Source organism: Sminthopsis crassicaudata, chromosome 3 (assembly GCF_048593235.1).
Source record: "Sminthopsis crassicaudata isolate SCR6 chromosome 3, ASM4859323v1, whole genome shotgun sequence".
Taxonomy (NCBI): Eukaryota; Metazoa; Chordata; class Mammalia; order Dasyuromorphia; family Dasyuridae; genus Sminthopsis; species Sminthopsis crassicaudata.
The window spans coordinates 238,318,882-238,390,970 of record NC_133619.1 but is presented as its reverse complement, the minus strand read 5'-3'; the positions used below and the strand labels follow the sequence as shown (position 1 = coordinate 238,390,970).

General features: G+C 34.3%; 1 protein-coding gene across 1 annotated transcript; it reads left to right on the top strand.

Annotated features, from left to right (window-relative positions):
• Nucleotides 1-22,258: 22,258 nt before the first annotated feature.
• Nucleotides 22,259-50,018, top strand: ASMT (acetylserotonin O-methyltransferase). Its single transcript, XM_074300239.1, has 8 exons — nucleotides 22,259-22,976; nucleotides 24,612-24,783; nucleotides 30,711-30,840; nucleotides 34,763-34,831; nucleotides 36,426-36,544; nucleotides 42,047-42,187; nucleotides 45,368-45,490; nucleotides 48,785-50,018. The coding sequence occupies exons 1-8, from the start codon at nucleotides 22,908-22,910 to the stop codon at nucleotides 48,994-48,996; spliced, it is 1,035 nt and encodes a 344-aa protein (XP_074156340.1). The 5' UTR covers nucleotides 22,259-22,907; the 3' UTR covers nucleotides 48,997-50,018.
• The last annotated feature ends 22,071 nt before the right edge of the window (nucleotides 50,019-72,089 follow it).

Sequence of the window (72,089 nt, the reverse complement as noted above, 5' to 3'; positions counted from 1 at the left end):
GGAAAAAGAGCGGGGAAAAATTAGAAGCCTTGGTTTTATTAGGATGGGGGAGGGGGGGAAAGCTGTAAATTTTTACTAAAAGCCAGAGTCAGAATGTTTGAATAACAGAAGTAAAGATGTCAGTGAATTATCCGAGATAGTCTTATGTTTTGGAATATTTTAGAGGGGCAGTGTCATAAATTCTTGGGGGCAGAAGGAGCTAGGAGCCAGAAAGTCTAATCTGCTCCTCCTCTCCCATTGACAATTTATAACCTTAGAGCAAATGGTCCTCAGTCTCAATGAACCAGGGGGGGGGGGGGGGGGTTACCACTTAGAGGACTGAGGCAGAACAGTTAAGGAAACTGAGATAGAACAATTCAGGGAAACTCAGTCAGGACAATGAGGGAAACTAGTGCAGGGAAACTGAGGTAGAACAGCTCAAAGAGACTGTGGCATAACATTATTACCTTTTTTGGCTGCCATTTCACTCTATTGACTCATATTGAGCTTGCAGGCTACTAGAATACTATTGATTCATTTGGATGTTGCTGTCCAGATCTTTTTTTTGCTGTCTAACTATACCATTACAATCTTGTGTTGTAAAGCTGATTAACCCTTCCCCCTTTAAATCTAAGACTTTAGATTTAATCATATTAAATTAGATTTAGTACAGTGCTCTGGTCTGTTAATACCTTTTGAATTTTAAATCTGATATCCAGTGTGCTAGCTGTCCTACCTAGCTTGGTGCAAATTAGATAATGACATCTATGCCTTGATCTTACTCACTGACAAAAGTGTTAAACAGCATTGGGCTATGCACAGATCCCTGGGCCACTCCACTGGAAATGTTCTCTGAAGCTGACATTGTAGTGGGTGAAAGATAAATGACTGAGGAAACAAAGGTTTGATCTTCCAAGCACATTGTATAATTAAGCAATTTATTTTATTATTGTTTAGTTATTTTCCATTGAGTTCAACTCTTCATGATCCCATTTGGTATTTTCTAGGCAAAGGTACTATGGTGTTCTGTCATGTCCTTCTCCAGGTCATTTTACAGATGAGAAATTGAGGCAAACAAGGTTAAGTGACTTGTCCAGTGTACCTCAGCTAGTAAGTGTGTGAGAGACAGTATTTGGATTCAGGTCTTCTTGATTCAGGACCTGGTGCTCAATCACCCAGCTGCCAATTGCATAACAAACTCGAGCAAGGCCCTTGTATTAGGGTTCTACCCCAAATATAGGGGGAAACAGAGTTTTATACATTAAAAACAATCAGATAAGACTAATTAATTAAAAGGCATCATACATTAGTTAATTTGATTTCTAATTGGATAAAATATTAGGGTCTTTCCAAGTTGGGAGAGAGAGTACAATCATTAAAAAACTTCTTGGGGCAATCTTTAAGTTTGACTGGGTTTTTGGTCAGCATAATCTTGGTAATTAAGAAGATTGTAGAGGTAGTCCAGCTTCCCAGCCATGTAGTTTCAATTAATACAGTAAGTTTTTCTACTAATTCTCACAATTGAATAACTTTTTCTCACAAACCACAATTTGAACTAGACCCATAATTAAATAAAAAGAGAACTGAGATATCTCCAGAATTGAATCATGAGATGGAATCAGTGTGGTTCTCTCAATTCTTATCATTAGCCACTTGCTATCTTAATCCCCTTCAATTCCCTCAAAACCCAATCATTAATGACCATTCTGGGAAACCATATATTCAACTAGTTCTGAATTTAATTGTGTTATTAGCTAGCTCTCATCTCTTTATTTTATCTATAAGAATAACATGAAGTTTTTGATTAAAATGCTCTTCTAAAATCTAGGTAAGCTAGATCTTCAGCACTGATCTGATCTATCTGCTTAACAAAGTTTTCATAAAGCAAGTAAAAAGAGTCTATCATAGTTTGCTTTTGTTGAAGCTATGCTGACTTTTTGTGAGCCATTCTTTTTAAGATATTCACTAATCCATCTCTATTAAAATATTTTTTTAGAATTGAAATCAAGCTCACTGACTTAAAGTAAAAAGATTTGATTCTCCTTTTTGAAAAATTAAGATATCACTAAGGGCATGACTGAACAAGTTATGGCATATAAATGTTATGAAGTACTATTGTGTTGTAAGAAAAGACAAAGAGGATGATTTCAGAAAAACAGGGAAAGATTTATATGAAACAATACAAAGGGAAATGAGCAGAATCAGGAGGACAATATGCATAATAACAGTAATATTGGAAAAATAATTAACTGTGAAAACCTTGCCTTAGGAGTTCTAATCAATACAATGAGCTATCATTATTCCAAAGGATTCATGATGAAAAATTCTATCCATGTGCACATAATGATAGATTTATTGTACAAAGTGCTAAGTCATTACTTAACAATTCTCTAGTTCTGGCCTTTACTGAGAGTTTTACTTGTGAATTCCTGAGGAAGAGCTTGCATGCTCAGGAGGAGCACATTACATATTGGTGCCCAACATGGGGCAAGGACTTTTGCTTATCCTGACAAGGACTTATTCTGAGCCCTTCAGAGGAGCTAGCCCAGATCTTCACATTTAAGGACTTATTCTGAGCCCTTCAGAGGAGCTAGACTGGACCATTGCAATTTGGCGCCTGAACAGGGAAAGACACGATCCTGATTCCATTGGAAAAGCCTCTGATCCAGATCTCAGTCTCTCTGACCCAGAATCGTAACAAGGAAACTTTGTTAAAGATTAAGTGAGCATTCTAATAGAAAAATAAGGAACTTAATTTGTTAAGGGCTAAACTAGCAATCTCTTATAGTGAAATGGGGCAAACGCCTTCTGTTCAAGGAAAATGTTTAGAGAGCATCATTCAAGGTTATGAAAAGCCAAGGACTGATTATAATTTTGGAGGAGATTACTGAACTTTTAAAAACTGTGAAGGTCTTATGTCCTTGTTTTTCTCTGGAAAAAGAATTGGATCTAGATGAATGGGAATTATTAGGAAAGCAATTAGGTGAACACTACAATTGCCCTTGTGACATTTTGCCCTTTGGTTCCAGACAAAACTCAATTTCCAAAGATATACTTCATACCTACAATTTAATCCAAATGGCTTTAAAAAATGTTATTCTAAAGGAAGAGAAGAAGGAGCGAAATGGGGAAGTGTCAACTAAACTAGGTGAAAAAGATGAATTAGATAACAATGAAGTTAAGTACAATTCTGAGCAACAGGAGCATTTCCCATCTCCTCCCTCAATTAACCCTTCATGGGTGGAGCAGGAAGGAGGAGGGGAGGAGGCAGAAACACAAACAGAATTGCCTGTGAAGCAGCCTAAGCCTATGACAAGCTTAGAAAAAGCATTGGTTAAAGCTAAGAGAGAAGGACAGGACATAACTGATTTTATACATGCATATCCTGTGATTGAAGATATTGACTCTGTAGGTCAAAAAAGGAGAAGATATGCACCTTTAGATTTGAATAAAATTAAAGATTTGAAAAAAGGTTGTACCCTTTATGGGGCTACATCAGCTTATGTTAAAATGTTACTAGATGGTTTGTCTTATGAAGTCCTAACCCCGAATGATTGGAAATCCATAGCAAGGACATGCCTACAACCTGGACAAAATTTGTTATAGCTTGCGGAGTTTCATGAATTATGTAAAATCCAAGTCAGATGCAATTTGGAAATAGGAGTTAACACATAATTCACTTTTGAGCACTTAGCTGGTGAAGGTCAGTATGGAGAGAATTCAGAACAGATTAATTATACCATGACAATATATGAGCAAATTGCTAAGGCTGCAATAAAAGCTTGGGGTGTCCTCCCTGGACAGAAAGATCGGGGAGAGGCTTTCACTAAAATAGGGCAAGGTCCCAATGAACCTTTTGCAGATTTTGTGGGACATTTGCAAACTGCGGTCAAAAGAACTATTGGAGAAAATGCAGCTACAGAAATAATGACCAGACATCTGGCTAAGGATAATGCCAATGAGATTTGCAAAAGAATTATATGGGGAATAGACAAAGATGCTCCTTTAGAGGAGATTATAAGATGCTGTGCTACAGTGGGAACAAATGCTTTTTATACCCAGATGATGATGAACCTGGAAAGACAGGGTCCCTCCTGGCAAGGGACTTCTAGAGAAACTTGGTGATATTTTCAATGTGGAAAAATTGGACATCTAAGAGCTCAATGTAGATATGGAGATAGAGTGAGAAGACAGGGTGAGAGAAGACCTAAAACTCCATGTCCAAAATGTCACAAAGGCTTTCACTGGGCCTCAGAATGCAGATTGACCCAGGAAAATGAGAAGTGGGGCGCAGATCCAAGATATCAATCAAAGGATAGGTGGGGCATGATTGCAACTGAGGTTACACACAAAAAGCCTTTAGAAGGTCAGGACCCTGATTTGATCAACCAGCAGAAAAGCAATCACATGGAAGAAAGGGGTTACTTGATAAGTCAGCCAAAAAACAATCAGATTGCAAAAATGGATTACACTTGGGGAGAATACAGGCCTTTTAAACCAACAGGGCTGTGTCCAGTGCAAACAACTCCAATGTAATTGCCAGATGATGAGAAGAGATTTAAAAAGCGGTAAATAGAAGTAAATTAGATAGGTTAACTGCCTGGGAGAGAGGGTTTGCTTGTATTTCCTCAGATGGAGAAGGAATCAGATGGGTGCCAATGAGTTGTATTCGCCTTGTCCATCAGAGAGAGACAGAAAAAGAGAAAGACCTCAAAACAAAGGAGAAAATCTAAGAAACATCTGACAGTGAAAGAGCATGGCTAATAAGAAGACTGTCAAAGAACTTTAAAAACCAGCAGGAATCATTGGATTTCCTAACACAACATGAGACTAATGACAATGGACTTATGGACATTTATAAATTCTCAATTTATGATTATTTGATCATGTTATTTGTTACATACTTCTAGCATGTATTATGTTACTATGTTACTATGTATTTATGTAATCTATGTAATTATGTGTAATGCCTCCCATATTGATGGATTTATGTTTCAAGGTCATGACCACCCTATGTTCTAAATCAAAAGAAAGGGGGAGATGTTAGGTTCTTACTAAGTGCTAATGAGATAATGAGATATTAGGTTCTTACTAAGTGCTAAGTCATTACTTAACAATTCTCTAGTTCCGGTCTTTACTGAGAGTTTTACTTTTGAATTCCTGAGGAAGAGCTTGCATGCTCAGGAGGAGCAAGTTCATTGGTTGAAGTAATTTTTCCCAGAAGCCCTTGTATTATCCCACGCCCATTCTCTGAGAGGATAAAAGAGGGTAGCTCTGGAGGAAAGAGAAAGTTTTGTCTGGATGAGACTTGAGGCTGCTCTCTGCAGGAAGGGAAGTCGGCTCTCTACAGGAAGAAGAATCTGTCTGAGAGATTTGAGTTGACATAGCAAATCTCCTCCCAGAGAGCGATCGGCAGTTTCTGGAGACAACAGCACATTACATATTGGTGCCCAACATGGGGCAAGGACTTTTGCTTATCCTGACAAGGACTTATTCTGAGCCCTTCAGAGGAGCTAGCCCAGATCTTCACATTTAAGGACTTATTCTGAACCCTTCAGAGGAGCTAGACTGGACCATCACATATATATATATATATATATATATATATATATATATGTACATATATATATATATATATATATATATATATATATATATATATATATATATATATATATGTACATATATATATATATATATATATATTTTTTTTTTTTTAATTTCCCCCCTTTTTTTTAAACATGACTATATGACTAATACAGACTTCCCCTCTTGAATCACTGCAGGGGGGCTTGTGAATTTCAATGAAACCATGTGCTCTGCTGTGCTGGGTTACTAAAAGTAGACAGGTCATAGTGGAGAATTCTGACAAAGGTGATCCATTGAAGAACAAAATGGCAAACCACTTCAGTAACTTTGCCAAGAAACCCATATGGACAGATGAAGGACCTGATTTCCATGGGATCATGAAGAGTTGGATGTGACTGAGTAACTGAACAACAGTAAGATAAATATATCTTTTGCATGACTTTATATGTGTAATGTGTATTTGTATTTCTTTTCTTAATGTCTGGAGAGGAAAGAAGGGAGAGAAATAATTTGGAACTGAAAATAAAAATAAATTGAATAGTAAAATATAAAGAAAAATCAGGACATTTGTGTTTGTCTTTTTTAGTTCTAAGTTTTTTGTTGTTATTGTTTTTAACAAAGTTTAAAAATTCATTAATAGTGACTCAAGCAATAACATCCTTTTTTTTTTTCCGGTATTCACAGATGTAATTCATCTGTGGTAGGTGATTTAACTTCATCAAGAATAATTAGATGCTCTCATGTTATCTCTCTTTTTATATTGGGTATCAAATTCCTATTAGCTATTTCTGTTCTGACCTTTCCAAGTCAAAGATTAAATTGTCCTTAATCAAGGAAGAATAGGGTCAATGTTTGTGATTTCACTAGTAATGGGAACTTTCAGATAAAAATGCCCTGAACCAAAGCAAGTTGTCACTTTTTTTGCAACTTACAATATTAGAAAATTGCCAAGAGTTTAAGTGACTTTATAGGATCACATAGTCAATATATGTCAGAGACAGACCTTGATCTCTGATCTTTCTAACTTTGAGGTCAGCTCTTTCTTTAACTATTATGCTATGAGGCCTTTCAATAAAAAAAGCAGATGAAAATAAGAACCAGGGAGCTCTATTTGCCTCTTTGGTGTGAATTATCATTCCTGATCAATCTTTTTTAATCTTCTGGTTTTCTCTTGTGTAACTTTTACAAAAAAGCTCTATTATTTTGTGCTATTTAGCTTTCCTTACCAGCTTCAGCTCATATTGAATTTTATCATTCCTAATACTATTCTTAGAATATTATACCATGTATCTGTATATGAGGAAGTATGCAGGGGTTTATCAGGTGAGTGCCTGATAAAGTTTTTTAGTCCCTCTAACAACCTGATAAAATCTCAGAGTTTTAGGCCTTTGTTAGAAGGGGATACTTCCCTTATAATTAGACATCTATTCCAACTCCTTACTGAGTCATCAGTGAATGGAGGTTGGTCCCCAAGGACTTAAACTGTCTTTTGATGATTGACTGAAGTTTAGTAGAACTGATTCTTGTTGGTTAAGCTACCCTTCTTGTGGTCTATAGTAGGGCTTCTTAAATTTATTCTATTTGCAATCCCTTTTTGCCCAAGAAATTTTTATGTAACCCTGGGTACACTGGTATATGAAATAGGTATACAAATCAAACATTTACTGATAATAAATTATAAAGAAATTTATGGGGGAGGATTCTGGGAAGATGGTGGAGTGGGTTTATAAATTTCAAGCTCACCAAATTCCCCCCCCCCCCAAATAGAACAAATTTTCACTTCAGGGTGAACATAGGCTGGTGGCTAGAAATAGTTTTAATTTCTTCATTTGAAAATTATCTGTTCATATCCTTTGACCATTTATCAATTGGAGAATGGCCTGAATTCTTATAAATCTGAGTCAATTCTCTACATATTTTAGAAATTAGACCTTTACCAGGACCTTTGAATGTAAAAATATTTTCCCAGTTTATTGCTTTTCTTCTAATTTGTATTAGAGACTGGTGAAAAATCAAGACTTGGGCGGAATGGGGGATCCTCCTGATATAACTTGATAAAATCTGAAGAAAGACCCCAGGCTAACTAACCCCATTTAGTTGAGATTAACTCTTGTAAAGTGCAAACATCTCTGGACTAGCTCAGCAGAAACAGCAAGTGGGGAGGCCCAGGGCTAGATCAGTGTAGCTGGAGATTTTCACCTCTTAGACTCTTTGTCAACTCTGGGTTTGAGTCAAGGAAGACTAAATCTTGGCTGATAGGGAACACCAGGCCCAATTGTGCTGCTAAAACATGGCCCTGGGAGAAAAAGAACCCATATCCAGTGAGTGCAAAGGCATTGGGGCAGGGACACTGCTGGCTTGTGGGCACTTGCAAAAGGGTGGAGCTCTTGGTTTGGGGTTCCTGGTGAGAATGGAAAGCTAAAGAGAAGCTTGAGATACCATCCCCCACCCCATGATTAAAAATGCTTACACTAATACCTCTTATTAAAAAAAAAAGTCAGCAAAGAAGAAAGAACCCCTACCATTGAAACATATTATGGGGACAGGGACGACCAGGGTTAATTTTCAGAGAAGGACACTTTAGTAAAAAAAAAACAAAACAAAAAAACAACAAAAAAAACCTTCTATCCCAAAGAGTCACATGTCCTTGTCCAGAGAGAATTTATAGAAGAATTCAAAAAAGAATTTAAAAGTCAAATGAGACACATTGAGGAAAAACTTTAAAAAAAAATCCAAGAAAAACAACTAGAAAAGGGGATACAGAGTCTCAAAAATGAAAATAATTATTTGAAAATTAGAATTGGGTAAGGGGAAGCCAATGAAATTATGAGTGACCAAGAAAAAATAAAACAGATTATAAAAAATAAGAAAATAGAACAGAATGGGAACATAAGAAAAATGACAGATCTGGAGAATAGATCAAGAAGAGAAAACATAAGAATAAATGGACTGCCAGAAAGTTGTGACTAAAAAGATAACTTTGACACAATAATGCAGGAAGTAATCCTAGAAAATTGTCCTGGAGTGATAGAACATGAGGGGAAAGTAGAGGTAGAAAAAAAAAATTCACCAATCACCACCTCAAAGAGATCTTCTGTGGAAAACATGCAGGAACATTATTGTCAAATTTTGAAACCCCCACACCAAAGTGAAAATTTTGTAAGAAACAAACAAACAAAAAATTTAAATATGCTGCAGCTACAATTGGAATAGTTCAAAATTTGTTAGCAGGTACAATAAAAGACCATAGGTCCTGGAATCCTATCTACAGACATTCAAAACAATTAGGCCTATGGCCAAAAAGATCACATCAATTTTGTGATTGAGATTTTGAATGAGAAAAAATGGACATTCAATGAACTTGCAGATTTTCAGGACTTTCTATTGATCAAACTGGAGCTTAACAGAAAATTTAACATATAAGAGCCAATTTGAAAGATCAATTTTAAGGAACTTAATATAAACCAACTGTTTAAACATGGACAAATTTTTATTTATTTATTTATTTTTTAAATAGGAAAATGCATACTATATTTTTAAGATTCACATTAACATTAGGGTAGATCAATAGAAAGATTGGCAGAATCAAGATAAAAATAGTAATCAGTTATACAACTGAGGTTCAGAGGAATTGACATAGAGGCATTAGAGGGGGAAAGAGGACTCATAGTTCTGAGAACTATCGGGAATAGGTTCAATAGGCAACACTACATATATACCATGAAGGGGAGAGCACCCTCCAAATTTTATAAGAAATAAGAGGAGAGGGATGGATGGATTAGGAAACACAGGGTGAGACAAGAAGACCAGGGAGGAGTCCTTGAGTAGTGGGAGGTTAAGTAATAGCAAGGTAAATTGTAGAACAGAATTTAATTAAAGGGAAAGCAGGAATAGGAAAGACACGTGTGTTCGGGGTGTATGTGTATGTGTGTGAATATGGGGTGAGGCCCACAGTTTAAAAAGCTTTGGCCTATAAGAATGAACTGCTTATCCTTGAGACATAATCACTTTTCCTTTTGGACTTCCAGGTTGAAGTACTGCAGAGAGGGAGGCTTATCAGTCTCCTTCCCCCAAAATGTGTAGAAAAGGTGACTTGTACAGAAGCATGGAATATGTTCGGTCTATGATTGCTCAGGAATCCTGAAACTGGAGATCAAATAACCCACAATCTTTGTTGTCTGCTATTTTTCTTTTTCTTCTCAAGATCTCAAGGTCTTCTCTAAACCTGGACATTTCCATATCAAGATAAATGTTTGGACACCAATTTAGAAAAGGAAACAAAAATAGGAAAGGGAGCCAAGTAGTTAGTTTCAAGCTTACTTATTTGTTCTAGTTGATTCATGGGAGCAGTGGCTATAGAAGAAATATCACTAATCCTCTCTCATCCCCTTATAGAGAATTCTAGTGGAAGAGAGTAACTTACTACACAGATGGGAGAGATAAAAGAAGAAATAGATGGGGCAGATTTACTCCACTTTTAAGGATCTTCTGAGTTATGTGTTGATTCCGCTCAGAGGCCCATAAAGGGATTGTTTCATCTTTTTGGAAAGCTGAGGCATCCCTTAAGGCTGAATTGCACATGGCTAGAGGCAGCTCATCCCCAAAGTGCTCCATGAGAAATGGAAGTTGTGGTCATTCTTTTTGCAACCCTCCACTATATAAAGTCTTTAAAAATCTAAAGTATTTGGGGCAACTAGGTGGTGCAGTGGATAGAACACAACCCTTAAGTCAGGAAGACCTGAAGTGTCTGGTCTCAGACACTTAACATCTTGCTATGTGACCCTGGGCAAGTCATTTAACCCTAATTGCCTCAGCAAAAAAATAAAATAAAATAAAATAAAATAAAAAAATAAAAAAAGATATTTGGTGAGATCCCTGAGACATCAGTCTCTTTATCTTTAGACAACTTCCATTTTTTATTGCCATAGTGTTTTCCCTTTGTGCCTTCAAACAATTCTTAGGGTTTTCTATCCCTCTTGATCTAATTTCCCCAGTAGAATTTTAGTTCATTGTATCCAACCTGGGTTTCCCTTAAACCCTTTGATATTAGCTGCCCCAGGATCCAGGATACAACTCCCAGGCATAAAAAAGGATAAAATTTTCATCAATTTAAGTCAAGATATTTTCAGCTGTTCCTCTTTTATCAGAAAGGGAATGAGTTACAGTACTTTCTGGCTAATTGAAGTTCCTTTCCCATCACCAAGTATGCTATCTATTCCCTTTAATCCTTATCTGTTTCTTCTTTCCATATAGCTAGAGACAATTGCTAAATTTTCAGTGTAAGCATTTTTATTTCAGAAATGGACAAATACTACAAATCAGGCTTAGACTTACTGTATTGTTGGTTGTCCAGATTTAAAAATAATAATAATGAAGTTTACATACCTATACATTAAACAATCTCCTTTCTCCATTCTTTTTTTAAAATTTATAGCCTTTTTAAAAATTAGATTTGCAAGACATCAAGCAATACATTCTCAGAAATTTTATCAAAAGTACAAAAGTACAAAGAGCCTGACATTTATATATTTTAAGCCATGATCCAGAAATCTAAATTTCATTTGAGGCATCATCTTCTTAACCATTTAAGAAATTTTGCCAAACATTTTCATAAAATTTAAAGTAAACCATATCTACAGCATTCCTCTCATTTACTAGTTTAGCAACACTGTTAAAAAGGAATGGAGTTTTAACAAGATTGTTATTCCAAAAGTGTAATGGCATGCTTGAGGAAGTAATATTGCTAGACATTTTCAAGTAGAGACTCTTGTGGTGATACTGTGTTAGGAAAGACTAGTATTAATGGATTAGATTAATACTAATTGACACCTAAATTCCCTATAAACTCTGAGAGTTTATAATTCAAATATCAATTCTTCCAGGAACACTTTTCTAAAGTTCTCAGTTAATAGTGGATATCTTCTTTTTGAAGAAAGTATTTAGCTTTTTCTCTATTGCAAATTCTAAGATAGAGTGGCTATGTCCCCCCTTTAGGCTCTCATTATTTTAATTTGGTGATGACTTAATTCTTCTTTTTGAAAATTGGTTCCAAAACAGAATTTCCCCTTGTTGAAAGAAATAATCATTTGAGAAGTGAAGGCATACTAGTTTATCTGGAATGAAAAGAGAGTTTGTACTAATGCCTAGATAACTGGTATCCCCAGTCAATACCATATATAACTTTGTGTCAGATTGGTGAACTGTTTCTTGAATTCCTAATCTGATTCATCTTTTGTTCAAAAGATCCATGGATAAAATCAGTTCCATTTGTTTAATAATGAAGAGAACCTGCTACACCTGATGAAAGAACTATGGGAAATGAATATGAACCACAACATAGCATTTCCATTCCCTCTATTTTTGTCCGCTTGCATTTTTGATTTACTTCTCAGGTTATTTTTACCTTATTTGTAAGTCTGATTTTTCCTGTGCAGCAAAATAACTGTATGGATATGTATACATTTAATATATTTAACATATACTTTAATATATTTAACATCCTCATCTGGGGAGGGGGGGGAAGAAGGGAAAAAGTTGAAACAGAAGGTTTTGCAAGGATCAATGCTGAAAAATTACTCATGCATATATCTTGTAAATAAAAAGCTATTAAAAAAACTAAATAACTAAAGAAAGAAAGAAAAAAAAAGACTCATGAATATAATACCTCTTTTATTTCTTCCTCTAGAGATGTTTACCTAAATAGTCTTCAAAATGCCTTTTTATCTTGGAATTCTCTGCATGATTATGTCTTCTTGATATACAATATGACCATGGGTATCTTGATATTTGTGATTTTTATTTTGTTCGATATAATAGTTGTAATGATAGGATTCCAATAAGGAGTCATTTAGACTTTAATTTAGATCATAACACCCACAAAGCATATAGACAAAGATAGACTGTAGTTTTTCACCATTCTATTAAATATCTATCAAATAGTTTTCATAGCTTCTGAACTCCTAACCAACTTTTGGCAATTGATCCAATTTATTGTCTTGGTAAACAGATTCTTTCTACCTGAGCCTTCCCAAACCTAGTATTAATAAGTGACTCTAAGTACTTCTCCACCATATCTTGGTGTGATCAGGAGTTTTCCATTCCATTTCTGACAATGATTGTTCTTTACCAAGCCTATTTTTAGGACATGTAACTTCTCTAACTGAATCCTTGTGTTCTGTCCTAGATATATTTCTTTATTCCCCTCATGCTGGGTGAGTTTTTGGCATCTGTGGGCATGAATTTCTAGTTGTCTATATTACCGTATGGTATGCATTTGTGTCTATTTCCTTTCTTCCTATTTCTCCTCCTGCTCCTGTTCCTCCTCCTCTCCTGTTCCTGTTCCTTTTTCTTCTATCCTGTTTCTTTTGAAAAAGGTATACTTTTCTGGAATCACATGCTAGCTATTGGTATCGTATAATGTCCCAATAATACCTATGAAGTCAAATTTACCTTCTAGAATTAGTCATTTTTATTGCTTAAACTGTGGTCTAGGTGTTACCAGAGCAACCTGCTAATGGCTGCTGGGTGTTATAGAATGGATCCCTTCAAGTGAGAGGATGATAACAATACAAGGACACTGAGAGGCGGTTGCATTTTCTTACCTCTCTTTCCTTTTCCCTTTAGCTTCCAATTTATTTTTTTTCCCAATTCACAAGCAACATCTGCTTCAGTAAAGGCTGCTTTACACTTGCTTCAGAGTTATGATTCACAGCTGTGGGGGGTTTTGGAGAGTAGGCCTGCCCCTTCACACTTAGGCATGGTCTTTAACAATACAAATTTCTAGACATAGAGAAGTAGAAGAATCTCCACGTTTACACTATTTGACCAGCTCTTCATTTATTTCCAAAAATCTCATTTCTTGTTCAGGACTTCATAACCTTTAGCAATGTTTTCTTGGTTCCTTCTATAAATATTTATTTCTGTATTACTTAGCACAGTGCTTCACATATAGTTAAGTAATATGATAAATTCTTTGTGTATTACTCATCTTAGAAATACGCCATAGGAAAGAAAGAGAGCCTTCTATATTGTTATCATTTCAGTAAATTACTGTCACAATATCCTTTAGCAGTTTGTCATTAACTGTCGTCCACTATTCATCTCCTTCCTCTAGTCCTTACTGGATGATGCTTCATCTGACAGCATCAGAGGATACAAATGATCACTCTTTGGAGAACAAGTATTATTTTCTCCTCAGAGATAATTTATCTTCTCTTCTAGGAGAATATGAAGATATAAAGAGGGGGACTTGTATCTTTCCTCACCTGACCTAATTCCATTTTAGCCTGGTTTTCATTTGAGGATAAATACAGAGTTTCTTCTACTTCTCTGTTTAGATTATATCACTATCCTATTTTTTTATTGCAATTGATCACATTGCAAAACAAAGTATTGAATGCAGGCCACTGCAAAATTCAATCTCTTTTTAAAAACTTACTCAAAGTGAGGTCCTCAATCTTTGTCTTTGTAGTAGCTTTCCTTTAGGACTATTGTGGCAAATTGCTTAATCCAAGTTAATAATCTCCTTTTCTCTTTGGCTCCCTTTTAATGTTTTAATGGCACAGCTATGTGGCAATTAGGTGACACAATGGATAAAGGACCAGCCTTGGAGTCAGGAAAGCTCATTTTCCCTGAGTTCAAATCTGGCCTCAGACATTTAGTAACCATGTGACTCTCGGCAAATCACTTAACTCTGCATCAATTTTCCTCATCTATAAAATGAGCTGAAGAAGAACAGGGCAAGCCACTTTACTGTCTTTGCTAAGAAAGCCCTAAATAGGATCATAAAGAGTTGAACATAACTGAAAACAACTAATTGAACAACATTTTGCTAGCCCTCTTTAGTAATTATTAATACCTTGACCATCATTATCAATGCCTTTTACCTTCTTCCCCTAATTTAGAAAACCAACAAGAACACTACAGAAATACAATTTTTAATATTCATTTTAAAAAGTTTTGAGTTCCAACTTTTCCCCCTCTCCCTCCTCACCTTCTTCTTAAGGAAGTAAGCCCGCTTAATATAGGATTTATATGTATGATCAAGTAAAATATATTTCCATATTAGTTATATTGTGAAAAAGGTCAAACCTCCAACACATAGACAAAATAAAATAAAAATAGTATGATTTCATCTGTATTCAGATTCCATCAGTTCTTTCTCTGGATAAAGAATTCATTTTCCATCATAAGTCCTTTGGAATTGTCACAGATCATTGCATTGTTAAGAGCTAAGCCATTTAATATTAATTGTTGCCCTGTATTGATGATAATGTGTACCATATTCTTGTTCTGTTAACTTTGCATTAATTCATGTAAGACTTTCCAAGGTTTTTCTGATATATATTTGCTCATCACTTCTTTCTCTTTTTTCTTCTTTTACTTAATAATATTTTATTTTTCCAATTACATATATAGATAGTTTTGAATATTCATATTTGTTAAGATTTTGAGTTCCAATTTTTTTCATCTCTCCCCCGTGTTCATTCCCCCTTTCCAAGACAGCATGTATTCCAAGTAATCCAATATAGGTTATACATGTACAAATATTTTAAATACATTTCCATATTAATCATGGTGTGAAAGAAAAATCAGAACAAAAGGGAAAAAGCATGAGAAAGAAAAAACAACTAACAACAAAAGATGAAAATAGTATGCTTTGATCCACATTCAGTTTCCATAGTTCTCTCTTTGGATGCGAATGTCATTTTCCATCTCAAGTCTTTTGGAATTATCTTGGATCATTATTTTACTGAGAAAAACTAAGTCTATCTCATAATTTTATAGCATAATATTATTCTATCATATTCATATAACATAATTTATTCAGCCATTACCCAATTGATGGACATTTCCTCAATTTCCAATTCTTTGCCACTACAAAAAGAGTTACCATAAATATTTGTATACATGTTGGGCCCTTTTTCCTTTTTGTTGATCTTTTGGGGAGATAGACCAAGTAATTGTATTGCTGAATCAAAGAAAATGCACAATTTGATTGCCCGTTGGGCATAGTTCCAAACTACTCTCCAAGAAAGCCTTCTCATATAGCAAGAATAATAAAGAAAAAGAGAGGAAAAATGTCCAGCAAAACTTATACAAACACATCAAATAAATCTGACAGTATATGCAATGTTATATATCAATATTCCACCTTCTTCACTCTGGTAAAAAACTTTGTGGGAAGTCATTTTCTCTTCTTTTCTTTGGGGCTAAGCTAATCCATTATAATTATACAGCATTCTTTTAATTTATTGTTGTCTTAAGCTGAGATACCACTACACACCTGTCAGATTGGCTAAAATAAAGGAAAAGATAATGACGAATGTTAGAGGGGATGTGGGAAAACTGGAACACTGATGCATTGTTGGTAGAGTTGTGAACAGATCCAACCATTCTGGAGAGCAATTTGGAACTATGCCCAAAAAGTTATCAAACTGTGCAGTCCCTTTGATCTAGCGGTATTTCTACTTGGATTATATTCCAAAGAGATATTAAAGGAGGGAAAGGGACCCATATGTCCAAAAATGTTTGTGGCAGCCTTTTTCATAGTGGAAACTGAGTGGATGCCCATCAATTGAAGATGAGTAAACTGTGGCATATGAATGTTATGGAATATTATTGTTCTGTAAGAAATGACTAGCAAGATGATAGCAGGATGAACAGAGAGGATTGGAGAGACTTACATGAACTATTGCTAATTGAAATGAGCAGAACCAGGAGATCATTATACACTCCAACAACAATATTATATGAGGATCAATTCTGATGGAAGTGATTATCTTAGGCAATGAGAGGATCCAAATCAAGTCCAATTGATTGGTGATGAACAGAACCAGCTACACCCAGTGAAAGAACACTGAGAAATGAGTGTGGACCATAGCATTTGCACTCTTTCTGTTGTTGTTTGTTTGCATTTTTGTTTTTCTTCCCAGGTTATTTTTACCTTCTTTCTAATCCGATTTTTCTTGTGCATAATCATATACATAATATCTTGTGCAACAAGATAACTTTATAAATATGCATACATATATTGTATTTAACATATACTTTAACATGTTTAACATGTATGGGACTGCCTGCCATCTAGGGAAGGGGGTGGAGGGAAGGAGGCTAAAAGTTGGAACAGAAGTTTTTACAAGGGTCAGTGTTAAAAAATTACCCATGCATATGTTTTTTTAAATAAAAAAGAATTGATCATCATATTTTAAAAAAATATTGTTCTTTCCATTTACATTGTTGCCATCATCATTTTTCTCATTTGGTTTATTTCACTCTTAGTTAATTCAAGTCTTCCCATATTTCTCTGTATTTTTTTAATATTCATCATGCTTATTCTTCTAGAGTTCTTCAATTTCTACTATTTTTTTCTCCTCAAATCATTCTGTTTAAGTCTTTCTCCTTCCCTTTCAATCTGTTGTCAAGTTCTCCCACTGAATTCTGAATTTCTGAATTCATTTTTTCTGAATTGTTCAGAACTCAGATTCTCCAAATCATCTGTACAATTCTTTCAGATTCTTCACAGTTCATGCCCTCCTTTTCCTTCCTCTATTCCACATAGTCTTCACCTTTAAAAATTGAAAGAATTGATTCTAACCATGACTAATGAATGCAGCAAGGTTCCTTTCAGATATTGATTTGCTACATCAGCTTCCAAAAATCCAAGAATGTAGTTGAGAGGTAACAGAGAGACCAAGTCTACCCCATAGAGTTGTCATTGTATATCTATGCTTTTGTTCTCCTACTTATCTACGTAGAAGAATGGAAGGTACTTGAAAACTGGGGAACCTGAAATCTCAAACTTGTTTCATAATTATTGAGTAAATAAGCATTACGTACTTTATAGTTTACAATTTTAGGGGTAGCTAAAGTGGCATATTGGATAGAGCGCCAGACCTAGAGTCAGGAAAACTCATCTTCCTGAGTTCAAATATGATCTCAGATCTTTGCAAACTGTGTGATCCTGGATCAATCATGTAACCCTTTTTGCCTCAGTTTCCTCATTTGTAAAATGAATAGAGAAGGAAATGGCAAACCACTTCTTCACCAAGAAAACTCCAAATGGGATCAAAAAGACTGATATGATTGAAATGACTGAATAATAAACTTTATATGTTTGCCATGAGATTTTAAATTGGCAAATATGAAGTATACCATGAGTAAGGTAGGTTTCATCCAGGTATGTCCTTTGACCACATTTCCTACTTATCACCCCTTTACAGATACACTCTGGTTACCTGTCTTCTACACATAGTTTCTCGATCTTTCCACTCAGACTTTCAGTTGTGTGCATTTTTTGGGACCTCAGTTTTGTGGAAGAAGTGCTATGTTGGCATTTTTATTGCTATGTTGTGACATTAAATATTGTCAAATTATACTTTGAACTAATTTGTCTTTTCACTATCTCATAAAGGTAAACATATCAAAGGGGAAATCATAAGTTACTATTTTGGACCCACAGAATGCCTTGCACCTGGGATAATTATCCACTTAAAGATTGGCTTTGTGAACAAGAATTCAGAGTTTACCCAGGTGCTATTCTGTAGCGAGCTGTCGTCTCCAGAAGTTGCCGGATCGCTCTCTGGGAAGAGATCTGCTGTGTCTACTCAAATCTCTCAGACCGATTCTTCTTCCTGTAGTGAACCGTTGTCTCCAGGCAGTTGCTGTTAACTCTTGTCCTTAGAAGTGACTTCCCTTCCTGCAGAGAGCCCCGTCAAGCCTGATGCAATGCAGAGTCTTTCTCTTGAATCCTGGCTCTGAATCTCCTCCAGCTCTTATCCTTCTCCAGGCCGATCTGCTCTCTGGGCCCAGTGCTGTCTCTTTTATCCTCCCAGAGAATGGGATTTAGAGAATTGATTTAGAGTTGATTTAGAGTTGATTTAGAGTTGATTTAGATCAACGAGTCATATTCGCCTTGTCCATCAGAGAGAGACAGAAAAAGAGAAAGACCTCAAAATAAAGGAGAAGATCTAAGAAACATCTGACACTGAAAGAGCATGGATAATAAGAAGACTGTTAAAGAACTTTAAAAACCAGCAGGAATCATTGGACTTCCTCACACAAGATGAGACTAATGGACAATGGACTTATGGACATTTATAAATTTCAATTTATGATTATTTGATTATGTTATTTGTCATATACTTCTAGCATGTATTATGTTACTATGTTACTATGTGCTTATGTAATTTATGTAATTATGTGTAATACTTCCCATATTGATGGATTTATGTTTCAAGATCATGACTGTCCTATGTTCTAAATCAAAAGAAAGGGGGAGATGTTGGGATTACTAGGTGAGATTTCCCTGAATTATTCTCTTCCCAGAGAGTGAGGAGATGATAGGATTACTAAGTGAGAACTCAGGTTGTCTGGACAGTGACAAGGTGAGAATTCAGGTTTTCTGGACAATTACAAGGTGAGAACTCAGGTTGACTTGATAGAGGAGGCAAGCTCATTGGCTGGGGTGGTTCTTCCCAGAAGCCCTTGCATTATCCCACGCCAATTCTCTGGGAGAATAAAAGAGAGGACTCCCAGAGATTAAAAAAAAAGACTCTGCATTACATCAGCCCTGACGGGGCTCTCTGCAGGAAGGGAAGTCACTTCTAAGGACAAGAGTTAACAGCAACTGGTCTGGAGACAACAGTTCACTACAGGAAGAAGAATCTGTCCGAGAGATTTGAGTAGACACAGCAGATCTCTTCCCAGAGAGCGATCCGGCAGCTTCTGGAGACGACAGCTCGCTACAATTGGCCAGACAACCCGAGTTCTCACCTAGTAATCCCAACACTATTCAAGTGTTATGAAGGGCAAATATGTACAACCAGACAAAATTACTCATTTTTATGCAGAAGTTGGTTAATAATGTGTTGTTGTTTTTTGTTGTTGCATAGACATTTCAGAAACGTCTGAGTCTTTGTGATGCCATTTGAGATTTTCTTGGCAAAGATAATGACGTGTTTTGCCATTCCTTTCCTAGCTCATTTTACAAATGAGGAAACTGAAGCATACAGGATTACATGACTGTCCTAAGATCATATAGTAAGTGGACAGATTTGAACTCAGGTCTTCCTGACTATAGGCTTGGTGCTGTAATCACTGTGGTCTGCTAATAGTCTACCTTACATGAAAAACTTCTGTAGTTTCCTGTTGTCCTTCAGAAGAAATATTTAGCTTTGCTTTTAAAAATCTTTCTAGGCTCCAACTTAAGCTGTGAATCATGGTCCCACATGGGATCTTTTAACTGAATGTGAGGGGTCACAAAATTATTTATTTTAAGTAAATGTTTGGTTTGCATACCTACCTGTTTTATATACTTATATACCCACGATTACATAAAACTTACTTGGAAGAAAAGGAGTCAGGAGTGGAAAAAGTTTAAGAATTCCTGCCTGGGCAAACTGACTTGATTGTTATTTCTTGAAGTCAGTATTCCATCTCCCACCACCATGCCCCTTCCTAGGCTTTCTGGAAGGCCTGACCTCTACCCCCCTCAATTGCACCACTTAGAATCTTTAGCTTCCTTCAGGTCTCAGCCTAGGTTTCATTTCTCATGAGAAGCCTTTCTAATACTTTAGTCATAAGTGTCATAAGTCATTCTTTCTCAAAGTATATTGAATTTGTTTTTCATCTGAAAGGTCAGATCACTCAGAATCACATACCACAATTTATTCAATCATACCTCAATTGATGGACGTACCCTCAATTTCCAATTCTTTGTCATGAGAAGAAAGCTGCTATGAGTAGTTTTATACATATAGAACTTTCCCCTTTTTTCTTTTAATCTCTTTTGGGATTCATACCTACTAGTGGTATTGTTAGATCAAAGGATATGTATGATTTTATAGCCCTTGGAGCATAGTTCATATCTTTTAATCACTTATTAATTGGGAAATGACTCTCTCTCTCTGTCTCTCAAATCAATTTTACTCAGGTCCCTACACATTTGAGAAATAAGGCCTTCGTCAGGGAAATTTGCTTTAAAATTATTTTTCCAATTATTATTGCTAACTGTATCCAGCTCTCTCCTTCCCTCCCAGTTAATTTTAGTCTTTCTATTCATTCACTTTGACCTTCCTCAAAAGTATTTTGCTACTGACTATGTTCTTTCCCCAATATGTCCTCTCTTCTATTGCTCTCCCCCTTTCCTGTTATCCCCTTACTTTCCTACGTTTTTGCAGAGTAAAATAGATTTCTATATCCACATTGTTCATGTATGTTATTTCCTCTTTCAGCCAATTCTGATGAGAATAAGGCTCACTCACTCCCTCTCCATTTGCTTCCAGTATAAAAGCTTTTTTTTTTTGCCTCTTTTATGGCAGATAATTTACATCATTCCATCTCTCTCTTTTCCATTCTCCCACAGTACATTCCTCTCTCACCCCTTAATTTTATTTTTTAGATATTATCCATTCTTATTCAACTCACACATGTTCCCTCTTTCTAACTGTCATAATAATAAGAATAATAAGAAAGTTCTAATAAATTACAAGTATCATACTCCCATGTAGGAATGTAAAAAAATAAACTTTACTAAGTCCCTTATGATGCTCTTTTCCTAATTACTATATTTATGCTTCTCCTGAGTTCTGTATTTGAAAATAAAATTTTCTAGAAAGAGAAATATCATTTAAAATAATTATAGACAATATAAAATATTTGGGAGTTGATCAGCCAAGACAAAGCCAGGAACTATGAACACAAACATTTCTCACACAAAGTTAGATCAAAGCAATTTAAAACTATCATTTGCTCATGAGTAAGTTGAGTTAATACAATAAAAATGACAATTTTACCTAAATTAATCTACTTATTCAATGCCATGCCAATGAAACTGTCAAAAATTACTTTATAGAGCTAAAAAAAATAATAGCAAAATTTATCTGGAAGAATTCAAAGTTAGTAATATCAAGAGAATTAATGCAAAAAACCCAGTAATATCTATTTCCTAATAAATTTCAAACTTTAGGATCATTAATTTAGAATTGGGAGGGACTTTGGGAGTCATTTAATACAATTCCCCAATTTTACAAAAAAGGAAAATTAAAGTGACTTGGTCACATGGATAAAAAGTGAGTTAGAAGATGAACCAGGTTCAGACTTCATATCCAGTGATTATTCTACTATACCATCATTAAGCAAATAAATTTAGATGGATAAGTGCTTAACAAATACTATTCATTCATCCATCTATTGTCTACTTAGCATAACTGGAATCAATCCTTTGTTTTTTCATAGTGCTTATAAGGGCTATCATCTGAGATTACTGTTAATTAATTTTTTGGCTTTTAAAGAATGATCAACTATTTAACAGGCCTGGATGTGCTTTGGATTTAGGTATAGGAGGTTTTATAGGAGGTTGACTTTAGTCAACACTGCATCTTTAGAAAACAATATTTGGCTATTGTTCCTTTTGTAGAGTGTTAATTTGTTAATGATAGCTGGTACTTCTTACTTCCATAAACACAACCAACACATATTTAATCAGAAGTTGCCGATGATACCATTTTTGTTAAACCATGCCCCTTTTTTCCCTCTCTTTTTCTTTTCTCCTCTGCCAATATTTTGGCTAGTTTTCTCTGCTTGTTAGTACATTCTCCAAGACTGGCATCTTTCCCCCATCAGAGAGGAGGGAGGCTAATCTATCAAATGCTGTTTCTGATTAGAATCTCTGACAGATGATCATAGGGTTTCCATTTTAGAGTAAGCATTGATGGGAAAATACGAAACTTTAAAAGAGGTAGAGTAAATGAGTACCACCTTTTTTAAGGATTAGGGACTCCTGGTAATAAAATTAGAGATGTTTAGATAAGGTTTAAAAATGGTGATAAGATTATTTAAAATCTTATTTGATATAAGAAACCAACACAGGAGAGCAGTTTGAAGCCAATAGCTAAAATGAAGTTGTAGGATTATCAATGGATTTCATTTATCCCTATTATCCTTGGGCCCTAGATGCATCTTGGCTGCTGTGATTGCCTCCTCTATCTTCAGACTGGTCTTTCACCAGCTTTTCTCTTTGTGTAAGTTTTCCTCGGGGCCAAATTAATTTTGCTAATGAAGCAACAAGGTTATATGTATGATAGCTTAAAGGATTTAGAAGCAAGAAGGACAACTGTAATTTTGGAAATTAGTTCAAGGAGAGCTTGTGTACTCCTATTAATAAGGTACATGGAGCCTTCACAATTATTTGCTTATAACTAATGCTAGTGTGGCAATGGACTTTTGGAAACAACCACAAAGCATTTTGCTGACATGTAACCTTCTCATTTCCAAGAGGTTTATTTAAAAGTGGACAAACAAGGCCTTTCCAACTCTTGCTAGTTCTGAGGGGGAAAACAATGAGTTTTACAGAGGACCTTGACTACAACCTTTTCAATGAATACATAAATGGCTTCATGATCTCCAAGGTAAGAATGTTACATAATGTAACAAATTGTTGGGAAGAAAACATTTTGTAATCATAGGTTGGCTAAATTGTATCAGCATACTGAGTAGTTGAATAGTGTTCATTTTTTAATGGTGATCATAATTATTTACTTCAATTTGGTTAAAAAAAAAAAAAGGAAAAAATGTTGGAGAGATGTGCTAAATCAGCTTTGGAGTCTTCACACAGAAAATGAAACATGTTGCAGCCAGGATAATTTAATGTGTATTGTTATCTGTACAAGGGCCTTCAGTAAATTTGATTCAGTCACACTGATAAGAGCAATTTGTTTTATTAAGGAGGTTAGAGTTCATCAGTAAATCAATATTTAGTACCTACTGTATACCATATTCTTAAGCACAAAGGATATAAAAGCAAAACATAGTCCTTGCCCTTGGGGAGCTTACAATTTAAGGGGGGAGTTGAAATGCAAACAACTATATGTACAAATAAGATATAATCAGTATTAACTAGAAATAATCAACAGAGACAATGCACCAGAATTGAGAGGGAATGTGTCTTATTTTCAATTCCCTTCCTTTCCCTTCCCTCCCTTCCTTTTTTCCTCCCCTTCTCTTCCTTTCTTTTCCCTCCCTTCTTTTCCTTTTTCTTCTCTTCCCTTCCCTTCCTTTCCCTTCCCTTCACTCCCCTTTTCTCCTCCCCTTCCCTTTTCTTCCCTCTCTTTCTTTCTCTTCCTGTCTCTCCTTTTTTTTTTTAATTTCCCTCCTCTTCCCTCTTCTTTCTCCCCTCCCTCCCATTCTTTTTATTTGGGGAATTACTTTCTGATTTTATCACTGTAGGGAGCTTTCTCTACCAATGTAGATCACATATAGCCTTGCTGAATTGCCTACAGTAATTGGTTCAATGACTCATCCACACTCATCTCATGCAGACAATATATGGCAAAGATGGGAGTTGGACACAGGTCTTCCTGATTGAGGTCAGCTCTTTATTCACTCAGCCAGTGGTGATTAATATACAATAAATTCTGTTTCATGTAGAACTTTGGAAATACGACTGATTTTATTGTCACTTAGCATCTCTAATAGTCAGAAAGAGATTATCAGATTTAGTATGTGTGACTAGAAATTGGGATATTCATGCTCCCTTTTCTTTGTCACAAATAAAGCCTGTATTCTTGACATTTAAAAAAAAAGTTTTATTAGCTTTATCTTGACAGGGGAGATTATGATACATAAACAGATAATACAAGGTCCCCGCTTGCTTAATGTAACTTTCATGGATAGTTATAGTAAAAAAAAAATTAGTTGAGACTTTAAAAACATAATAAGTTGGAGCAAGATGATAAGAGATAAGAACATTCCTTGGGGACCCTATTCCTATTATAAAATAAACATAATTTACTACCTAACTCACAGGGTTGTGGTAGGAAAGCAAAGTGTTATAGAAATAAGTAGTATTGTTCTTTCCCTTCCTTCCCCACCAGCAGATGACCTTGTAAGACCTGGTTATTTTTCATGAGAATGTTCAGCTCTATATGCAAAGTTCATTGAAAAAGCATTGCATCTCTTAATCCACTAAGCTCCTATTAAGTATTTTCCTCAAAAAAATATCCTAACTTTTTTTTTTTTTTTTTTTTTTTTTTGCTTATTATGAGGTTATGTTTACTGCCTGTGAATTGGGAGTGTTTGATCTCTTGGAATCTGAAGGATTCCTGACCTTCAATGCCATTGCTGAACGCTTAGGTACCAATTCTCAAGGAATGGAACAATTACTTGATATCTGTGTGACTTTGAAACTACTGAAGGTGGAAATGAAGAAAGAAAAAGGTAAATATAATAGGAATAAGGTCCCCAAATGAATGTTCCTATCTTTTATAATCTTATCACAATGTCCCTAAACTAGGAAAGCAGGATGATACAATTGAAGAAGCACAGGCTCTGAGTGAGAGGATTTTAGGTTCACATTATTTGATATTTACTAATGTGTCACCTTGGGAAAGTCATTTAACCTTCCTGTGTCTCACTTTCTTCATCTATGAAATGAGGGAGTTGCACTAGATGACTCGGATTATCTTCCTTCCCTATATTTTGGGTGAGCCCTTTTTGTTAAGCTGTATCTGAACAACAATCCTGTCTACTGCATCCTTGACAGATGGTCATGGTGTTGCCATTTTAGCATCAGTATTGATGGGAAAATAAGAAACTTTAAAAGAGGTAGAGTAGATGAGTACCACTGTTTTAAGGATTAGGGACTCAGTAATAAAATTAGAGATGTTCAGATAATGTTTTAAAATGGTGATAAGATTATTTAAAAATCTTATTTGATATGAGAAAATAACACATATTACTAAGAATTAGGGAGATCTTGATGAAAGGAAAAGAATGAAGCCATCTGGTCTTCCATAGTAGCAGTGGGATTGTAATCTTATAAATGGGGTATGTAAATTAACCAAGACAGTTTTGGATAGGACAATGGCCTAACTTAAACAACGATATGCTTTAGGCTGAATTTTCAATCATTTAAATTTCAGATTATCAAGGAATACTGGGCTCAAACCTGGCAGAGTTATGTCTTAGAACAAGTTCATAGGACCACCTTTGAAGAGATATATACAAAATATGGTACTGGATTCCATGAATTTTTGTATTATTTACAATAATCTTTAGTAAAATATATAAATTATAAAGCAATATGTAAATGTGAGTTAATATTAAATGTCTGATAAGAAGTTGATTATTTCTTATTTCAAGGCAGCATAGCTAGTAATTAGTGAGACAATCTTGGAGTCAGGAAGACCAGGGCTAGATGGTCTCTAATGATGGTGGCAGGTCACTTAATTTCTTAGGGCCTCAGATAACTCTTACAGGTAACTAGCTGATCTATATGGGTGCAGAGACTTTTACAGATTAAACTTAAAAAAAAGAGAGAGATGACATTTAATATAAAGATACGGTCAAAGAACACTATCTTTGTTGAATTCAAGTATCTGGCTTAGATAAAATTGTATCCTTAAATACTGAAATAAATAATTGATATGATTGCTGAACCATTATCAGTGACATTTGAAATATCATGGAGTGTTGAAAAGGCAGGCCAGAAATGGAATTTGGCAAAATTTTTATTTCTAAAATAATTTGCAATATGCAAGGCCAGTGAACTTGACTTCAATTTCTGAAAAAAAAAATCTATGTTAGTAAAAAGATAATGAAGAAAATAGTGAAGAAATAGAAGTGGTGGTAGTAAAACCTCAAGTAAGGCTTTAGCAAAAATAGATCATACTAATCTTATTTTCTTACTAAACTGGTAGATCAAAATAATACTATAGTTATGGCTTAACCAGTTTTTAGAAAAACATTGATAAAGAATTTCATGCTATTCTTGGAGAGATATTAGCTGGATACCCTGAAAAACATTAAGGACCAGTTAGCCAGACTCTAAAAGTAGTGGCTAATAGATCAATATCAACTTTGAAGAAAGTTGCCAATGGAATTCTGTGGGATCTTTATCTGGTTCTTGGTTGGCTTTTTAACATTTTCATCAGTGACTGAGATAAAAATGTATTTGGGAGGCCTTTCATATTTTCAGTGTCACAAAGCTGGGAGAAGGTTTGGATGGGATCACATAGATTAACAGAGGTGGGATTCATAAAGACCCTTGGCTAACTGTAATTTTGGCCTGAATCTAGTTTGATGAAATTTAATTGGGGTTAAATTTAAAATCTTACACGTATGCTCAAAATAAATCAATTTAGTAAGTGCATAATATGAAATATTTTGTTGGACAATAAATTTTTAAAAAAAGATTCTGGATGTCTTTGAAAACTCAAAAGAATTCAATAATGATATGGCACTTAAGAAAAGTGATCTTGGATAAATATTTTCTAGAAATAAGGAAGTAATAATAAATATATTAGGTCACACATGTACTGTTGGATTCAGTTTTAGGTATCACATTTCTGGAAAGATATTGATAAACAGAAGTGCAATCAGAGAATGGCAACTAAACCAGAGAAGAGTCTACAATCCATGTCATGAGAGGAATGACTGAAGGAATAGGGACATTTAGTGTAGAGTATAGGAGACTTAGAGATAATTTTCTTCAAGCATTTGGAGTTTGATAATGTAGTTGATGCAGTAGACAGAGTGCCATTCCTGGAGTTAGGAGGGCCTGAGCTCAAATCCAGTTCCAGGCACTTACTGTATTACTATGGAAAAACTACTTATTCCTGTTTCCCTCAGTGTCCTCATTTGAAAAGTGAGCTAGAGAAAGAAATGGCAAATAACTCTTAATATCTTTGCTAAGAAAACCCCAAATGGGATCATGAAGAACCAGATATAACTGAAATGATTCATTAACAACAATGTTGAAGAAAGGTTAGATTTGTTTTGTATGTTACATAGGAGAGAACCATAAACAATTAGAGAAAGACATAAAATGGTCAACTTAAGTTTATCTACAGGAAAATTTGATAACATTTAAAACTATTCACAATAGAATGGGTTGTCTAGCAGTGGTGGGTTCATTCATTATTCTTCAAATAAGAAATCATATTGTATAAGATTATTCTTTGGAGTTTTCGATTAAACTACAAATCCACTAAGGTCTCGTCTGTATCTGAAATTCTATATCTGATAATAATATAAAACTACTATGATCGATTTCTGTTTTGAGTCTGCAAACTCATATTTTTAATGTATCATGATACCTGTTTAAGAGAAGTACTTTCTTAATATGCCTTCAATTTGAGAGAGAACTTATTACAGGACAACAGAATTTAAGAGCTAGAAAGATGTAATGGAAACAGTGGTGTGTTGGAAAGAATGATGTAATGGAGAGTGAAGAGCTCAAAATAAAATCTTATCTCTGATTTTTGTGAGGTGTTTGTGTCCAAATTGTTTATCCTCTTTGAACATTAGTTTTTTCATCTTAAAAATGGGGATAATAGATTTAGAGCTGGAAGGAACTTTAGAGCTTATTTTAGGAAAGACCTTAGCTTAAAAAGACCAAGGTCTCTCACTAGTTTTTAGTCCACTGTGTCAATTATCCTGACCTATGTCTTGACACGGCATTTTGATGACTCTTGAGCAGAGAGTGAAGATAATGACTGCACAGTTCTGCCTCACTTAAATCCAATTCACTTACAAGTCAAGACATCATACTCCTAATTTTATTGGTTTGCTTCTAAGCAGAATGACAAACAATAACATATAACATCTATAATCCCACTTCATATGATTGTTGTGATGATCAAATTGGATGCAAATTGCTTTGCTTTTTTAATACTCTAAAATTGTCTGCTATTATTATTAATCTTCATTTCATTGTCCTTTAATTCATATAGCAAGGGTACTTGCTGGTGCAGCCTTTGCTAACTTTAAAGCACTTACATAGCTTACTCTGCCCCCTCTATAGAACTTAAGACTCTATGAACATGAGATGGCCATAAAAATCTTTGGATTGAATCTTTGTTGACTTAATTAGCTAAGCTTATGACATTCAACATGAAAACTCTTAGGAACTTCATTCCTAAGTTTTTTTTAAAGGTTTTTGTTGTTGTTGTTGTTGTTGTTGTTTTTGGTTACTTCCAGTGCATTTTCTAATGATGCTCAAAGATCAACATTTTGTTGATCTTTTGGGATGTTTCAGAACACTGAGTCCCTTTATAAATTGTTTTGTTCCCTAGATTAGTTCCCTTACATTAAATGGTAAATATATTGGTGAGAATTTTTCAAATACTCCTATTTAATTCTTACCCTCTTACTGACTTATTGTGTAGATAAATTTAGTAATATAGCTACTCCTTCTTTACTCTGAGAAATCGTATCAAAGGATCAATAATTCTCTTTATCTTTTTGTTAGCTCTAAATGATAGCATTTTTGATAACACATCTCAGTGTTAAACCTATCTCTATAACTATATCCCTAATAAATACCTAAACTCCATTCAGTAAAATGAGTACAACAAACAGAAAGGTAAGCAAAAATATTCAGAGGAAAAGGCTTGAGTTTCCCATTTATGATAGAATAGGAAGAAGGTCAGGAAGGTGTCACAGTGGATAAAATGTCAGATCTAGAGTCAGGAAGATTCATCTAATTTTCATATTTGGCCCCAAACATTTAACCCTGTTTGCCTCAGTTTTCTCATCTGTAAAATGAGTAGGAAAATGAAACAGCAAACCTCTCCAGGATTCTTGCCAAGAAAACTCCAGATGAGGTTTCAAGGAACTATATATGACTGAAAAACTATTGAACAAAAAGAAGAAAAAATTATTATAAAATTGCCACTTTGGGGTTCTGGAGTATTTTAGCTCACAGCTTCTGCCCCAACACACATCATCCTGATTAGTACAAGCAGCCTCACTCAGAATCCTAGCCCTTTTCTTTTTGATAAACTCCCCTCTCCAGACTTCCTTTGTATAAGATCCTTGAAGTTTATCTGTTACCCAAACTTAGTGAATTTTCCGGTCACCTAGAGCTTTCTTTATGATTCATTCAAAGAACCTAATTTGCACCTCATAAAGAGATCACCTGGTGAGGCTGAATTTTTATAGTTAATTTAACAACTCATTATTCCATCTCTTTTCTGTGATTAGGTCTGTGAAAAAATCAACTCCCTTACACTTACATCGAAGGTTTTTCAACCAGTTCTGTTTCTTGATAGGACCATAGAATTTTAGAGCTGGAAAAGACCTCAGACACTATCTAAACCAAATAGAAAAAAGGGGACACTAAACTATACATAAAGATCTCTGTGGGCATATTGACATAGAAAAGGACATATTAAAGTAATCTGTTTTATTGAATTTTATTTTTTGTTAAATATGTATATCACTTTATATAGAATTTCTATAGTTCTGTCTCACAGACTTGACATATTGCTACCTTAGATTTGTGCTATCTGTAAGACTTATAGATATTTTTTCTGTCTTTGAAATATTTTATACCATTATTAAATATTTCACTGCTGACACTTTATGCAGAAAAATATTTGTTTGTTCCTAATTTTAATTTTTTATCTCTGTTATTGTTATTCTCATGATAAAACACTATCTTTATTCTTGAGGTGACTCATTTCACTTTTTAAAGGTTTTTATAAAATAAAAAAGTTAAATTCATTCCCTTCTTAGTAAATCTAATAAATTAATCAGATATAGTTTTCCTACTAAATGCAAAAAAGCATACTCATTGATGCTAAATTATCTTATTCTTTTATACAATGTCAGATTGCTATTTGAGATAATCTGAATGGTCAAAGAGGATAAGATAAAGGCTCAATACACTTATGGTGATGATAAAGAAAATAACTTTTCCAAAGCAATCTCAATAAACTTTGGATAGAAATTCCATCTGCATTCAGGGGGAAAAAAAACTAAGAGACTGAATGTAAATCAGCACATGCTATATTCACTTCTTTTTTCTGTTTCTTTCTTTTTTTTTTATCTCTTCCATGATTTTTCCCTTTTACACTGATTTTACTATTCTACCATGATTCATAAAGTAATATGCATTAAAATAAATTAAAGTAAATAAATTCGGGGCAGCTAGGTGGTACAATGGCTAGATCATTAGCCCTGAAGTCAGGAGGACCTGAGTTCAGATCTAGTCTCAGACACTTAACATTTCCTAGCTGTGTGACCTTGGGCAAGTCATTTGTCCCCAATTGCCTCAGCAAATACAAAAATAAATAAATAAAATAAATTTACTAGAAAAAAAAAGAAAGAAAAAAATAAAAATAATTTTGTTTTCTTTTCAGCTTTATATCAAAACACAAAACTTGCCACCCTGTATCTCACCAAGTCTGGCTCTAAAACTCAGTACAATATGTTACTTTACGTATCCAAAACTACCTACTCATGCTGGAATCACTTAACTGAAGCCATAAGGTAAAGTAGCAGGATGTTTCAAATAGTGATAGTTTATTCTCTGATGTTTTACTCAGACTTGTTTGGCAACACTTGAAAAATAAGAAAAATTACTAGATTTCAAACATAACCTGTTTAATTAACCTGAAGTTGATTTAAAGGAATAGTTTACCTTCTTTTAGAGTGGCACCTGGTGGAATCCAATAAAACAATGCCAGAAGAACAGGACACAATTCAAAATAGAAACACCTATGTGACCTGTCAATATCTGGAAAGTTTGTTAATAGAGATGAGTGATGATTTAGATAACCTAAAATGGGGGAAGGGGGAATCTTAAATAATGTATGTGGGCTTCTTTTTTGTTTTTTTCCCCTGAGGCTGGGGTTAAGTGACTTGCTCAGGGTCACATTAAGTGTCTGAGACCAGATTTGAACTCTGGTCCTCCTGATATGTGGGCTTCTTAATGTTTTTATATATGCACCTAGGTCATGTAATAATAGGATGTGAGACTGTTTCAGGAAAACATGAATTCAAATCCCCCTTCAGACTTATAATACTTGTGTGATTATGGCCAAATCATTTAACCTCTTTCCTCTTAGATTCAGTTTTCTTATCGATAAAATGGAGGTAGCGTGGTCATTATGAGGATCATATGAGATAACATATATAAAGCATTTTTGAAACCTTAAAGTATTTTATAAACTTCAGTTACTCTAATTCTGACTAATTTTATCAGTTATTTTTGAATTTAATGGTTTCATAAGAAAACTTACTTAGATGTCTCATGATATTATGGAGATGAGCCATAGATTCTCAAAAACAATGCCAGCAAAGAATAATATCTGGCATACCATTATGTTGTAAAAACTTCAACTATAGTCCTGATAACTGATGGAATCTTGACTCAGGAACAGCTTACTTATACACAGAGAAGTAGCTTGCCATTAGTTGATGAATTCTATGGCTACTGCAGCTCTTGAAACAAATGAAAATATAAATTATCTTCCAGTGCTTCTGTTTCTGAAATGATAATTATAAAAGAGGTAGAAAAAGGGTCAGAGACCACAATAAAAGAAAAGAAAATATTCTAAGCCATTTATATATTTTAATATAACAGTTGTCCCATGACGAAGGGGATATGAAACTGAATAATAATAATCTTAACATTGTCAATATAAATGAAAAAAAAAAGGAAATTGTAACATTGAAGAATGGATCTCAGCTTTTCACTGTAGAGGCAAATAAAGGAAGTGACTAAATAGAATTTTTGGTGTGCCCAGAGATAAGGAAAATCATTTCATGGGTTCTTGGTCATCTTATATTTAAATACATAATGAGTATTGGCAGAAAGTTCACCATGAAAAATAACAGCAAAGGAACTAATATCTTTTGCAGAGGATGAGAAAGTAAAGAAAGGCTATGAAGAACTTTATAAAATCTGCCATATAAAGTCAACATATATATTATATTATCTGGATTCAGATATTATTCAGATATTATCTGGATTCAAAGAAAAGGTAGGAGTAGGAAAGGATGGAAAGAAATATTTTGGAAAACAGGAATGTACAAGTAAGGAGAGTGTAAGGAAAGAAAAAATCTAAAGATTGGTAGACTATATGACAACCTCACACTTACATGTGATTAATATCTTCTAAAAAAATCACTGGTAAGTAGAGGATATTGTGGAGGACAAAATGACATCACATAAAAAACCAATTATATATTTTTATTTATTTTTGTAATTTTGAACTTGACAAGCACTTATATTATGAATATTTTAATATAAAAAGACAGAAAAAAGATAATTATATATGAAACTATAAATCTCCATCTCTTTCAGTTTGTTTTTTAAGAATATAATAAATTCATCATGTTAGTTCTATAGCTGTCTTACTTGTCTGTGCTTCCCTCTGAAACTCCTATCTATTAATAATGCTAATTTGAGTATATGTGCACAATTATAGCCTAGGTGTGGTATTGGATACTAGTTCACTGATGCCAGTAACATCACCTTCACTTATTTCAGTTTTCTCACTCACCCCTGTTTCCTTGATACTAGCAAATTTTGGAGCTTTTACTAAAATGAGACTGACCTCAGTCAACACTTTTTGACTATAATTCACAGCTTCTTAGAGTGGTAGGAGCATTCCTGTTGGGGAAGGATACAATCTTAGTACTCAAAATGGTAACTTCTGAACCCCCAATAATATGCTAATACACAGAACCACTGACTCAAACATAAATCATTTATCAAATTATAATGAAAAGCCAGTAATAATTATAATAATCAAATGGAATATAAAACAATAATGATGAATAAAAGGCAAACAAAAATAATCAAAATATCACAATTATTCAATAGAAGGCAAAAGCAGGTCATGATCAAGATATCACAGTCTACCTATAAATCATAGTCTCTCAGGAATGTATGTAATGTCCATGGAGGAGAGTGAACATATACTTATACAAATCTGGAAGAAAGGGACATGAGAGGGAAAAAAACATGATTTAGGGCATCCCACAACTCTGAAATGCAGACCTGAAATCCTTGGATACTTCAGGAATACTCTGCATCACATTAAATCACTTCTCTGCTAGCTGTTTTTCTTCTGATCTTTATTTTTTTCTCTTTCGAGGCAAAACTTCTGTTTTCAAACTGGTAAGAGTTCCCAATCCCTTAGAGACTAAAATGAACCTAAAAATCCCTTTATTTATCAAACATTTGACAAGTAGAAGGAGATGGTAAATAAAGACATTATATCACCAGTTTATAATATAAACTTATCTCTAAAATGTTATGGAAAAATGAATAATAATGACGAGCAATATATATATATGTGTGTGTGTGTGTGTGTGTGTGTGTGTGTGTGTGTGTATTTTTTTTTTCTTTTTTTAAAGCAGTGGAGAATAAAACCAATAGAAGTTAAGTTTATGGAAAGACTCAGCTGAACAAGTTGTCCTGAAAGCATTAAGAGATAAAAATGGAAGGAGGGCAATAAGCAGGGAAAAATGAAAATCATCTGCAGAAATTTTTTTAAGTTGCTTTTTTCCCCTTCATCAAAGATATTAGAATCATCATACTTGGACTCAACTTCACCAACCTAATTTTGCTTATCATGGGTATATAAATGACTTTACAAAGAACAAAGAACTAGACCAAGTATACACAAAGGATATCTATGTGGAGTTAACACAATTGTGAAACTATTATGAAATTGATTTACAAGTTATCTCAAAGAAGGGAATATTCCTATGATACAGAAAAATGTCAGACTTCATTAATGTTTTTAAAAAGCAACCAAAAAAGCATCTATTATTTTATAGTCCTACTTTCCTAACCACATATAATTTTAAAGAAAATAATTTTCACACATTCAAGAAATCTTTATTGAGGGCCTTAGGAATATGTTGTCTTCACACACGATATTACACAATACAGTGCATCTTTCTTGTCATACAGTTTTGAGAAGTCATACAGACTTCTTTGCTTATTGTTGATTGATTTAAAAATGTTTACTAGATCAATGTTAAAGGGCTCTCTTCCAATAATAAATCTTCCACTCAACCATCAAAATTATTCAAAAAGCCTTAAAAGATATGGCAATGGAGATCAGTAGTTCTCTTTTTTACAAATACCACATGATGGTTAAATCAGACGTATGTTGGCCAAAGATTTTCATGATAATAATGGAGATGAGGCTTCCATGGCATTTCATCCATCTTATGTTTTCTTAAGATTTCTCTTAAAAATATTTTTCAACTTTTTTTTTAGTGCCTTCTTATTGAATTTCTTTCTTTGCTCAATTTGAAGAACAATGCATGTTAAGTTCTACAGTTCAGACTTTATATTTATAAGCTCATTAGGAAAGGACTCTGGGACATGTTTGTAATATGCTGATGCTCAGTAAATACACATAAGTAATAATAGCTTTTTCCCTCTCAGGGAAGGAAAAAATCAATATATGAGGACATTTGGTATTCCATCAGATGATCTTTTTGAAGCTATCTACAGGTAAAATGAATCTCTCTGATGTTCTACTCTCTTTAAGAGAGAATGTTTCTGTTCTCTTATAATTACTATAGGAGAGAATACATAGGAATAAAAATTCTAAGTGAAGCTGAGATGTGTGATTATCCAGCTAATTTTAGCAATGCTCATAGCCAATATATATATAGTTCAGACGTATGGAGTTTTAAATTATCCAACTTACAATAAAAGAAACCGAGGCAGAGCTCTGAATCAATTAGCACTTTATTAAGTCCATGATTCCCTCCAATGAAGTGGAACCCATATCGTTCTTATGCTCTGGGATGCCTCTGGATTCTCAGTACATTGTTCATATGGGGTGTGATACTCAGAAAAAACAAGACACATGGTAAAATACCGAATCTTATTGGTTTATAGACCTTGCTCTTGAGAGTCAAAAATGAGGTTTCAGCTGAAAAAAAACTGATATATCAGCAGAAGATTCATAGGTTGAGTGAAGCACAGGGCTTCTCCACTGAAAAATCATCACAAAATGGTTGTAAGATGTTCCCTTCTCATGAGAGCGTTCAAGAGAGAGTAGTCCAGAAATACAAAAATACGATGCAAAGAATCAATGCATCCCACCCATGGATTTCAACATGGAATTTGAGCAAAACAAGATGCAGATATCTTTGTCAGATTTTTTGTGATTGCTCAGGTGAGCTTTATAACTGGTAAACAAGTAGTGAACATTGTATTAAAGTCTAAGGCCCATTATAAAGGCCAGAAAAGCCTGTTTATAAAAACCTATCTTATCTAATGAGATTCCTATATGATTTGTATAAAATATCAAGCTTACAGATACTGATTGGAATATTGTAGGAGTACAACATGAGTTATTTCTCACAGACCATCTCAAATCATATTTGTATCCTGAGTCATTGCAATATGAATATTTACACCAATTAAATCCCTAATCACTTCATTTTGAGGGTATAGACACAAAGATCTAAGTAAACAACTAAGACAACTAGATATTTTATGATGAATAATTCATAAATTCCTTTTGTTTTGATGCATAGAGTCATCATCAGTGTTTGAATAATGCTTTGAAATTAAACTTCTATGAAAGTATTTTAGTCATTTGTTGAAATGGAAATAAACCCTCTTCACTGTTAATAAATGTGTTTCATTATATAAAACTCAAGAGAAAGTACAAAAAGTTTACTGGGTCATAAGATCTAATAAGAATTTTAAAAAATGAATTTTCAGAAAAAATGAATAAGGTTTATTTCCTAACTGAGGCAAAATTCCATTTTTAAAAAGCACAATATTTAGGGTTTGCCTTTTATCATTTTTCATAGTGATATATACAATATTTAATGTCTTTTTTTTCTTTTTCTTCTTATGTGATTTCAGTGCATAGCACTCCTGAAGAGGAATATCCTCATTGTTGGGAGGCTTAGAAAAGTATATGGGGAATTGAGAAGTTAAGTGATTTACCTAGTATAATATAGCCTATATTGTTAGAGATGATATTTGAACCAAGGTCTTTCTTACTCTAAGATTGGCTCTCTAATCATTACCTCATACTTTCTCTTGATTTAACATGTAATATAAATATTATTTCAACTACTAGGTCAGAGGAAGAACTGGTAAAATTCATGCATGGCCTGCATGAGATTTGGAGTATAAATGGCAGAGATGTGATTACTGCATTTGATCTTTCCTCCTTCCCTCTCATTTATGATCTTGGTGGTAAGTACTAGCTAAAGAATTAGGAATTGCTTCAAATATTCTAGATGAGTTCTAAGAACTAAAGGCTTTCATGGAGGTGATTAAAAATTGTACATGAGGATTAGAATGATGCTGTGGAGTTATAAGAAGCATGTATATAATTCTTGTTATATGCCAGTGTCTCCCACAATAACCCCACTGTATCACCAGCTGCCTCTGGAAGGCAAGAAGAGGTAAGTTCCTTCTAGTTTGAAGTCTAGGACTTCAAAAAGGCGATAATTTCTAAATTCCTGATGTCCAAACATTTCCTCTACTCTGTTGGCTCATTTATTAGGAATTTTAGACAAAGTAATGTGAAGTGGTAAATGATCTGAATCTAGAACCAATTTTGAATCCTATAGACTATATTTGAATCTTAGTCCTAAATGGCCTCAGTTGACACTTAGCATCATCCTAAATGGCCAGCTTGGACAACATTGCACCTAAGGCCCCTTTCAGGTCTAAACTCTATGTTCCTTTAATAGTTTGCCCCAGGGTCTTAGGCAAAATTCGTGATTTTATGATCCAAAGTGCTTTATCCAAAGGGACTCACTGATAGCCTTTGATATTTCTTTGTGGAAGATTTATTTTGATAAAGTAGATTTTGTTGAGATATCTCAAGGTACTAAGAGCACCCATTTTAAGAAGTTACACCCACATCATACAAATGCCCTGAAATCTTGACTTTGACAATCTCTCTACCATTAAGAAAGCTAAATAAATGAATCAAGCAAACAAGTATTATTTGTTGTTCCGCCATTTTCCTGTTATGTCCTACTCTTCATAACACCATTTTGGAGGGTTTGTTTGTTTATTTGTTTGTTTGTTTGTTTTTGGCAGAGATACAGGTGTGGTTTTACCATTTCCTTCTCCAGCTTATTTTACAAATAAAGAACTAAGGCAAACAGGATTAAGGGACTTTCCCAGGGCCACACAGCCAGTAAGTTTTTGAGACCAGATTTGAACTTAGGAAGATAGGTTTTCCTAAGTCCTAGGCTAGTACTCTATCTACTACACCACTAGATAGTGATGCTATTTATTAAGCACTGACACTATGCTAGACACTGTGCTAGGTTCTGGCACAAAGAAAGAATTTCTAATCCCAAAGATCTCACATTTTAATATGGGGGACAAGAACATTCAAAATATTCAATGTGTGTGTGTGTGTGTGTGTGTGTGTGTATGTATGCAATGATAAATAAGTCCAAAGTAGTTAAATTTGAGGGAGTTTGGGAGAGAGAATTATAGCAATTATGGAGATAAGGAATATGTACAAGATGGTACCTAAATTGTTTTTGGAAGGAAGAGAGGGAATCTATGAGGAATAGGTAAAGTGAGAGTACATTTTACAAACATCAGACAGACAGTGTAGAGGCACAAAGATGAAAGATGAAGACTCTTGAATCTTTAGAGAGAAGATCAATTTGGCTGGATCACAGAGTATGTTCAGAAGAGTAATGATGAAAACTTACATTTCTCTGGGCAGAGCATCCAAACGTAAAGATATGTGGATAGAGGGAGGGGAAGGAAAAGAAGAGAAAAAAGCAAAGCAAAGAGTTCTGTTACCTATCTGGTCAGTTCCATAGGGGCAACTCCTACTCCTACTCACAGAAGTTGTTGGTCCTTCTTCTCAAACAGGACCATGACATCAAGGAGGTGATAACATGATATGCAAGTCAATTGGACTTAAGTGAAAGAGAACTGTGCAGTCTACCAGCTGAGGGGCAGAAAACAGAGATGATGAACTTTAAAGGTCTTAAACAAAGACCTTTATGAAGTGTGAAGAGTTTTCCAATTAAGCCTGATGGAATGATTAGATTGCTAAAAAATGGGCATAATCCTAGCAGACCTTTAAAAGTTAAGGCAGAATTTCTTCTAGGCAGAAAATAGTTCTGAGGGACTGTGAGCTTTGGTAGCAGAAAAGAAAGTCATCTATGGAAGAAGAACTCAAGTCTTGAGAAAAAAATATATATTTTGACTGAGTAAGGGGATGTCATGCTTCTAATCATGAAGAATGATAGATCTGCTGTCCCATTGGATAGATACATAGCATCCTTCAGAAAATGGGCCCTTTAAATCAAGGCATGAGACTAGAAGAAGCTTAACATTGAGATAGTTTTAGACCTGGCCTTTGGTATTTTTTCTGCAGAGAAGAATAGCCCCACATAACCCAGTTAAGGTAATTGTTCATTAGAGGAGTTTACTCAAGAACAGAAGCATGAGGACATCACTAGAGGAGAAGTATTGGGGTCCAAAAGTATCGGAGCAGTAAATTGCCTTGGCTACCTTGCCTAAGTGTGCACCTTTCAAATAATGCACTCTGGGAGTAAATGAACAGAAGACATTTATTAACCATTTACTATGTACCAAGTTTTCTATTAGTAATAGAAAACAAACAAACAAACAAGATAGTCCCTGCCTTCATGGAGTTTACATTCTGAGGCAAACCAAACATATAAGAATCCAGCTGCAAGGAATATAGGAAAACTTAGAAGTCCCATCCAGCAATCAATAACATGAATGGCCAGGCCTTAGGGTGAATTAGCAGGTCAAATGGCCTAGAAAATCTGTAGGGCATAGTGAAAGATTAGATTGTTAAACATTTTAGTTTTCCTTGGCACCAGAAAGATTCCTAGTCACTTTGTTGTAGACTCATAATTCATGCAACTGGTGTGAATTGTTATGTGACTCTTCTTGCCAACTTGTCCTAAATGGGGAGTCTTGACAGCCTGTAAAAAGTGAAGAGAAAGCACAGTTTGGAAAATTGTTTCTGTTGGAGATTCTCCCTCTTCTTAGTAATGCCATACACAATTGTACGAGAATGTGGCTGTAGATTTATGAGTAATTTGTTACTATACATTATGCCATCTCAGCAAATACTTTTGTTTTGGACTGATTCTGTCTATTGGCTAGGTAATTAAGGGTAAAACAACAATTGTTGATTTTTGAGAAATAGTTTTAAGAGTCTGGATTTCTGGTGGTCCATACTATACCTAAAGCTTGAGGTACTTATCTTACAGAAGACCTAGTCTGCAAATGAGTATGAGTGGGGGGAGATAGCCCAGAAGGGTGCTACAGGAAATTGAAGAGAGCAAAAAAAGCCACCTAGAACAATATTTGACATTCTCCATCTTCCTAATTTTTTTTTGTTTATTATGTTATAATAATATCCCCTTTGCAGTTTTATCCTGCCTTAAATTCATACTAAATGATCAAATAAATACATCCAAGTTCAAGGTCTTCTGCAAGTCCATATAACTCTCCAGCAATATATTTATTTTTAATAATCTTCCAATAGACAGTTATTTCAGAGAAAATCCATTTACTGAGATGATGTAGGGTGAAAAGCAGAAATGTGAAGCTGAATCTTCAAAACAATATACATAATGAATATCACAATGTAAATGGAAAAAAAAAACTGAATGGATCATCTGTATCATGATCAAGTTTGTTCCCATAAAACTGATATGAAGACATCTCCTATTTCTTATGATTAATTTTGCTAGACTTTCTCCCTCTTTTTTATTCTTCAATATAAGGGATGGTTATCTAGGTGGGGTAGAAGGAGGAATAGAGTGGGAAATATAGTTGTTTAAAAAACAAAAGATATCAATAATTTTTTTAATGAGAAGGTGTGTCCTTTAGCTTTAAGGAATTTAGACTCTAATTGGAGGTAAAATGAATGCATAATCAGTGAAAACATGTAGGTGGTGACATAGCAGTTCCATACTGTTAGTAGTATTAGTCCACTAATAATTTATGCCATGAGAGGTTTTTGTTACCTCAGGGATTCAAGTTTGGTTCATAAGAATTTGAGTACTAGAGACAATAAAATGGCCAGTTGGATGTATCCTTGTGAAAGTAGACATTAGGGTCAGCAAAGAGCCAAAGCATAATGGTCTGTATAACCTTGGGCAAATAGTTGAAATCTTTCAAGTGTAAAACGAGGTGTTTGGACTAGCTGAGCTCTGATATTCCTTCCAACTAAATACTATGATACTATAATAGTCTGAAGATATGAGATAGTATCCAGGAACTCTACTGTGCAGTATTAGGAATAAGGTAAAAAGTTAGGATAGAAGCCTCCCTGAAGCCTCTGTAGTACTAGCAGCCAGAAGGGAAAAGGTTTTGTTCAGTTTTAAAATAAAGCAGAGTAGGTTTCTTACTCAACTTCTCAGTGCCTGGCCAACCTCAACAACCTAAATTTGAAGAACTCTCAATGATCCACTGCTAAGATTTGTCAATGTCTATTTTTTGGCCAAATAACCTATGGGCTTAGAATCTGATTCTCTCACTCCTCCATAAAACCAGAATGGAGTGGGAATGGGGAGCAATATGGAACAGCGAATTCTTGTCTTTGTCTTTCTATTCCTTGTACCTACTACAGTGCCTAGCATTTAAGTGATATCTAATAAATGGTGGAAAGTGAACTAGCCTTACATGCATTCAGGAGACCTTGATATGAACCTAGTTTCTCAGAGCTTAACTAACTTTGCTAACATGGACACTTCCCTTATGCTCACTGAGTTTTTATTAATCTATTAAATGGGTATAATATGACTTGCACTGCACAACTCATAGGTCTGTTTTGAGGAAAGTGCTTTTTGATATATTAAGATGAACTTTTGTCTTCTGAGTATGCAGAAACCAGTTAGAAAGATGGGAAAATAGGTTGAATCAATTGAATTTTTAAAAAATTTGACAGACATTAAGCACCTATTGCATACAACTATGTATTATGGACTAGATTAGATTATGGAAACTCAAAGCTAAAAAATAAACACATATAAAACATCTCTGTTCTTAACTTTAAAATCTAGTAAAAAGAATGATACATATACATGAGTAACTATACTACCAGTTAGAAAATGATTATATAGCAAGTGGGGTGGGGTAATATACAAACAGACTAACCTGAGAAATTCAAGTGAGAAGGACTTATTTATAGTTTTGGATATCACTGCAAGCATCATGAAGGAAGTGTGGTACATCGGAAGAATACCTGTGTATAAACTCGAAGAATTTGGGTTTGAATTCCAACTCTGATGGGTACTTACATATGTGGTCTTGAGTAACTAGATTTTTCCAGGCCTCAGTTTTCTTATCTGAAATATAAGTGTAATTGAACTAGGTGACCTCTGAGGTCTCTTGATACTCTAAATCCATAATTCTACAAGGTGGTATCTGTGGAAGATTCTGAAAAAAAGGAAACATTAGGTAGAGGTGGGATAGGGCTCAGGAAGTACTTGGAAAAAAAGGAAATTTTCTGAATCCTGGAGCTAGTGAAAAATTAAATAATCCCCCCCCCCAAAAAAAAAAAAAACAAGCCTCAAAACAATCAAAATGCCATTAGCAAAAGGGAGAAGGTGAAAATCCTGGACAACTAGTACTATGAATGAAAGGCTCCTGGAGTTGATTGATTAGTCATATCTGTGCAGTTGATATGACCTGTATCTTTAGCTGGGATTCTATTTTTGTTTTGAGGTTGTTCAGGTGCCCTAGCCAAGGAATGCATCACCATATATCCTGAATGCCAAGTGACAATATTTGAAAAGGAAGAAGTGGTACAAGTGGCAAGGAAGAATTTTCCATTCCTGGAAGAACCCCGGATCAGTTTTCACATAGGTATGTCTGGATGTGTTGTTGTTGTCCACAAGGAAAGAGGTATTGTTAAAGGGATAAGCTTTTTAATTTTTTTTTTAGTAAAATACGTTTGAAGCAATATATGATCATAGTATTTAAATATATAAGGGAACATATCCACCATTTTCCCAAGTCTTTCAGTTTTCAGAAAAGGAAACTGAAATCCACACAATTAATTAGATGCATAGTTGGGAAGCCAACCCAGGTCCTCTGACTACAGAGGTCAGGAATACCTTAAACCAAATCTGTCTCTCTTTGAAGTTTTTCTATTTTAATCCTAGAGGTAATAGGGAGCCATGAAGATTTGATTTTTTCTTGATATATCTGAAAGGTTTTATTACCTTCTTCTCTACCTGTAATGATCTCAATATGACTTTTCTCAACCTTAAAAAGGAAGAAACTCCGGAGAAGCTTCATTGTACATCAAGTCACCACAGCAGTAATGACCCAAGTCTTCCTTTCCAGTTTGAATATCAGCTAATGGTCAATTATCTAGGAGTCTTCCATTCCTTTTTCCCTTTCCTTCTCTTCCTTAACTAATATGAGTATGTCTCAGGTCAAGGCTTCTTACTTCTTTCTCCCAATGCCTATTTTTACTGGGCCCATATAGGAACCTTATAAAAACCCAACAGACTTTACTAGAAGGAGATGCCTCATTCTCTTTGAAGCCTTAGGTGTCCAGCAGACCTGATCTGTTGCTGACTGATCTTCATATTTTAAGCACATGCCCTTCATAAAACTGATTTTTTATATGGTGTTGTGTGTTCCATGTTTCCTTGTAGTGGACTACTGGCATTCAGAACCTTCCCAAATTTGTACTAAGACATCAATACATACACCTCCATAGTATCTTTTGAGGAAAAACAAACAAGCAATTAAAACTGCACAAAATAGAGATTACCTAGGTAGAAATATAAGGCCCTTTTAGGCAGGGACTATTTGACCTTGTCTCTCCATTCCCAGAACCTGGCACAGTGGCTTAGATATGATAAAGGGTTATTAAATACTTGTTGGATTAAATCGACCTTCAAACCACTTTAAACAAATTTACATTTTCATAGTAGTTGTTTATTATCTGAGTTAAGGTAAGCACCACCTGTAAAGATTCCAGGGGATATCATGAATCCAAGTATCAGAGGAAAAAAACATAGAGCTAATGCTTACGATCTGAGTGATATTCAGAAAGTCTAGCACTTCTTATATAATTTTTAAAAATTAATCTATATTGTTGTTGGGTTTTTTTTTTCCTGAGGCTGGGGTTAAGTGACTTGCCCAGGGTTACACAGCTAGGAAGTGTTAAGTGTCTGAGACCAGATTTGAACTCGGGTCCTCCTGAATTCAAGGCACCAGCTCTATCTATCCACTGTGCCACCTAGCTGCCCCCATACATTGTTGTTTTATTATTGATTTTATTTTGTCTTTCATAATTATATAATAACATAAAATGAAACAAATATATTGCATGGAGCATTGAGAGGGATGATGGCATGGTTACAAGCTAAAGTAAGAAGTATTTTTCATTATTTTATACTGAAAGATCAAACTCAAAACATAAATGGATATTGAATTGAAAACTTTCCCTTGTCATTAATCATCAGATTCTGACTTTTCAGTTTTGAAATTATAACTTAAGGGACAAATACAAATAATAATAACTTAAATTTATATAATATTTTGAGGTTTCTAAAAATACTTTCCTTATAATACCATGTGATAGTAGTTTAAATATTATTTTACCTATTTTACAGATGAGGAAACATGGTACAATGAAAAGAGCACTGGATTTTGAATCCAATAGTCTAGATTGGTGTCTCTTTTGCTTCTACTTGCTGGGCAAGTGACTCATTTACTATGGACCTCAATTTCCTCATCTGTAAAAAGAGAGGGTATACTAATTAATTTCTAAGATGTCTTCCAGTGCTAAACTTATGAATATTTTATCTCATGTATATTCATAAAAGCCTTCCTAAATAATTTACCAAAGGTCTCATGGCCAATGGATGATCTAGTAAGTATGTATAAACTACATGAATTTTTGCCTATATTTAGAAGTTGGGATTTAAACTCCTCTTTTTGTATCCCTGGAGTTCAGCACAGTAATTGGTATATACTAGGCACTTATTAAATGTTTATTGATTGATCATTCTGACCTGGAGTGATGTCCTTTGAGCTAAGTATATACTAAGATCTCTTCTGATGGGCCAAAGACTTACTAAAGAATATGATCTACCTCTATCAACATGCATTAGGAGTACTAGCAAAGATGACCCTCTGAACTTAACTAGGGAATTCTCAGAAGACAGTCTCTTCCTTGGTCTATGCATAAAGCCATCCCATCACGGGAAGACCTACTAGGACATGGCTTCATTGATATAGGTTTTTAGAATCCAGGGTCACTTTTATATTTTACTAAACCATCTCTATTAGATAAATAAAAGCTGATTTGTGTTATTCCTTAACTTTTTAAACTAACTTCAACCTTCTTCTGACTTTTTCTCAAAGGAACTATATTTTCCCTCTAACCTATTCAGATTTAAAAACACAGGCAATAGTTTCTTTAGACTAAATACTAAAGTATTTGAAAATATTAGTTGAATTATATCAAAATGGAAGTTTGTTGAGAAATGACAGGAGAGTGTTTTAGTGAAAATTTACTCTTTTTTTCTCCCTATCTTTCCTTACTAAAAACCTACAAATGTTTATTCCTTTTAATTCCTGGCCCCTAACTTTTTCATGTTGCCCAGGAGTTTCAGTGGGCAAAACAGATAGTGTGAGAATTTCCCATTACTGAGTGTGTACCTCTGTTTTGAAATAAAGTTCAGTTGAGTTTATATCCATCTCCCTGGCCATCACTTTCTTCTTTCCCTCCTATGGGGAAAATGAAGTATCAGCCAGAGAACACACCTAATGTGCTAAAGATTGTAAAGTGTCCTTTTAGTTTTTATTTGTGAAAATCTCATTATTTATTTATTATTAATATTCATTTTAAACTTTTTGAGTTTTGAATTCCTTCCCTTCCAATATCCCTTATCACATCCATTCAAAGCGGATTTAAAATATCAATTGTACATTCGAAATCATGTACAACATTTTATATTAACCATGTTTGTCCAAATGGAATTGAATTTTTGGATGATGCCAGTCATTTGCTTTTTATTTCAGGAGACTTTTTCAGAGATCCCATTCCTGAAGCTGATCTGTATATTTTGGCCAGGATCCTTCATGATTGGGCAGATAATAAATGCATACAATTGCTAAAAAACATCCACCAGGCCTGTAAACCAGGTACGTATGTATTTGTTTGTTGTGAACTAAGATATTAATTTTTGTATATTTCTGGTGTTTAATCATTCATTTGTGTACAACTTTTAATGACTCTATGGATAATATTGTCCATGGGATTTTCTTGGGAAAGACACTGTAGTGCTTTACAATTTCTTCTTCTAAGTGGATTAAGGCTTAATTTGGCTTAATTAATTAAAACAAAAGATAAACTGCTCAGGATTGTACAACTAGTAAGTGTATGAGGTTGGATTTGAAATCACATTTTCTTGACTCCATTTTACTCTATTTAGCTACCTAAACTGCCTCCTGAAAGGATTTTAGATCTAGATCTTAGAAGAGATCTTGTTTTTGTTGTTCAAACATTTCTGACTCTTCATGACTCCATTTGAGGTTTTGTTGGTAAGGATACTAAAATGGTTTGCCATTTTCTTTTCCAGCTCATTTTACAGAAAAGAAAATTAAGGAAAACAGGAGTAAGTGAGTTGCTCAGGATCACATAACTAATAAGTGTTTGAGGCCAAATTGAAACTCATAAAGAAAAGTCTTCCTGACTCTAGGCCCTATGCTCTATCTAATTGCCCCTTATATTCTGTCTGGTATACTTGAAAAAAAAAAAATTAGCTTTGGATTTGTGGGAAATGTGGTTTTAGGTATAGCCTCTGGCATTTACCAGTTGTATGACCTGGACAAGCCAGTAAGCCTCAATTAGCATTGATTTCCACATCTTGTGGGAATACTGGAAAGAGCAATGAATTCGAAGTCATAAAATCTGAGTTCAAATCCTGGCCCACTTGATCCTTTTCAAGGACAAAAGGACAAGCAATAACAACAACAAAAACAATGATCTTAAGCAATCACAAAATTTGTAAACCTCTGTTGATAAGGGTAAACGAAATGATTTCAAAAGTACTTCCAGTTCAAGAGCAATGCTCTTTTGCCCTATTGAAAAGGGATTATTATCCTTGTAAAACTTTATGCAAGTCAGTCTCCATAAGTCTCAATTTCTTCACCTATAAAATAAAAATGTTGAACTAGATCTTTTTGGCTCTACTTTTATGATTTTATGAGGCTATTACTTATTGAGAAAATGACTTGGATCCAAATATCCTGACCCTTCTTCCACTCAGGTTATGCTACATCTAATTACCTATAATTTTCCTCTAACAGAAGCAAGCTTAGAGTACCTTATTTGGGAAAGTTAGCATGTAGTGGAAAGAACATAGGCCTGGGAATCAGGAGGCTTTTATTGTATTCCTAGTCCATTGCAGCCTAGCATCACAAGATCATAGGGTAAGAAGAGACTCTAGAGGTCAACATTTCCAACCTCTTGCCCCTGCTCGAGCCTCCCAGCATGATGAAACTGAGGCCCAAAGAGAAACGACTTGACTGAGTCAATTAAATTATTTAAAAGGTGGTAGGAATAAAAAAGCAAGGAGTGAAATAATTTGCTCTTGAGGAATTTAAATTCTTTTAGGGAGACAAGTACATATGTAAGTATAGATGCATCAAGCCATTTATCTTCTCAGTCAAACATATTTCCTGGTAAAATAAAAGTGGTATTTTCTAGATCTCTTCTAAATACATACAGAGTAAATAGCTAATTGCTTAGGTGATGTGAGTTGGAGACTGCCTTCATTTAAATGATCTCTTTCACTGATTTCACTGAAATATAAGGCATTTGGAGTCTTTTTTTTTTTTTTTTTTTTTTTTCTTGGTGAGGCAATCAGGGTTTAGTGACTTGCCTAGGGTCACACAGCTAGGAAGTGTTAAGTGTCTGAGGCCAGATTTGAGCTGAGGTCTTCCTGACTTCAGGGCTGGTGCTCTATCCACAAGCCACCTAGCTGCCCCATTGGAGTCATTCTTTAAAGAACTATGCATTAAAAGTTGTGGTTTGTCTTTGTTAATGGAAATATCTTTATTCCTGCAACATTTTCTCAATCTAACAGCACTCTGTTTTTTCTGGTATTCTTTTTTTAATAGCATTTTATTTTTTCCCTCAGTTACATGTCAAGAAAAAAATTTAGTATTCATTCAAAATACAAAAGATGATTGTACATGAAAGCATAAGCATACTATACGCAACTTGCTATTTCTTTCAAATATACAACAAAATTATCATACATTTTTTTCCTTTTATTTTCTTCTCTTTCCTGTCCCCCTTAGAGATGGCCAACATTAGACACAAATGTAAAATTATTTATACATACTTCTATTATCACTTCTTTCTCTGAATGCAGATGCTTCTTTCTTTATATGTGTTTTATAATTAATATCCTTGTTATTGTTAAATCTAGATCTTCATATCTGAGAATGCAGAGGCTACTGAAGAGCCTTACCCTATGATTGATTAACATTGATCTGATCCATTTCTAATTTGGGGCAGTTTATCCTTCCTTAGGCAACCTAGTAGTCCTTTCTTCCCAACCCTGGGAGCTCTCCACGTTAATGCCCACTGCAGCTGAAAGCTCTTGAGCACAAAAGATAGCTTGTTTGTAGCATTAGAAGGAGGAGTTCAAAAAAATTCCCAGTTGGTAGAGGGGAGGGACAAAAAAAATAAAGGGAGAGAAGAGGCTTTTTGGGGGGAAGACTGCTAAAGATGCTAGTTCCCTCTTCTTTTGAATGAAGAAAGTAAGACTTAGAAAGAAAGAAGTTAAGTAACTTGCCGAATGTTACATATGTAAGTTGTAGAGTCAAGATTTCAACTCAGGTTTCACAGCTCCAGATTTTCCATTTGTCCAATTCCTCCCTGACAGCTTAGGAATTAAAATTTCTAAGACCCTTAATGGAAAGCTAAAGCATAAGGAAGAGATAGCATTGTGTCTTCTCACCAAATAAAATTGTCCCAGGTCCAAAGCAGAGGCTGGAACTGGGAAATCTGAGACAGCACCAGAAATGAGTACACTGATGTATAATGGCACAAGGATTGAAACACCATGTATGCTAATCTTCATGGACACATTGGCATAAGATTAGTTGATATAGGGGAGAGCTGACCTGAAGCAGATCTGTCTCTAGACAGAACTGGTTACCTTGGGCAATATACCTTTGCTGTATTGCTGAATGAAAGTAGAGCTAAGGCTCAGAGGGTACTAAATGTACATTGCTTTATTTTCATGCTGAAAGGAATTTGGTATTTTCACTGCATCCAAACTTACAATATGATCTCTCTTACTCATCTGAAAATAGGCCCTGCATATTTCCCATGGCCTACTGGGCCTACTGAAGGAGAAAGCACCTGTTTTAGTCTTTTGCTTCTGGTTTGGTTCAACTAATACTTATTTTGTTTCTCTCTAGGCTGTGGTGTTTTAGTAGTTGAAACCCTTTTGGCTGAAGATAAGAGGGGGCCTTTGACAAGTCAGCTATACTCTTTGAACATGCTGGTACAGACTGAAGGAAAGGAAAGAACTCCAACAGAATACCACAAGATCTTCACTCAGGCTGGTTTTCAAGATTTTCAGTTCAAGAAAACTGGAAAAATCTATGATGCAATTTTAGCCAGGAAATAATTGTTTCCTATTCCACAACTATTAATATATAAAATAATTTGATTAATCTTAGTGAACATACAATATAATCAACAAACTGTTTAGTGAATAATGGCAAAATACTAGGAATCAAATTCTTCCATCCAAAATGAAAGAATATCACATAGTATTCTTATATGATAGATTCTTGGAGTTGGAAGGAAAGATAGATGTCATCTAGAGCAGTCCTTACCTGGAGAATAGAAGTACCATTCTTCATAGATAGCTATTAATTCTTAAATATATCTTCTTACCTATCTCTCCTTTATCTCCCAACCAGAGAGATAAAAGGAGATTTGAAGGTATCACAGAAAAAAGTGAATTATGGACATCTAGAGAAGTCCTCAGAGGTCACCCAGTTCAATGCATACCTGAAAAAGAATCCTTTGTATAAGATATCAGAGAAGTCATTCAATTTTTACCATAAGACCTTGAGTGAGGGGAAACTCATTATCTCCAAAGACAATTCATTACATTTTTAGTTAGCTCTGACTAGTTGGGAAGCTGATCCTTCATTCATTTTACCCTCTTCTCAAATCCTTTTATGTAATATCTATTATGGATCAGGTCTCCCATTTGTAAAATAATCTTAATCTATTTAATAAAGATACATTAGAGATGCTATGAGTTCTTTTTTTTCCTCAATTCTACTTCTACAAACAGAAGAGAAAATTAAGGCATATTTCAAAGAAAACCTACAATAAAATATATGCTGAATGTGTAAAGGGAGATCTTTTATCCAGAAATCAGGAATAGCCAATTTGAATAAAGATGCACATATAGAAGAAACAGTGAAGGATAACAATATAATGTACAGATATTAACTTGTGGCCATAATGAATAGTTCTTTATTTTACAGATGAAGAAACAGAAGATGAGAGAATAAATGACATTTCCAGGATCACATAGATTGTACATGGCCAAGATAGGATTTGAACTATGATCCTTATTCAAATCTAGCAATCTCTCCACTGCTCTACTTAGGAGTAGAAGGATAACATGTGTCCTCTGATAGTCACTGTATTAATCATGTTATGAATACAAAGAATAAAATAATATTTACTCTCAAGAAATTTACAGTCTTTTTAATTAATAAGCAGGTATTTGTTTTTCCAATTACATATAAAGATAGTTTTCAATATTTATTGTTGTAAAACTTTACTTTCTAAATTTTTCTCCCTTCCTTCCTTACCTTCCCCCTCTGCATGATAGCAAGCAATCTGGTATAGGTTAAGTATATGCAGTCCTTTAGAACATTTTTCCATATATATTATGTTATGTAGGAAAATCAGACCAAAAGGAAAAAAAAACATGAGAAAGAAAAAAACAAATTACAGAAAGTTAAAAAGGTTTTGCACAAACAAAACCAATGCTGTCCAAATCAGAAGAAAATCAGGAAACTGGGAGATAAATTTGCAACAAGTTTCCCTGATAAAGGTCTTATTTTTCAACTAGATAGAGAAATGAATCAAAGTGATTTTTTTTAAAGTAACCTTTCCCCCACTTGATTGGTAGTCAAAGGATGTGAACAGAACATTTTCAGAGCAAGAAATCAAAGCTATCAAGAATCACAAAGAAAAATGCTCTAGACCACTATTGATTAGAGAAGTGCAAATTAAAACAATTCTAAAGTACTACATCACATCCATCAGACAGGCTAAAATGAAAGAAAAGAAGAATGACATATTGAAGAGGATATGGGAATAAAGACATTAATTCATTATTGGTAGAGTTGTAAATTTATTTAACCATTCAAAAAAAAATTGGAAATATGTCCAAAGGGCTAAAAACTGTGCATATATTTTGACTCAGCAATACCTCTTCTATGTCTATACCCCAAATATATTTAAGGAAAAAAAAAGGAAAAGAATCCATATGTACAAAAATCTTTATTTTAGCTCTTTTTTTATAGTGGCAAAGAATTGGAAATTGAGGGCATGTCCATTAATTAGGAAATGGCTGATCAAGTCATGATATATGAATGTGATAGAATAATGTGTGGTAAGAAATAATGAAAGGAATAGTTTTCAGGAAAAAAAAAAACAGATAAATTTATATAAATTGATGCAAAGTAAATTGAGTAATACCAGGAGAACAAATTTATATAACAACAGCAATACTATAAAGATAATAAACTGTGAAAGATTTAATAATGCCAATTATATAATGGTTCAGCACAGCTTCAAAGGACTTATGATATAACTTGCTCTCAAGCTTGAAATAGAGATGTGGTGGTCACAGAGTGCAGATTAAACTATATTTTCCCCTTTCCCTTTTTTCCCTTGCTTTTTGGCAAGGAAGGAGTCATGGCAAGTACAGTCATATGTTTTTCATGACTGCATATGGATAATAGATATCATTTCTTGCTTTCTCAAGGGTAGGAGATTGGAACAAAAATTAAAATTTAAATTAAAAAATAAAATTCATAGACTTAAGTTTTTTTTAAAAGGAAATAGCTCCTGTTCCATAATTTAGACCTCACCTTTAAAATTCAGTTTTTATAAATTCATCCAGATGAGATCATGCTTTGGTAAATTGATTCATGAGTTCCAAAGACAAAGAAGCTTAATTTGTGACCCAGTGTGATAATTTATGAATTTATAGTTAGAATTCTGTCAAGCATTTTATGTTCTTATATGAATTACTAGTCAATACACTTTCTTCCTAATTGAAAAAATTAATTAAAAGTTAAGTTGAAGTATGAAAGGTTTTAAAAACAAAACAAAACAGAAATCTACTACCTACTTAAATTAAGTAAGATCGGAATTCAAGTTTTCCTGGATTGGAGACCAATTAATCTATTATGTTAATTAAATGCCTACTATGAATTACTATGAAAGAGACTTATTTTGCTTTTGGTCAACACTAGTGATTTCATCAGTTCATTCATAAGTGTCAGACAGACTGTCTCTTGAGAGACAGTTCAGTTTGACGCTGTATCAGAATCAAAGGCTTACCCCTTACTTAAACTAAAATCAATTTAAATCTCATTGGTCACCAATAGGTCCCACACCAAGCCCCATTTAGTCATTGTTTGGGTCCTAATTGACTCAAATTTTGCCTACTAAATTTTTATCTGCCTCTTAGTTGGGCATGACTATAAAACTATGAACTCAAAGGTTGCATGACAGTGTGGATAGAAATATAAGCAAATTGAAACATTATAAACACTAACTAAAAAGTACATTTTGATTTGTTGAACAAGTAGGCTTTTTTTTCAATCCATGATCTGTGAGCCACATAATCCTGAGGATGAAGAAATAGAAAAGTTCTTAAGACATGAGCCTAAGCATGAATATGTCCCTTTTCTTTTTTCCCTGGAAATTCATATGTCCTAGACAAGTAAAGTTTTATTCTTATTTTCATCACTGTTTAAATTTGGAACTGAATTTATGCTCTATGAGTATTACCTACTTAAATAATAGAACAAAGGATGTCACAAATATGTTATATGAGTAATATTTGATAAAGGTAACTCACATTAAATGCAAATGTATTTTTTAAGTGACTCAGAATTTAATATATACTGATGGTGTTTTCTTGTTCAGAAATCTATAGTAGCTTCTTATTATCCCTCAAAATAAAAGGAAGTTCCTCAGTTTAGCATTTAAAGTTCTCCATCCTTTAGATTTCTTTTATCATTTTAGACTTACATCATTATTCCCCTTTATATACTCTGTTTCAAAGCAACATTCCACCACCCATCACTGAAACTGTGCAAAACCTGTCCCACATACTTACTACTCTCCCTTTTCTTTTTCATTCCTTAAAACCCTTACCTTCTGTCAAGATTTAACTCAAGTGTTAGCTTTTACTTAGAGTCTTTCCTGTTTTCCCCACATCTTTGCCCAATATACCATCTTTGAACACATGCCGTACGTAAGGTGCTTTGCAAATAGCAGAAAAGATCTCATTGTTAAGATTTCTGCATAGTGGTTTTCTTTAACTTTTTTATCTTTTTCTTTATATTCTTAGTGATAAGTATTAACATTAGGTTAATATTTCTTTGTAAATTAACAAGGGCATTTACTGAGAGCCCACTGTCCTCAAAAAGAAATACAAAACAAACATGAGACTTTAGTGTCTGACCTTAAAATAAACTCTATTCTGACATTATGTTATAATAGAAAGAACAATGAACTTGAAATTACCATATGTGGATTTGAGGGCTGGCTCTGCCTATGATTAACTATAAATTGTGCTATTTAACTTTGCTTAATCTCTTTCTCATTTATGAATTGATGGTATAATATTTAACTTGCCTACCTTTGAGCACTAGGTTTACAGTCAGAAGACTTAGGTTCAAGTCAATTCAATTAAGAATAATGAATATATTTTAATCTTGCATAGAGTCTTTGAGTCCTATAAGATATCTTTTGGCCTTTTGGTGTAGGAAGATGATGTGTAAACACTGAGGATGAGAAGAAAGTAGACAATATTAACATCAGCTAATATATTACCATGACAGAATAATCTAGCAGGGCAAAGCTATCATTTATCTTCTAACTCTTTAGAGACTGGGTAGAAAGCAATGATAATGTGCACTCTTTGCTCCAACTCCAGATAGAAAAAGTAATTTTTTTGCAAAAATCTGGTATCAGCATGGGCTATGTGATTGAATTTTAAAGACAACCTTTTCTGCTTTTACCAGGATATGACCTTATTTATTTCAAAGCAATGTGTTCTTTAAAACTGGGCACCATCCCCAATGACCATGAAATTTGTCATAGAATTTGAAATGCACAAGATGTGATTTTGTTTCCTAGTCTCACAGGAATCTGAAGAGAGCCAAGCAAATGGGAAAGTAATTTTTGTTGTGCCCTTACAATAACTGGAAGTAGTGGAAAGGTTATAGGGAAGATGCACATAAGATTTCTTTTCTTTCCTTTCTAGCAAGCAAAGAGAATCTCTGCTTGCCAATGCCACAGGTTCTTTCTGTATTTAACTCTGTTTCTCTTACTCTTTTTTTCACCTCCATGATTTTGCATCATATAAGCACAATAGGCCCTAGGGAAGGTACTAATAGATAATGTAATCCTGTTTTGCAGTAATGCTTATATAGTTGTTCTTAGTGTTATTGTAAAACTTATGTTCTAAATTTGTAGATGCCTTATGATAGATTTACATATTTATATTATACTAGTAATTTTCCTGAAATTCCATGTACTTATAAGTTTTTATGTAAAATCCCACTCATTCCCTCCTTCATTAGTAAAATCATGTCTATTTTCGGGGGAGGAGGAGAGGGGGGATTGTGAAATGTGTGTACTTGGCCCAAATGATCATGTCTCATTTAGTCTTCAGATATTTATTTTTCTTTGGGTGAATTTTAAAATGAATTAGTCAATTAGCAGATTATATTTTTTTAAAAAACACTACTTCCATAAGAATAAATTATAAAATCATAGAATTGGAGGTTGAAGTTAGTAAGAATTTCATTGGCCCTCTAGTTCAACCTGTTCCTAAAAAAATTCTCTAAAAAGTGGCTATCCTATCTCTGCTTAAAAATGTCTGAAGAGAAGAAACCTATCACTTCTAAAGACAGCTTATTCTGCTTTTGGATTGTTAGGATTGTTTTTTATTTTTTTTGAGTCAAGCTTATATTTGCTTTATTTTCCTGGTTTTATCCTCCAGAACCAAACAGAACAAATCTAATCCCTTTTCCAACAAGAAAACCTTCAAATATTTAAACAGGGTAATCATGTTTCCTCTCCCCCGTCTTTTTTCTAGGCTAAACATTCCAATTTCCTTCAACTAATGACCACATAACATTGAATAGAAATATTTTATCCTGGTTCCTACTCTGGACATTCTCTAGTTTATCAATGTCTTTCTAAACTTCAGAAGTGGAAATGAATAGAGTACTCCATATGTGGTTTGACTAGGGCAAAGTGCTTCTCTTAATATAACCCTTAATTCCATTAGCTTTCCTGTCTGCTGTATGGAGCTTGTAAAGTATTCAAAATTTATTTTTCAAATTTGAGTGTAAAACCTTGCTTATGTCCCAATTCTCTGTCCTTCAGCATATTAACTTTCTCTCCAAGCTTTGCATCATATATAGATTTGATAAGCAGGACAAGTATACCTATATCCAAATCACTAACAAAAATGTTAACTAAGACAAGGCCAAGAAGAGATTTGTAGAGTACTATACCATTCATGTTTAATCAAATTTACATTGAAATATTAGCAACTGTTCCTTGAATTTTCATCTGAATTCTGAATCCATCTAATTGTATTACACATAAATGTGAAAATACCTGGATTGAACCATTACTAAATTATGTTTTCACCAGAATTAGAAGCTTAGTGAGAATTTCAAATTAGTATACACAATTAGATATAGCTGAGTTATTTTTTTCTTGATACTATTATCCCATTTAAGCAGAGTGTGATTTCCCATTGAGATACAGTCTCAATTTTAGGATCTTTCTTGGAGGAAATTAGGCTGTATTGTTTATTTCCATAATCCATTCTATTATGCTCTTTGGAGTATGATTAATAGGATTGTGTCCTGCGCCATTCTCTTAAATGAATATAAACAGAAAAGCTTTTCAAAGGAAGAAATTTCTTTAATAAAAGCTATTTATTGGTGCGTCAGTTACATTGGTTCCATCAGGTTTGATGTCAAATATTTCCCCAAAGTGTATTTACATTTATATATATTTAAATTGTGATATAACTTGATGGTCACTTTAGGGAGAACTTGAATACTAATGGAGAAGTTTCCACTGTTCAAACTGCAAGAAAATCTACATTTTTATTCAGTTTAATAAAGTTAAGATGGATTATGAGAGAAAGATAAAAATACTATATTATGTCTAAGTAAGAAAAAACTGCAGGGTGAAGAAAAAAAAATGTTAGCCAAGAAAAATACAGTAAGTTACAACATCCAGCATTATGTGATATAACGGGTTTAGCAGATGATTTTTTTTAATTCCTCCAATAAAGAACTGCCTGTTTCATTTGATTGAACATCAGTTCTTTTTTGAGGGTTAGCAAAAGGAGGAAGGGTTGTCTCTGGAGCTGTACTATGAGGTCTACCTCACTTGTTTGGGGAAAGTATATAGAGGTCCCAAGCTTTTCTTTTTGAAAATTTCCTTTTAGCAACTAGGTAACCCCAGGAATATAACTTGATCCCAACCTTTTGGATTGAATCATTGTCTTTAAATAACCCAAAAGGGAAATTGGTAGATCATTTCTGATTGAGGAAAACACATTCATACCAAATGCATATGCTAGACTCAATGGTCCTCAAACTTTTTAAATAGGGTGTCAGGTCACTGTCCCTCAGACTGTTGGAAGGCCAGACTATGGTAAAAACAAAAACTATTAACTTCAGCCCAGTGCTGGAAGTGTGTGTTGCTAATGCGAGTTTAGGTCAAACGTCACTTTCAGTCTGATTTCGCCATAACCCAGCGGGCTGCATAAATGTCCTTCAGCGGGCTGCATCTGGCCCGCAGGCCGTAGTTTGAGGACCCCTGTACTAGATATTTATAAGGTTTTGGTCTGTGATTAAAAAATGACTGACTACATAGTAGGGACAAAAACTGGGATAAGACTAAATACTGTACATTCAGAAATCACTGTTGATGCTTTTTTCAGGTACATTTATATGTGGGTTCTATCTTTTCCCTTCCTCTCCAGATCATTTTATTAGAAGATGGGGATCAAATGCTCAAAAAGTGTTTTGAATGAAAAAGAGATTTAGTTATTCACAAAATAGGTGCAATTCCTATCCAAGTTTAATTGCTTGGAGGACAAGAATGTATGCTCACTCAATTACTTATTCAATCAATCATTTAATAATTATTTCTTAAGCACCTAATATATACTAGGCTCTAGACCAGATACTGAGGCTACAAATACAAAGAATGGAAATAGTCCTTCATCATAAATACCTTATGTTTTAGACAGCAAGTACATTATAGAAATAATATATAGTATAAATATGAAATTAATACATACAAATATATACAAGTAGTTAAACTCATGCCAAATGTACACTTCTCATAAAGACTACTTTGTGGAGAACTCACACAGAGCAAGTGCTCGCAAGGTGATCAGAAAAAAGTGATCCAAAGACACACTCAAGGTCTCTTTTAAAAGCTTTAGAATTGATGATATAACATGGAATTCACTGGCATAGCGTCACCCAGCATGATGGCATGCCCTCATCAGAGAAGGTGCTGTGCCTTGTGAGCAAAGCAGAATTGAATTAGCTTAGAAGAAATGGGAGATGCACAAAGTTAGAGAAGCCATCTCAAATGTTCATAGGAACTGTTTGTGTCCGACTTGTGGCAGAGCATTCTGAGCTTGTGCTGGTCTGATCAGCCATAGTTGGACATATATAACTCAACTCCTAACATAGTGATGTCATTTTGATTGTCTTCAAGTACAAAGGACAACAATCAAAGAACCAACCAACCATTTTTTGGTGGGAAGGCACTAGCATTTTGGAGGGGGGAAGAAGATGGTTAGAAAAGCCTCATGTAATATTTTGCTTTGTAATGCTGGAGAAACTGAGGCAAGATATAGATTACAGAGTTTTTAATATTTTATATGAGTTTCTGAGAAGGAGAGATTTTCTGGGGGACAGATGAGGATCCATTTGTCCCCCCCCCGGAGCTGAATTAGACTTTTTCTCAAAGAATTCAGCATCAAATATGGAATTCCAATTATTTTTATATGGCTCTAGAGATCAAGGGAAACAAAGGCAAGGGGTGTAGTCTGAACACTGGTGAGAGCAGGAATTTCCAGGAAGGGACCATCAATTTGGTTCTGACAGGTTGGGAATAGGACCATAAATTCTTACAAATTGGAAATTAAGGAAGTATTCAGCTAGAGACAGGAAGTCTGCCAATTAGGTATCTGAGATAGGACATCTGGAGTTTTATGATTCTTTTGGAATGCCAGAGTGGCCAGATCTCCACAGCCCCAATTAATAGGAAAGGGGGGGTTGCAACCAGGGGGAGTGAGGCAGAACAATTCAAGGAATTGAGACAGGACAATTTAGGGAAACTGAGGCAGAACAATAAAAGGAAACTGTAGCACAATACCTTGAGCTGTGTTCAATAGCAGAGAATCTGTAAGATAAGAAGAGAATGCATATAGGACAACTGAAAAGGCATAAAAAACAGGAGATGGAATGTCACTTGTGAAAAGCAGAGAGAAGACCAGTTTGATTGGAATGTGTAATATGGGAGGAGGACCTATGTCCAAGAAGGCTGGAAAGATAGATTGTGGCCTATTTGTATAAGAATTTAAATAGAGAAGTTTATGTTTTAGCCTAGAAGCATAGGAATCCATTGGCATTGATAAGCCTTTAGAACTCTGGGAAAGTAATCCCTAAGGTTGGTTGCAAAGTTAAAAGCTAACTAAAAAATAAACATATAAATTTGAAAAACTTTATGAGATAGCATTTAGAAGGAAAAATGTTTCTATATTTATAGTTATCCTTAATAAAAAATATATCTTAATTAACTTTTCTTTTTATATCAATAATCATTTGCTATTGGGGAAATGCAGGATGTTGTCCCTTCCTATTTATATATTCAGAAATCAGACCTTGCTGATAATAAGATTGAATTAATTTTCTCCTCAATTTTATTTATAACCTACACTAATGGGAAAGTACATTGTATTCTCCTCAAGCTTGGGTTGGGAGTAGATCCTTTATTTAGATTGCCCAAGGCAGGTGTGGTCTAGGAGTAAGACTGACAGTCTCATCCCCTAACCTTCATTAGCATAGGTCCACCTCTTATTTAATATTCATTTCTCATTGTTTACCAATTAGAGTTGATTGACATCTGTCAGGAAAAGCCATTCTTTCAAGGGCACATAAGCACCAATAAGCCACTAATAATCTATTTTTGGTGCAAGAGATGCCAAATGACTAATCTTTTATTAATTATCCACAGCAATAAGTAATGAATGACTAAGTACTCATAAACTGTATATCTCAAACTGTTTATATATCACATAAGCATCCTTTACTTTGTATATTGTAGTATAAAACAAAATTTTATAAAGACTATTGGGAAATAAAAAGGTCCCTGACTAGTTTTGATATATGATCTTCCTATTTGGTCCTTTATTTTCCCCATCCATCAAGATGGCTGGCCTAGAAGATTTTCAATATATTTTCCTGTTTTAATCTTATATGATGCTATTGTTAGGTTTCTTTTTGTTTGACTTGGGGCTGAAATACAAAATATTCTTTAAATAAATCATCTTCTGAAGCTCAGTATTTTCAAGTCAAGAGAGAGAGAGATGGAGACACATGCACAAACATAGAGATATTATTTAATTAGTGTCATTAACTTTGTCAGCTATGGAAATTCAATGAGTATATCCATAAGAATGAACATGAAATAAGAGATGAAAATCTATTGTTTCTTTGATCTGTTCCCAGGTGCTTTTTTTATAATGTGAGCTTCTGCACTTATGTCCTGTACACAATGTTATTCTGGAATTTCTTCTTCTTTACACTCACAGATGGACTTCTAGAGCTTTTCAGAGGGACAACCTCAGCTGACCTTCCTATTATTCTTGATTAGTTAATAAACATTTATTAAATACTTACTGTGTGCCAGACATTGTATTAGGTGATAGGGATTTAAAAAGATACAAAAGACAGTCCCTAGTCATAATGAACTTAAAATCTTATAGTAGAGCCAATCCATAAATAAATACATACAAACAAGCTATAAACAGGATAAATCAGAAATAATTAAAAGAATGAAGGCACTAGAAAGCCATCTAAAAATTTCCTATGCTCAGTTGTAATTCCTTGTGTCTTCTTTTGCCTCAAAATAGAATAAGAAAGAAGAAAGTTGTTTAGTATAATCACCCTCTTAAGACAATTCCCTTCAAATCATCAGTTTTCTTGCTGGATAAATCTTAACCTTTTTGGTATTCTATTTAAGTAGAACTCCTGACTCTTCCCTCCTTTCTGACTAATAACTTAACTGAGAGGAGAATTTTGGGAAGATGGCAGAATAGGTTGGTAAATTTCAAGTTCTCGAAATTTCCTCACAGATGGAATGAATTTGTGCCTCAGGATGAACATAAACTGATGAAAGACCAAGAGGAATTGGGGCAGAACAGGGATTCTTTTAATACAACCAGACAAGATCTAAAGAAAGATCCCAGACCAGGATTAACCTGTCTGAAGTGCAAATACCTGTAAGTTAGCTCCTCAGGAACATTAAGTAGGAAGCTCTGGAGCTATCTGGTTGGGACTGGAGCCATAGCAGGAAACACAGAGACTTTCAAGGTTTTTACTGTTGGTTGAGTGGGGGATTGAGTCTGGGAAGACTGAGGGAAACCTCACCTGATTGTGAATTTTTGAAATGCCAGGCCCCACTGTGCTGCAGAACCAGTGAATGTAGAAGCAGTGGGGTAGGGGCATTGATGGCTATGGGCACTTTTAGGAGGTGGTGCTTTTGCTTTGGAGTTCCTGGTCAAAGTAGAGAGCTGAAGGGAAGTTTGAGGCACCAGTACCCTATGCCCCACAACTAAAGGTACTTATACTAATACCTCTTATTTTAAAAAATGAACCAGCAAATAAGAAAGAACCCTACCATTGAAACATATTATGAGAATAGGGAAAACCAGAGTTCATCTTCAGAGGAGGATAGTTTAAAAAAAAAAAAAAAAAAAAAAAAAGCTTTTCTTCTAAAGAGTAACATGTCCAGAGAGAATTTATAGAGGAACTCAGAAAAAGAATTCAAAAATCAAATTAGAGACATTGAGGAAAAATTAAAGAAAAAATTAAATTAAAACCAACAAGAAAGATAAGATTATGAAAAAAAAGCTAATCAGTTAGAAAAGGAGGTACAAAGCCTCAAAGATGAAAATAACTCTTTGAAAATTATAATGGGGCAAGCTATGAAAGACCAAGAAATAACAAAACAAATTATAAAGAATGAAAAAATAGAATGTGAAATATCTCACAAGAAAAACAACAGCTCTGGAGGAAAGATCCAGAAGAAAAAATATAAGAATAATTGAACTGTCAAAAAATTGTTAACAAAAATGGATCTTGACACAATAATTCAGGAAAAAATCCAAGAAAATTGACCTGGAATGATAGAATCTGAGGGGAAAACAGAAATAGAAAAAAAAATCCACCATTCACTACTTCAGAGAGATCCTTTGGGAAAAACACATAGGAATATTATTGCCAAATTTTGAAATTCCCAGATCAAAGAGAAAATTTTGCAAGAAACAAGAAAAAAAACATTCAAATACACTGAAGCTACAATTAGAATTGTATAAGATTTATCAGCAGCTAGCATAAAAGACTGCAGATCTTGGAATTATATCTATAGACATGCAAAAAAACTAGGCCTGGGGCCAAAAATATCGTATTCAGCAATATTATCTATAATTTTGAATGAGAAAAAATGGATATTCAATGAACTTTCAGATGTCCAGGACTTTCTTTCAACCAAACCAGAACTTAGCAGAAAATTTAACATATAAGAGCCAATATCAAAGAACAAGTTTAAGGAGTTCAAAATGGACAAATTGTTTAAACATACACAAATTGTTGGGAGGTTTTTTGGAGGAGGGAAATGTATACTTTATCTTTAAGATTTATATCAACAATAGAATAAGCTCGAAAGAAAGATTGACAAAGTAAAGGTAAAAATAATAAACATGTAAGACAAATGAGGTGCAAAGGAAGAATAAACACAGAGGTGTTAGAAGGGGGATGAGGGCTCATAATACTGAAAACTTACTCACATAGGGAATGAGTTCAATAAGCAACTTTACATATATACCATGAAGGAGATAACATCCTCCAAAATCTGTTAAAAAAAGGGGGGGGAGGGACAAGTAAATAGGGAAGCAAAGAGTAAAAGATGAAGATAAGGGAGGGATCCCTGAATGGGAAGAAGTTAAATAATATTAAACCAAGTTACAGAGCAGAATTTAATGAAACAATCATCAGGGATAGGAGGACATGTGGGTATGTGGGGCATATATGTGTGTGAGTGTATGTATGCATATATGCATACATAAATGTTTTTTTTTTAATTGTAGCTTGCTTAGGGGTGGGGAGATGAAAGGGAGATATGTGTGTGTATGTATGCATATGTATATAGCTACATATGTATGTATAAATACATCCTTTTTTAACTATAGTCTGCTTGGGGGTGGTGGAAGGGAATGAAAGGGGGAAAAAGAATAAAGTAAAAAAGGTAGAGAACAACAGAACAATTTATAAGGAAGTAAAGACATACTCATGAATATAATTTTATATATATATATATATATATATATATACATATATATGTACTTATATTTTTTTCTTAAATTGTTATTGGTTGTTATATATTTTGAATCCTCCCTGATATTCTGCTGGGCATATAATGATGTACTCTTTTCTTTTGTTTTATTTTATTTTGTATTGCTTTTTTTTCTTTTTTTTCTTATTTAGTTTCTTCAAATAAAATAAATTTGGGGGAAAGAGAAAAAAATAACTAAGTCTGTGGAAAAACAAAATATATATTCATTTACATAGTAGTTATTATAGATTTATATATTTTTTGATACACATTGTTGTAATTTAAAGAAACTATAGCCCCTTTCCAGGTGCTATACTTTATGGGATACTTACAAGCTTTTTAAGTGTAATAATAATTATGTGCTATTTTAACCTTACATAATCACGAATATAATAACCTAACAACCTCATAAGGTAAAATTTCTTTGTACATTTGAGGAAAATTAACAAGGAAGAATATGAAATATGGTTCTGTCTGGTTTGGATGGAAGAGAAAAATAGGAATAAGAATAAACTTAAATAAATTAGAAAGTCATGTACATTGTTGGTGGAGTTGTGAAAGAATCCAGCCATTCTGGAGAGCAATTTGGAACTATGCCCCAAAAGTTGTCAAACTGTGCATACCCTTTGACCCAGCATTGCTGTTATTGGGATTATATCCCAAAGAAATACTAAAGAGTGGAAAGGGACCTGTATGTGCCAAAATGTTTGTGGCAGCTCTTTTTGTTGTAGCTAGAAACTGGAAGTTGAATGGATGTCCATCAATTGGAGAATGGTTGGGTAAATTGTGGTATATGAAGGTTATGGAATATTATTGCTCTGTAAGAAATGACCAGCAGGAGGAATACAGAGAGGCTTGGAGAGACTTAAATCAACTCTTGCTGAGTGAAATGAGCAGAACCAGAAGATCACTGTACACTTCAACAACAATACTGTATGAGGATGTATTCTGATGGAAGTGGAAATCTTCAACATAAAGAAGATCCAACTCACTTCCAGTTGATCATTGATGGACAGAAATAACTATACCCAGAGAAGGAACACTGGGAAGCGAATGTAAATTGTTAGCACTACTGTCTATCTACCCAGGTTACTTATACCTTCGGAAGCTAATAATTAATGTGCAACAAGAAAGTGGTATTTACACACATATATTGTATCTAGGTTATATTGTAACACATGTAAAATGTATGGGATTACCTGCCATCGGGGGGAGGGAGTAGAGGGAGGGAGGGGATAATTTGGAAAAATGAATAAAAAAATAAAATAAAATAAATTAGAAAGTCATGGTAGTGCAAGATGATGAACAGTAGAATACCAATCTCTAGACTTATACAATTCACTTAGGGTATGTGAAGTTCTTTGGACTTCACCTGAACATTAGATTCTGAGGCTTGTTCAGCTCATTCGTGTGGTAAAGGCAAGTCAGTAAACTGCTCTAACACCAGATGTCTTCACTTGTAAAATCAGGATGTTAACGCTTCCATTTTACCTGCTGTTAAGAAAAATGTTTTTTTGGATTTCAAAGGAACAGTTCCACTCAGAGATTTGGCAATATTGTGAAGGAATAGACAAATAATTTAAGACATTAATTATTAATAATCAGTAGTACAAATTAGGTATATTCTAGTAGGTATCTAAATCAAGTCTGTAATCACATTCTTCAGTTCAGTTCAGTATGGGAAGAAATATGACTTCAGATCCCATTAAATACCTACTCTATCAAAAAAAGCAAGAAAGAACTATAAATAACAGTGATAAAAACATCAAATTATTCACTTAGAACAGAATTGCAAAAGAAAAAGCAGGAAAAATCCTAAAGTAAAATACATCTCAGTTCCCTAGATTGAAATATGTAGATTCCTACATTGATGGGAAAGAAAATGGCTTTCCAGAAAACTCTCACTTTAAGGGAAAGAAATACTTTTAGTATTTTAGAGTTATAGAATGTTTGAGTTGGAAGGGGCCTCAGAAATCATTAAGTCCATTCACATGTACAAAAGTAGTTTCTTTAACATTTTTTCAAGAGGAGTTATCCAGGCTTTCCTGGAAGACCCCCAGCAAAAGGCTGAGCATCACTTGAGGCATTTCATTCTAGTTGCCAATAACTCAGTCAAGAAGAATTTTCTTATTTTAAAGCTAAATATATTTCTTTGCAACTTCATCCATTGCTTTTAGTTTTTCTTTCTGTGAATAAAGAGAATGAGTATAATCCTCTTACATGATAACACTTCAAAGATTTGCAGAAAACTATAATCTATTCTCTGTCTCTTATCTTTTCATATTAACATATCATGTTCCTTCAGCCAATTCTTATTTAGGAAAAATCTCATTGACCTTTATCATATTATTTTCTCTTTTCTTAATACATCAATGTTCTTCCTGAAATGTGGATCTGGGAATTGAATATAATACTCTAGATGTACTCTTATCAGAACAGAATAGAACAGGTCTATCAACTGCTTAGTTCTGGACAATAATGATTTTTTTTTTTTTTTACCCAAATGCTCAAATGGATTTATGATCTGATTGATCTGAGAGTCTTATTGAATTGTAGATTGCAACTGGTCAGTGCTTGCTTATCATGTACAATTCATGTTCATATTCTCTTTTTTAAAAATTTTTTTAAAATTTTATTTAGAATGTTTCCCGCAATATATATGCATGAATAATTTTTTTATAATATTATCCCTTTTATTCATTTTTCCAAATTATCCCCCCTCCCTCCACTCCCTCCCCCCAATGACAGGCAATCCCATATATTTTACATATGTTACAATATAACCCAGATACAATATATGTGTGTAAATACCATTTTCTTGTTGCACGTTAAGTATTAGATTCCGAAGGTATAAGTAACCTGGGTAGATAGACAGTAGTGCTAACAATTTACATTCACTTCCCAGTGTTCCTTCTCTGGGTGTAGTTATTTCTGTCCATCATTGATCGACTGGAAATGAGTTGGATCTTCTTTATGTTGAAGATATCCACTTCCATCAGAATACATCCTCATACAGTATCATTGTTGAAGTGTATAATGATCTTCTGGTTCTGCTCGTTTCCCTCAGCATCAGTTGAGGTAAGTCTCTCCAAGCCTCTCTGTATTCCTCCTGCTGGTCATTTCTTACAGAGCAATAATATTCCATAACCTTCATATACCATAATTTACCCAACCATTCTCCAATTGATGGGCATCCATTCATTTTCCAGTTTCTAGCCAATACAAAAAGGGCTGCCACAAACATTTTGGCACATACAGGAACCTTTCCCTTCTTTAGTATTTCTTTGGGATATAAGCCCAATATCATGTTCATATTCTCAAAGAAATTCACTACAGAAATACCAGTCATGTTGAAGATCTTGTTAACTTACTGATGTTGAGAAGGTAACAGTGGAACACTGTGGTTGTCCATTTTCCAAGCCTTTTCCTTGCCATGTAAGTAACTCATCTTCTCTTCCCAAAGGGTTTGTCTCTTTAATTCCTGAAATGATTCATTTTCAGATATGAGACACGTTAGTGGTGGACTGAATCACTTATGCACTCAATTATGTCTATATACATAGATCCAGGATCATGGATGACTCAGCCAGCCACAAAATATTTCCTATGTGGTCTCATTTGCTCTCGAAGTTCTATAATCCTCTCAATTTATTGAAAAAACTTTTTTCATACATCACAAGAAAATTATTTTAAATTTAATAGTTTTGTTAGATTGATTCTCTTACAACCTTCACTGAGATTTATGGGCCTTCAGTTGAAGTAAGAAAAGTGGAATCCCAACCCTTACAACAGTTGAGCAAACCAAACTTTTTTTGAGAAATAATCACATTTGTAAATCTGTGTCTCTTTCTGATCCTTCTGACCATTTCTTCCTTTTAGTTGAGTGGAGTACTTCATCATCAGTCTTTTTGTTTTTTTTTTTATTCATTTTTCCAAATTATCCCCTCCCTCCCTCCACTCCCTCCCCCCCATGACAGGTAATCCCATACATTTTACATGTGTTACAATATAACCTAGATACAATATATGTGTGTAAATACCATTTTCTTGTTGCACATTAATTATTAGCTTCCGAAGGTATAAGTAACCTGGGTAGATAGACAGTAGTGCTAACAATTTACATTCGCTTCCCAGTGTTCCTTCTCTGGGTATAGTTATTTCTGTCCATCAATGATCAACTGGAAGTGAGTTGGATTTTCTTTATGTTGAAGATTTCCACTTCCATCAGAATACATCCTCATACAGTATTGTTGTTGAAGTGTATAGTGATCTTCTGGTTCTGCTCATTTCACTCAGCAAGAGTTGATTTAAGTCTCTCCAAGCCTCTCTGTATTCCTCCTGCTGGTCATTTCTTACAGAGAAATAATATTCCATAACCTTCATATACCACAATTTACCCAACCATTCTCCAATTGATGGACATCCATTCAACTTCCAGTTTCCAGCTACAACAAAAAGAGCTGCCACAAACATTTTGGCACATACAGGTCCCTTTCCACTCTTTAGTATTTCTTTGGGATATAATCCCAATAACAGCAATTCTGGGTCAAAGGGTATGCACAGTTTGACAACTTTTTGGGCAAATTTCCAAATTGCTCTCCAGAATGGCTGGATTCTTTCACAACTCCACCAACAATGTATCAGTGTCCCAGTTTTCCCACATCCCCTCCAACATTCATCATTATTTGTTCCTGTCATTTTAGACAATCTGACAGGTGTATAGTGCTATCTCAGAGTTGTCTTAATTTGCATTTCTCTGAACAGTAGTGATTTGGAACACTCTTTCATATGAGTGGAAATAGTTTCAATTTCATCATCTGAGAATTGTCTGTTCATATCCCTTGACCATTTATCAATTGGAGAATGGTTTGGTTTCCTATAAATCAGGGTCAGTTCTCTATATATTTTGGAAATGAGACCTTTGTCAGAACCTTTCCTTTTAAAAATATTTTCCCAATTTGTTACTTCCCTTCTAATCTTGTTTGCATTAGTATTATTTGTACAGAAACTTTTTAGTTTGATGTAATCAAAATCTTCTATTTTGTGATCAATAATGATCTTTAATTCTCCTCTGGTCATAAATTCCTTCCTCCTCCACAGGTCTGAGAGGTAGACTATTCTCTGTTCCTCTAATCTATTTATGATCTCATTCTTTATGCCTAAATCATGGACCCATTTTGATCTTATCTTGGTATATGGTGTTATGTGTGGATCCATATCTAATTTCCGCCATACTAATTTCCAGTTTTCCCAACAGTTTCTTCAGAATAATGAATTTTTGTCCCTAATGTTGGTATCTTTGGGTTTGTCAAAGATTAGATTGCTATAGATGTACCCTTTTTTGTCCTTTGTAATCTGTTCCACTGATCTACCGGTCTATTTCTGAGCCAGTACCAAATGGTTTTGGTGACTGCTGCTATATAATATAGCTTTAGATGAGGTACACTTAGACCACCTTCCTCTGACTTTTTTTTCATTAGTTCCCTTGCAATTCTCGACCTTTTATTCTTCCATATGAATTTTGTTGTTATTTTTTCTAGGTCATTAAAATAGTTTCTTGGGAGTCTGATTGGTATAGCACTAAATAAATCGATTAGTTTGGGGAGTATTGTCATCTTTATTATATTTGCTCGGCCTATCCAAGAGCACTGAATGTCTTTCCAATTATTTAAATCTGACTTTATTTTTGTGGCAAGTGTTTTGTAATTTTTCTCATATAATTCCTGACTGTTCTTTGGTAGATGGATTCCCAAATACTTTATACTCTCAACATTTGTTTGGAATGGAATTTCTCTTTGTATCTCTTGCTGTTGCATTTTGTTGGTGATATATAAGAATGTTGAGGATTTATGTGGATTTATTTTGTATCCTACCACTTTGCTAAAATTCTGAATTATTTCTAATAGCTTTTTAGCAGAGTCTTTGGGGTTCTCTAAGTATGCCATCATGTCATCTGCAAAGAGTGATAGTTTGATTTCCTCATTTCCTACTCTAATTCCTTGAATCTCTTTCTCGGCCCTTATTGCTGAGGCTAGCGTTTCTAGTACTATATTGAATAGTAATGGTGATAGTGGGCAAACTTGTTTCACTCCTGATCTTACTGGGAAAGGTTGCAGTTTATTTCTATTACATATTATGCTTACTGAAGGTCTTAAATATATGCTCCTGATTATTCTAAGGAATAATCCATTTATTCCTATACTCTCAAGAGTTTTTAGTAGGAATGGATGTTGGATTTTGTCAAATGCTTTTTCTGCATCTATTGAGATGATCATATGGTTTTTATTAATTTGATTATTAATATGGTCAATTATACTATTAGTTTTCCTAATATTAAACCAGCCCTGCATTCCTGGTATGAATCCTACTTGATCATAGTGTATTATCCTGGGGATGATTTTCTGAAGTCTTTTTGCTAATATCTTATTTAAGATTTTAGCATCAATATTCATTAAGGAAATTGGTCTATAATTTTCTTTCTCAGTTTTCAATCGACCTGGTTTAGGTATCAGTAACATGTCTGTGTCATAAAGGGAGTTTGGTAGGACTCCTTCATTCCCTATTTTTTCAAATAGTTTATATAGCATTGGGGCTAATTGTTCTTTAAATGTTTGGTAGAATTCACATGTAAATCCATCTGGTCCAGGAGATTTTTTCCTGGGGAGTTGATTAATAGCTTGTTCTATTTCTTTTTCTGAAATGGGACTATTTAAGCAATTTATTTCCTCCTCTGTTAATCTAGGAAGCCTATATTTTTGGAGGAAGTCATCCATTTCACTTAAGTTATCAAATTTATTGGCATAAAGTTGGGCAAATAACTCCTTATTATTTCTCTAATTTCCTCTTCATTGGTGGAAAGATCCCCCTTTTCATTTGTAAGACTAAAAATTTGATTTTCCTTTTTCTTTTTTCTGATCAGATTTACCAAAGTTTATCTATTTTATTGGCTTTTTCATAAAACCAACTCTTGGTTTTATTTATTAATTCAATAGTTTTTTTTACTTTCATTATTATTGATTTCTCCTTTTAATTTTTGTATTTCAAGTTTAATTTTTGGTTGGGGGTTTTTAATTTGGTCTTTTTCTAGCCTTTTAAGTTGCAAGCCCAATTCGTTAATCTTCTCTTTCTCTATTTTCTTCAAATAAGCCTCTAAAGATATAAAATTTCCCCTTATTACCTCTTTAGCTGTATCCCACAGATTTTGGTATGATGTCTTGTCATTGTCATTATCTTGGGTGAAATTATTAATTGTTTCTATAATTTGCTCTTTCACCCAGTCATTCTTTAAGATGAGATTATTCAGTTTCCAATTACTTTTTGGTCTATTTATCCCTAACTTTTTACTGAATGTAGCTTTTATTGCATTGTGGCTTGAGAAGAAGGCATTTATTATTTCTGCCTTCCTACATTTAATTTTGAGATCTTTATGTCCTAATATATGGTCAATTTTTGTATAGGATCCATGAACTGCTGAGAAGAAAGTATATTCCTTTCTATTGCCATTCAGTTTTCTCCAAAGGTCTATCATACCTAGTTTTTCTAATGTTCTATTTACTTTTTTAATTTCTTTCTTGTTTGTTTTGTGGTTTGATTTGTCTAAATCTGAGAGTGCAAGGTTGAGATCTCCCACTATTATTGTTTTACTGTCTATTTCTTCTTGCAACTCTCTTAACTTTTCCTTTAGAAAGTTAGATGCTATACCACTTGGTGCATATATGTTTAGTATCGATATGGCTTCATTATTTATGCTACCTTTCAGCAGGATATAGTTTCCTTCCTTATCTCTTTTAATTAGATCAACTTCTGCTTTTGCTTGATCTGAGATAAGGATAGCTACCCCTGCTTTTTTGGCTTTACCTGAAGCATAATAGATTCTGCTCCAACCTTTTACCTTTACTCTATATGTATCTCCCTGCTTTAAGTGTGTTTCCTATAAACAACATATTGTAGGGTTCTGATTTTTGATCCAGTCTGCTATCTGTCTCTGTTTGATGGGAGCGTTCATCCCATTCACATTTACAGTTAAAATTACTAATTCTGTATTTCCTGCCATCATATTATCCCCAGATTATGCTTTTTCCCTTGACCCCCCTGAACCCCTTCCCCAATATTTAATTTATAGACCCCCCTTGTGACGCACAGCCCTCCCTTTTTTTTTTAGTATCCCTCCCCCCTCCCTCCACATCCCTTTCCTTATTCTCCTTTTCCTTTTCCCTTTTCCTCTCCCCCCTTTAAATGAGGTGAGAGAGAATTCTCTGAACAACAAATATGTCAATTATTTACTCTTTGAGCCTCTTCTGATGAGAGTAAAATTTACACAATGATTTTCCCCCTCTCTAAATTCCCTCAGATATGGTGTATTTTCTATGCCTCTTCCTGGGATGTAGTTTCCCTCTTTTTATCACTCCCTCCCCTTTTTCTGATACTACCCCCTTCCCTTTACTACACCCCCTCCTTTTTTTTTCTTTTATATCAGTAAAATCAAATTATCCATGCGTACTTTCTATATACTCATAACACTGATATAGTTCTCAAAGGTTCTGTGTACCTTTTTCTGTTTCTCTTCAGTCTTGTGGATGTAGATCAAATTTTTTGTTTAAGTCTTGTTTTTTTCTTAGAAACATATGGAATTCCTCTATTTCATTGAATGACCATCTTCTTCCATGGAAAAAGATGCTAAACTTAGCTGGGTAGTTTATTCTTGGTTGCAATCCTTGATCTTTTGCCTTTTGGAATATCAGATTCCAGGCCCTTCTATCTTTTAATGTGGAGGCAGCCAGATCTTGTGTGACCCTTATTGTGGCACCTTGGTATTTAAATTGTTTTTTTCTAGCTGCTTGCAGGATTTTCTCCTTTGTGTGGTAATTCTGCAGCTTAGCCACAATATTCCGTGGTGTTCTTTTTTTTAAGGTCTATTTCAGAAGGAGTTCGATGAATTCTTTCAACATCTACTTTCCCCTCTGTTTCTATTATCTCTGGACAGTTCTCTTTGATAATTTCCTGTAAAATAGAATCTAGGCTCTTTTTTGGTCATAGTTTTCTGGAAGGCCAATGATCTGCAGATTATCTCTCCTAGATCTATTTTCCAGGTCTATAGATTTTCCCAGTAAGTATTTGATGTTATTCTCCAGCTTTTCATTTTTTTTCGTTTTGTTTGACTGATTCTTGGGTTCTCAATGAATCATTCATTTCTATTTGTTCCATCCTGACTTTTAAGGAGTTATTTTCTTCATTCAAAGTTTTTAGTTCTTTTTGTAAATGCCCAATTTCATTTTTAAATGAGTTATTTTACTCTATTGAATTTTTTTCCATTTCCCTAATTTTTTTTTGAGAATTATTTTCTTTTTCCAATTCAGAAATCCTATTTTCTTGGGACTTTCTTATCTTCTCCAATTCAGAAATCCTATTTTCTTGAGACTTTTTTATCTTCTCCAATTCAGAAATCCTACTTTACTGTGATTTTTTTACCTTTTCTAATTCACTAATTTTGTTTCCCTGCATCTCCTGTGAATTCTTTATTTTTTCCAACTCCAATTTCAGAACGTTGTTATTCTCTATCATAGCTTCTCTTTCCTTTCCCCATTTTTCTTCAAACTCTCTTAACTTTTTAATAGTCTCTTCGAGGACAGAGTTATGTGATGGGGGGCAGGTATCATTCCCCTTTAGGTTGTTATCTGCTGACTCTCTGCTGTTAACTTCCTCGGGGTTGGATACCCGCTCCTTCTCTGTGTAGAAGGAATCTATGGTTTTTTTGGGCTTTTTGTTCATACTTAAAAA

Excerpts from the sequence above, each read along its gene's own strand:
- ASMT (XM_074300239.1), top strand. The coding sequence starts at position 22,908 with ATGAGTTTTACAGAGGACCTTGACTACAACCTTTTCAATGAATACATA. Across the intron at positions 24,784-30,710 it reads GGAAATGAAGAAAGAAAAAG|CTTTATATCAAAACACAAAA; the intron begins GTAAATATAATA and ends TTTTCTTTTCAG. Across the intron at positions 36,545-42,046 it reads TCTCATTTATGATCTTGGTG|GTTGTTCAGGTGCCCTAGCC; the intron begins GTAAGTACTAGC and ends TTTTGTTTTGAG.